Source organism: Homo sapiens, chromosome Y, assembly GCF_000001405.40.
Source record: "Homo sapiens chromosome Y, GRCh38.p14 Primary Assembly".
Lineage (NCBI taxonomy): Eukaryota > Metazoa > Chordata > Mammalia > Primates > Hominidae > Homo > Homo sapiens.
The window spans coordinates 3,512,942-3,585,030 of NC_000024.10; the positions used below are offsets into that span (position 1 = coordinate 3,512,942).

Below are 72,089 nucleotides of genomic sequence, written 5' to 3' on the forward strand. Positions count from 1 at the left end.
ATATATCACAAATTATAATCGCTCATAGAATTATAACTCATATTTTTTCTGCCTCTGAAGAAAACTATAAACACTTTCAAATATATGTTTTATAAAGTTTTAACTTTAGATAAACCACAGCTTAATCTGAGTCAACATCACACACAAAAGAATTACCAATGTTGTAACATTTAAATATGATCAGTTTGTCTTCAGCTTTATTAAAAATGAGCAAAAGCAAAAACAACTAGATAAAAACAAGCAAACATGTCTAATTTAATAGATATGGGAGCTACCTCTTAAAGTAACTTGGGCTTGAGAAGCCAAATCCCTGGGAAAGTCGAACCAGAAAAACAATCAACATTGATATTATGGAATTGGATATGTAACTCTGGGAATTTTCAACTATATTAATGTCAATTATGAAATGTATTGTTTTCTCCCTTCTACTTTAGAATTAATTCATTCTTCTAATTCTGTGCTTTCAAAATTAAAGTTTAGGTCATTGATTTTAAATATTTTTTCACTTGCTAATGTAAGCATCAATAAATGCTTATATTATACTCCTTTCCCTCTCACTGCTGCTTTAACTTCCTCCCACTAATTTATATATATTTTTTCTTTCATTATATTAGATAAAAAATAATTTCTAATTTTCTTGTGATTTACTCTTTGATATTGTCATTTAAAAATATTTTATTCAAACTTTATCCAATTTTGGAAATAATTTTGTTTTTTTTTGGTTTTAGTCAGAAAGCATATATTACATAATTTCTATTATTTGAAATGCATTAAGTATTATTTTTCTGGTCCAATATTGGCCTCCGTTAGCGAATGTTCCATGAGTATTTGGAAAAAATACTAGATATAATGTTTTCCAGATGACTATTCGGTCATAATATATGATAGTATTAAAATATACAACTATAACTTTGATTTGATTGATGAATAAACATTACATATTTTGTTTTTGGTGTCTTGAAGGTCTGCTTTCATATTCATGCACACTAAAATTAATTATTTCCTCTTTAACATTGACCCTTTGATTGACCCTTTGATTATTATGAAATGCCACTCTTTATCTCTTGTAATATACTTTGACGTGGAGCCTGTTTGATTTGTTGTTAACATACCTAACGAGAGTTTGCTTGCATCCTATCTCTCTCTTTCTAAACACTTTATTGATGTATAATTACCATAATATGAGAATATAAAATGCACCTATTAAAAGTGTACAGTTCAATGGCTTCTAGTATATTCACAAGGTTGGGCAACCATCATCATAATTTAAATTTTGAACATATATATTTCAAGATAAAACTACTTTATCAGATATAATCATTGCAAATATTGTCTCCCATTCTTTGGATTGTCTCTTTACTTTTTAAAATTATATCCTTTGACACACAAAAGTATTTAATTGGATGAAATACAATCTATCATTTTGTTGATTGTGCTTTTAATATCATATCTAAGAAACCATCAACTAATCCAAGCTTATTAAGATGTATGTGTATTTTCTTCTAAGTGTTTTATACTTTTAGATCTTATGTACAGATTTTTAATCTGTTAACCTTCTTAAACATGATATGAGGTAACAATCCCATTTTATTCATTTGCATGTGGGTGTCCAGTTGTCCCAGCACCATTTGCTGAATGACTATTATTTCTCATTAAATGGCCTTGGCACCCTTGTCAAAAATCAGTTGAACATGGATGCATATTTCTGTTTCTGGACTCTCAATTCTATTCCATTTTTTTCCATGTCTAATGCTTTTGCCAGTAACACTGCATTGATTATTGTCACTTTCTAGTTAAGTACTGAAACTGGGAAATGTGTGTCTTACTACTTTGTTCCTCCTTTTAAATATTGTTTCGTTAATCTGAGTCCCTTGCAATTCTATATACATTTAAAATTTAGAACCAGCTCACTAATTTCTATAAATAAAATAACAAGACTTGTGTTGCATCTGTAAGTCAATTTGGGAAGCATTTTCACCTTACGATATAAACTTTTCAGTTCTATAATCATTAAGTATTTTTCCCACGTATTATTGTCTTTAATTTCTTTAAACAATTGTTTACGGCTTTCAGAGTACAAGTTTTTAAGTTTATTTCTAGGTATTTTATTATTTTGGTACTATTGTAAATAAAATCATTCTCAATTTTATTTTCAGATTCTTTGTTTCAAGTTTAAAAAAGTAAAATTAATGTTTGTTTATTGATCTTATATACTGCAGTTGTGCTGAACTCATTTACGTGTTCTAATATTTGTCATTAATTCCTCAAGATATTCTACACTCAAGACCATTTCATCTGTGAATTGAGATAGTTTTACCTCTTCCTTTCAAATCTGAATGTTTACTATTTCTTTTGCATATCTAATTCCCCTGGATAGTACTGCCAGTGAAATTTTAAATAGATGTAATGAGAGTAGATATTTTTGTCTTATTTCTGATCTTAAGGAGAAAGAATCCAGTCTTTCATGGTTAAGTGTAATATTAGCTGCTGGGTTTTTTTGTGCATACTCTTTATCAGGTTGAGGAAGTTTTCTTCTATTCCTAGTTAATTGAGTGGTTTTATCATGAAATTACATTTGATTTGGTCAAATGCTTTTTCAGTGTCTATTGAGATGGTCCTCTGATTTTTATCTCTTATTCTATTGATGTGATGTGTTAATTTCATTAATTGTTAGATATTAAGCCAATATTACCTTCAAGGTATAAATCTCATTTGGCAATGGTGTATATTTCTTCTTATAAGTTGCAGGTTTCAGTTTGCCATTAGAGTTTATCTTTGAATAACATGGGCTTGAAATGTGTGGATTTTTTTTTCAACAAATACATTAGCAAAATATCTGGGGATTTGTGATAATTTGAAAAAAACCACGGTCAACATAGTCAACGAATTTTGATACAAAGAAGTATGGAATGTCATGAATGCATAAAATATATGTATATACTAGTCTATCTTATTATTCACTACTGTAGAATATATACATATCTATTACAAAATTTAAAATTTATCAAAACGTACAGACATATTTCCAGACCATACATGGCACCACTAGCAGTCAAGAGAAATGTAAACAAATGTAAAGGTGAAGTATTAAATAATAATTGCATAAATATAATCATAGTATATACATGAAGACAATAAGGACGAAGACCTCTATTATGAGCCACTTCCACTTAATGAATACTAAATATATTTTCTTTTCTTTATGATTTTCTTAAAAACATTTTTTCTCTAGTTCACTTTATTGTAAGAGTACAGTATTTAATAAATATAATATACAAATTTGTGTTAGTCAATTGTTTATGTTATCTGTAAGGCTTCTAGGCAACAGTATGCTATTACTTGTTGTTTTTGGGGAGGCCATCATTATCCTGGTAACCAAAACAGACAAAGATTTATAAAGAAAGACGATTTAGGTCCAGATTTTCTTTATGAATGTAGATCTGTTGAGGAAAAGTCCTCAACATAATACAGTTAACTTTTGAACAATGCAGGAATTTGGTATGTCAATCGCCTGTGCAGTTGAAAATCCACATGGCCTCATATAAGTTGGAGTTTTTTTTTTTTTGAGACGGAGTCTCGCTCTGTGGCCCAGGCTGGAGTGCAGTGGTGTGATCTCGGCTCACTGCAAGCTCCGCCTCCCGGGTTCACGCCATTCTCCTGCCTCAGCCTCCCGAGTAGCTGGGACTACAGGCGCCCGCCACCGCGCCCGGCTAATTTTTTGTATTTTTAGTAGAGACGGGGTTTCACCTTGTTAGCCAGGATGGTCTCGATCTGGAGTTCTTACCTTCACTACTTTCTGGAAGAGTTTGTGAAGATTGGTATTATATACTTTAAAAATGTTTAATAAAAGTTGGTGATAAAGCCATCTGGGCTTGAAATTTATTTGTGGGTATTTTTAAAATTATTACTAATTCAATCTTTCCACTTGTTTTAAGTCTATTTTTATTGCTTATTACTTTCTGCACTAGTTTCAGTAGTTGGCGTCTTTTTAAAAATTTGCTAATTTCATCTAAGTTATCTAATTTTCTGGAATACAATTGTTTGTAGTGTCTTTGTAATCATTTTTGTTTCAGTGAGGATGGCAGTAATATCACCTCTTTCAATTCAGACTGTAGTAACTTGAGTCTTCTCTCTTATTTATTTTGGTAAATCTAGCTAAAGATTTCTCAAATTTGTTGATTATTCCAGAGAATCACTTTTAGGTTTTATTAATTTTCTCTGTTTTATCTAGCCTCAATTTCATTAAAGTTATGCTAATCTTTATTATTTTTTCCTCTTCCTTGCCTTAGTTTTAGTTTGCTCTCCATCCAGTGTCTTTAGGTGGAAGGTTGGTTAATTTGTTTGAGACATTTCTTTTTCTTAATATAGTGACTGATAAAATTCCCAGTAAGCACTGCTTTCACTTAGTCTCATAAGTTTTATGATATTACATTTTGATTTTCATTCATCTCAAAGTATTGTCTGATTTCCTTTTTTTTCTTCTTTGACATAATCATTACTTAAGAGTGAGTACTCTGATTTCCATATATATATGTTTTCCAATTTTTTTCTGTTATTAATTACTAATTTTATTCCATTCTGGTGGAAAAACATGCTTTATATTATTTCTGTTTAAATTATTGAAGCTTGGTTTTGGCCTAGCATATTATCTATGCTGGAGAATATTCCATGTATACATTGAGAAGAATGTATACTCTGTTCTTAAGTGAAGCACTCTATAGATACCTGTTGAGTTTACTAAGCTTATAGTCTTATATTTCATTGATGATATTCTGCCTTGTTGTTCCATCTACTGTTGAAGGCGAAGCATTAAAAACTCTGTTATTGTTGAATGATCAATCTCTCTCTTATTCTCTGGCAGTTTTTGTTTTATGCATTTTAGCGCTCTGTTTTTAGATGCATTTCCATTTATAATTATTTTTCTGATAGATTTATACATGTTGGTTATTATTAAATACCCCACTGTATTTCTAGTAAAATTTCTTAGTCTATTTTGTCTGATAGCAGAATAGACACTCCAGCTTCTTCTTGCTTTTTTGTAATACATATTTTCCATCATTTTACTTTTATTCTCTTGTAGTTTTTAATCTAAATTATGTCTCTTATAAGCAGCACATTGTGTAATCAGGTATTTTTATACAGTCTATCTCTGCCTTTTGATTGGATTAATCTATTTACATTTAATGGTACTATTAATAATTGGATTGCATCTGCCATTTAATTTCTGCTTTCTCTGTCATCTGTATTTTTGTTATTTTTGCATTAAGGGAATATTTGCTAATTCAGAAATGAATAGGCAATTTAATAGCAATAGATGGGAATGTCAACACTCCACATTCAATAAGAGATGGAGCAACTAGGTTCACGATCAGCCTACAGATATAGAAGACTTAAGTAACACTATCAAAAACTGTGGCTTACTTCCTTTCTATATGGTACTCCACATAAAATAATAGAATACACATTTAGTTTCAAGATTACACACATGTGACCATACATCACAATTAAAACAGACTCGGACTTTATATTCCACTGGGTAAATTTGATTTCTGTATGTGTTTAATACATTTGTGCTATATTTTTGAGTTATTTTTATTGATTTGTCAAGGGTTTATTATACAGAACTTATCAGAATCAACTTTAGATTTAGGGTACCTTAATTACACTGAAATATAAAAATATTACTTCTATATTGCTCTGTCTCTTCTTCCTTATTTGTGTGTTACTATTTTTCTACCTATTATACAAATATAGTCACAAACTTTAAAATTATTACTTCATGTAAGTCTTTTTAAAAATGAGACGAGAAATTATAGTAAATATATATTATAAAGTTTGTTATATTACCCTTATTAACCATTTATGGTCCTTTTCATTTACTCCTATGTACTTGAGTTACCATCTTTTGTCATTTCCCTACTGTAATACAGATTTTCTTTAATCCACCTTCTTTGTGTTATGTTAGTGTTAGATATATTGCATTTCTATATGTTATAACCCAACTACTTTTTTTCTGTTGGAATGCCCTAAAGGTATCAGTTAGTTTTTGATGGTGTTGATATTTGTTTGTCAATAACATTGTTAAAGACTTCTATAATGCTACTAATTTTCTACCTAGTTGCCTTATCTGTTATTTGGTGTGCAGTATTACAGTTCTTAGCTACTATTATTGAATTGCCTATTTATTTATGTATGTATATATAAAAAAATAAACCCTTCTCCTGCAACTTAAACAGCGTAGGTATCAACTTGTTTGTTCACCATTAAGTTTATTATAAGTAGAGTACTATACAAAATTATACTAGCACTATGAGTGTAAGTATGTCTGGCCATTGATCAGATTCATAATATGTGAAATTTTCACAATAGGCAAAATAAATACTTGTCTGAAATAAAACATTTTTAAAAGCCAAAATAAATGGTCCTGGAAAAACTAATTTTTTAAAAATATATACTTTGTTTTCTATTTGGATAAATGTACATGCCAGTATATTCCACGACTTGTGTTATTGATGATAAAGAAATGATGGCTGACAACGAATTAGCAAAAGTTTTTTCAAGAATCATTCTTAGCAAAACTGAGGCATCTTCAAAAGATATTTAAATAGCTCAGACTTTTAATTACAAGGGATTTTTTGAATATATATTCCACTGTGCTATACTTTTCTGAGCTAATTTTTGAAAGCTATAGCATTAGTTATATGACACAAGCTATTAGCAAGGCATATTTTGCTAAAATCATATTTATGTTAAACTTTTATGTTTATATCGACATGCTCACTGAGTGCCATTATCATGGTATCATGTGAATCACTTCCACACAAGCTCATCACATAGAACAATTAAAACTTAGCCAATCTGCAGTGTCAGCATAATGTCAGTTTAGCATTTTTCAGTGGTTTGGGTTTTTTAAGCCTGTTCAGCACATGTGTCTAATTAAGTGTATTCTGAGTTCTACAGGAATGATATTTTCATAAAAATAAAAATTAATATTATAACTATAGTAAAACATTGCAGAATGCTACTTTTTCTACTGATATACTTTTACACTATTTGGTGAAAAAATATTCAATATCAAGTAAACTATAAAAAGTACATAGTCACTACAGCTCAAATACACAGTAAAACATAGAATGAGTCAATCAAAAACATAACAGGTTTAGGTTACCATTAACATTTTGAACATCTACTAAGTTAGGCACAAGAGAAAATGGATAATTAGTCACTGTTCTGTAGAGAAAATTCTCCTTTCGTGTTTATACAATAATTAGTATTAACTCATCACATGAAGCACAAAATAAGCTTCAATTATCCCATTCCTAATTCTAGATTTATATGAAGCAAAACAGAAATTAATTTTTTGGGCCACAAAAGCCTCTGGGTGTCACGATATGCCTATGGTGATAGTGTGATGAGTTTATGCTAACTGTTCATTACCAGAGTAACAAGGAAGAATTTGTCTCTATGATCTGTCTTAGAAGAAGTTCTATATTAGTAAATATGTTTTCCCATTATTTACGAGATGATAGATAAGGGGCATTTATAATGTCTCTAGATGTCTTTAACAACGATTAGTTAAAAGAAAGGTAAAGTGCATAAAATGTGCTTTTGTCTCAAGACCAGAATTTTAAGATGCTCATGCAAAACCTGAAGAAAGGCATTAAATCTAGGAAAGTCCTGAATTTGAGCTTCACATAGGTTATTACTATCAAATGATTCCACACTTGAAAATTGACTTTGCTTGCTTTTATAAACATTACACACTGAAAAATGGAATATTTTAAATCTGTACTTTCTGGTATCTCTAGGAAGCATTTATAAATCAACTATAGGAAATAATTGTCCAATAAAGATCATAAGAAATTATTATAATATTGGGTCACAATTTTTCAAACTTGACATAATCAGTAACTATAGTCAAAGGTTATCTGCACAAAAAAATGAATGCAGGCCGGGCACAGTGGCTCACGCCTGTAATCCCAGAACTTTGGGAGGCAGAGGAGGGTAGATTACAAGGTCAGGAGTTCGAGACCAGCCTGGCCAACATGGTGAAACCCCAACTCTACTAAAAAAAAAATACAAAAATTAGCCAGGCATGGTGGCTTGCACCTGTAATCCCAGCTACTCGGGAGGCTGAGGCAGGAGAATTGTTTGAACCCAGGAGGCGGAGGTTGCAGTGAGCCGAGGTCATGCCACTGCACTCCAGCTTGGGCGACAGGGCAAGACTCCGTCTCAAAAAAAAAAGAAGAAGAATACAAATGGAGCATTTTATGAGATGTTAATAATTAGTTTTTGATAATACAGATACACATATTCAGGACAACAACCTCAAAATAATTTTGCTTTTTTTTTATGTTGTTGTTCCTCTCTCATAGAAGAGCAACTACATATCTATATGTATGCATTACAGCTTACATGCTTCCTGTACTCAACTCAGCACTGTGCTGAAAGCAGCTTATACTGGCTAGCAAGCATAGAATGTTAATTTATAGACTTTTTTAAAGCTAGTTGTTAAATACATCCATTATTATAAATCAAATTGTATAAAATTAAAATTTAATTAAATTAAAAACAAAGTTTAACAGATGAGCGACAATTCCAGAAGGGTAGCATAAAAAGCTCTATAGACCCTTTCCCCAGTGAAACAAACATAATTTGCGAAAATTATTTAAAATCAGCAATTTCAATCTGTAGAAACTGTCCAAAGAGCATACAGAAAATTTTATATATACACATATGTGTATATATTCACACATATACATATATATTTATGTATATAAATACATAAGGAAGCACTTAAGTATATATACACACATATACATTTATATATTTAGCATATATTTAAGAAAATATACTAAATATTGGAAAGAGTCATGATAGTCTGAGATATTTGGACCATAACACATTCCTTCATCATATTGCCATGTCCTTTTCAGTGTGTTGAAATTCTACTGTGAGGTAGGGGAAGGGGTCCAACCAACAACACATGGCTACTTCCCTCCTTCCCTTCCAGTCTAAGGCCACAACATCTTTCTAAGAGGAGAATGATGCTAAAAATTTTCATTCCTCTTCAGGTCCATCTGGCTAAGAGATCAGAGGTTTTGTTCCTGTACCCAGCCCCCATTCATATGGCCGGAGCTTTATCTATCCCAGTTTCAACAAGATGAGCTTTCTTAGAGGGCATAGGTTCCATGCCAAGAGAGATAAGCTGAAAAGACCAGAATCTACCCAAACTGCCCATTGGCCTGCTTATACAGCCAGAGTACCACTTTGAGAGGAGGATTGGCAAAAATATTTTGCCCAGGAGAAGAGGCAGTCCATAAGACAGAGTTGTGTATTTTTTTCCCAAGGGCACTGACTTTACCTGGAACAGAGCTGGGAAGCTTAAATCTAAAATAGCAATAGAAAACAATGGAGATTTTTGGTAGTAATCAATTAAGAGGAGGCTAGTAGTTCTAAGAACGCAACAAGCTAAGTTGTACACCAGCTAGAAGTTTACCCAGGTGAAATGAGGAAAAGAGAGACTTTAAAAGAAGTTATTCTAAATATAAGATTATATTGTCTGCAAACAAGATTTTTTACTTCTTCCTGGCCAATTTGGATGCTTTTTATTTCTTTCTCTTGTCTAATTGCTCTGTCCAGGACTTACCGTAGTATGTTGAATAAAAGTGGTAAAAGTGGGCATCTTTGTGTTGTTCCAAATCATAGAGAAAAGGTGTTCAATTTTTCCCCATTCAATATGATGCTAGCTGTGGGTGTGTCATATATATGTCCTTTATTAGGCTGAGGTAAGTTCTTCCCATACACAGTTTTTAGAGAGTTTTTATTATGAAGTGATGTTGAGTTTTCTCAAATGATTTTCTGGCATGTACTAAAAGGTTCAAATAGATTTTTCTTTGATTCTATTAATGTGATTTATTATATTTATTTATTTGCATATGTTGAACCATTCATGCATCCCTGGGATAAATCCCACTTGATTTTGGTGAATTATCTTTTTAATGTGTTGTTGAATTTGATTTTCTAGTATTTTGCTGAGGATTATTGTATGTATGTTCATCAGGGATATTGGCCTGTAGTTTTCTCTCCTTGTTATGTCTTCGTCTGGTTGTAGTATCCGAATAATGCTGGCCTCATAGAATAAGTATGAATGTATTCCTTCCTTTTGAATTTCTTGAAACAGTTTGAGTAGAATTGGCATTTTTTTCGGTAAGTGTTTGCTATAATGAAGCAGTGAAGTCATCAGGTCCTGGACTTTTCTCCAGTGCGGGACTCAAAAATTCCACCAAAACATGTTAGAACTGATAAACAAATTCAGTAACGTTGCAAGTTAGAAAATCAACAGGCTGGGCGCAGTGGCTCACACCTGTAATCCCAGGACTTTGGGAGGCTAAGGCGGGCAGATCACGAGGTCAAGAGATCGAGACCATCCTGGCCCACATGGGGAAACCCTGTCTCAACTAAAAATACAAAAATTAGCTGGGCATGGTGGCACGTGCCTGTAGTCCCAGCTACTCAGGAGGCTGAGGCAGGAGAATCACTTGAACTCGGGAGGCAGAGGTTGCAGTGAGCTGAGATGATGCCACTGCACTCCAGCCTGGTGACAGAGCAAGACTCCGTCTCAAAAAAAAAAAGAAAAGAAAAAAGAAAATCAACAAACAAAAATCAGTAGTATTTCTGTGCCAATAGTGAAACATTTGAAAAATGAATGAAGAAAGCAATTCTATTTAAAATTGCTACAAAAATAAAATACCTAGGAACAAACATAACCAAAAAAGGGAAAGTCTTCTACACTGAAAATATAAAGTTGACAAAGACACAAAAAATAAAATGCTATTTTATGTTCATAGATTGAAAGAATATTGTTAAAATGTTCATACTACCCAAAATGATGTACGAATTCAATGTAATCTCTAATAAAGTATAAGTGATATTCTTCATAGAAATACAAAAACAATCCTAAAATTTTTATGGAACTGGCTGGGTGTGGTGGCTCATGTCTGTAATCCCAGTACTTTGGAAGGCCGAGGCGGGCAGATCACCTGAGGTCAGGAGTTTGAGACAAGCCTGGCCAACATGGTGAAACCTTGTATCTACTAAAATTAGAAAAATTAGCTGCGCTTGGTGGCAGGTACCTGTAATCCCAGCTACTCAGGAGGCTGAGGCAGGAGAATCGCTTGAACCCGGGAGGTAGAGGTTACAGTGAGAGGTTACAGTGGGGAAAGGACATGCTATTCAACAAATGTCCATAACCCATCGAGTTGATTTTTGTATAATCCATCTTGAGTTGATTTTTCTATAAGGTGAGAGATGAGGATCCAGTTTCCTTCTCTTGCATGTGGCTAGCCAATTATCCCAGCATCATTTGTTGAAAAGGGTGTCCTTTCTCCACTTTATGTTTTTGTTTGCATTGTTGAAGATCAGTTGGCTGTAAGTATTTGGGTTTACTTCTGGGTTCTCTATTCTGTTCCATTGGTCTATGTGCCTATTTTTATATCAGTACCATGCTGTTTTGGTGACTATGGCCTTACAGCATAGTTTGAAATCAGGTAATGTGATACTTCCAGATTTGTTCTTTCTGCTTAGTCTTGTTTGGGCTATGTGGGCTCTTTTTTGGTTCCATATGAATTCTCAAATTGTTTTTTTCTAATTGTGTTAAGAATGATGGTGACATTTTGATGAGAATTGCATTGAATTTGTAGATTGCTTTAGGCACTATGGTCATTTTCACAATATTGATTTTACCCATCCATGAGCATGGGATGTGTTTTCATTTGTTTGTATTGCCTATGATTTCTTTCAGCACTGCTGTTCCTTTATCCCAGAGGTTTGGATATGTGGTGTCTCTATTTTCATTCATTTCAAAAATTTTTTTGATTTCAGTTTTAATTTTGTTTACCCAGATGTCATTCAGAAACAAATAGTTTAGTTTGCATTAACTTATGTAATTCTGAGAGTTTCTCTTGGTATTGATTTCTAATGTTATTTCACTGTGATCTGAGAAGATAATTGATGCTATTTTGATTTTATTAAATTTATTGACATTTACTTTATGTCCAGGTATATGGTTGATTCTGTATGATATTCTATGTGCAGGTGACAGAAACACATATTCTGCTGCTGTTAAGTGGAATGTTCTGTAAATATCCATTAGGTCCATTTTGTCTACAGTCCAGTTTATGTTCACAGTTTCTTTGTTGATTTTCTGCCTCAGTGATATGTCCAGTGATGTCAGTGTGGTGTTGAAGTCTCCCACCACTATTGTTTGTGATCAATCTTTTTTCATAGGTCTATAACTACTTGTTTTATGAATCTGGGTGCTCCAGTGTTTGATACATATATATTTAGATAGTTAAATCTTCTTGTGGTTTTAAACCCTTTACCATTATATATATAATATCCTTCTTTACCTTTTTTAATTGTTGTTGGTTTAAAGTCTGTTAGATATGAGAATGGCTACTCCTGCTTGCTTTCGTTTTTCATTTTCATGATGTGTCTTTTTCTACCATTTTACTTTGAGTTTGAATGTGTCGTTAACCAGTAGGTAGGTGTCACATGGACAGTAGATGGTTGGTTCTTATTTTTAAATTCAATTTCCCACTCTGTATCTTTTAAACAGGGCATTTAGGCCATTTACACTCAAGGTTAATATTGATAAATGAGGTTTTGTTCCTGTTGTACTGTTGTTAGCTAGTTGTTTTGGAGTTTTAATTGTGTAATTTATAGGATCTGTGAGCTTTGTCCTTACATGGTCTTTTCTGATGGTGAGTATCGTCCTCTCATTTCCATATTTAGAATTCCTTTAAGTATTTCCTATGGGACTGGTCTATTGGTGACAACTTCTTTTAGAATTTGTGTGGCTGGGAAATACTTTATTTCTACTTCATTTATGACGCTTAGTTTGGCAGGATATACAATTCTTAGCTGATTTTTTTTCTTTAAGGAGGCTAAAAATAGCTCCCCAATATCTTTTGGCATGTAAGGTTTCTACTTAAAAGTATGTTGTTAGTCTAATCGATTTTCCTTTATAAGTGATTTAACCCTTTTCTCTAGCTGCCTTTAAGATTTTTAAATTTAGTGTTTACCTTGAATAATACAGTGACTATATTCCTTGATAATGTTTGTTTTGTATAGCCTCTTGAAGGCATTCTGTGGATTTCTTGTACTTAGATGTCTACCTCTCTAGCAAGATTATGGCAATTTTTATGAATTATTCTCTCACATATGTTGTCTAGCCTGCCTAATTTTTCTTCTTCTCTCTCTGAAATGCCAATATATTACAGGTTTGGTTGCTTTACATAATCCCATATTTCTTGAAGGTTTTGTTTATTCTTTTACATTTGTTTCTTTTTTTCTTTTTTTTTTTTTTTTTTTTTGAGACGGAGTCTCGCTCTGTCGCCCAGGCTGGAGTGCAGTGGCGGGATCTCGGCTCACTGCAAGCTCCGCCTCCCGGGTTCACGCCATTCTCCTGCCTCAGCCTCCCGAGTAGCTGGGACTACAGGCGCCCGCCACTACGCCCGGCTAATTTTTTGTATTTTTAGTAGAGACGGGGTTTCACCGTTTTAGCCGGGATGGTCTCGATCTCCTGACCTCGTGATCCGCCCGCCTCGGCCTCCCAAAGTGCTGGGATTACAGGCGTGAGCCACCGCGCCCGGCCTTGTTTCTTTATTTTTATCTGACTTAGTTGAATTACCCATCTTCAAGTTCTGAAATTCTTATGCTTAATATGGTGTATTGTCAAACCTTTCAACTGTAGTTCCAAATTACATAAGTGATTCTTTCATTTCCAAAAATTCTGTTTGATTTTTAAATATATTTATCTCTTCTATTTCTCAGATTGCTTTTGTTTCTATGTGCTGATTTTAAACCTTCTCTTGGATTTCTTTGAGTTTCCTCACAATCCATACTTTGTATTCTTCATCTATCATTTCTGAATATCCGGTTTGGTTAGGATCCATTGCTAGAGATCTAGTGTTATCCTTTGGTGGTCTCACAATATTCAGTTTTTTCATGATGCCAGGATTTACACTGATTCCTCATCTGCAAAGGCTGGCATTCCTTGTTTTTGAAATTATTTTCTTTAGGATAGGATTGCTTTTTTCCTTATTTCTTTTTCATCCTTCCCCAGAGAGTGTGACTATAACGTATGTTGAGGAGGACCTTTTGTCTTTGCTTCTGTAGACCTGTTGTCTTTTATTGGCAGGTTTTATATGAGGCTGTGCAGTTCGAAGTGCAGGCCACTAGGTGGTGTTTATGGGAAAGAGCCAGCTGCAACACAAGCAGATATGTATGCACTTTGTTGTTTCCTGTGAGATGCTCTCTGCTGTTTCCTGTGATGGGCTGAGTAGTGGAGTGCACAGTGCCCGTAGCTTCCTGTTTAATCGAGGGAGGGTGACAAAGCTGAGCAGAGCTGGATCCCCTGGCATGCTTACGAGTACTTCAGTGATGGGTGCAGGCACCAGCCCTGATGGGGGTGGCCAGGAGTCTTTGAGGTCTCTGCAGGAAGTGAGGGGATGGCACTGGCTCCATACCCTGGATAGGCTAGAGCACGATCTGTTTCCCAGTAACACCCTTGTCCCATGGCTCATGACTGTCAATTTAGAGGCATACTGTTGTCTATCTTTAAGCCACAGTAAATGCCTGTATTGTTACTGTTAAGCCAAAATATGTGAGACAGGTCTCGGTCAATTTAGAAAGTTGATTTTGCCAAGGTTAAGGACACACCCATGACACTTCCTCAGGGAAGTCCTGATGACGTGTGCCCAAGGTGGTCGAGAGTACAGTTTACTTTTACACATTTTAGGGAGACATGAGACATCAATCAATATGTGCAAGATGTACATTGGTTCAGTCCAGTAAGGCGGGACAACTCGAAGTGAGGGCTTCCGGGTTAGAAGACAAAAGGTTGCATTCTTCTGAGTCCTTGTTCAGCCTTCCACTGAATACACAATTTGGCCTGGCTCGGTAAATCTGGATTTTTACATAAACAACAGGGCAGAGGAAGCAATCAGATATGAATTTGTCTCAGGTGAGCCTCAGAGGAATGACTTAGAGTTCTGTCTGTCCTATGTCTAGAAGGAATTTCCTATGGCGAAAGAGTGAGGAAAGTATGTAGCTTCTTATCTTTATAGCTGTCTTATTTAGGAATGAAATGTGAGGCAAGTTTGCCTGAAATAGTTTTCAGCTTGACTTTTCTCTTAGCTTAGTGGTTTGGGGGTCCTGAGATTTATTTTCCTTTCACATTACTCTCTGTGGGAGTGGCTTCAGTTTGGAAGTCCTTCACTCAGTACAATACAGACAGCTATATGGCTTGCCTGTTCTCTGATTTGGTAACAGTACTGATGTGTATAGAGAGGTCTCTATTTTTTTGGCCCATGTAGATGGGCATCAGTTGTGGAGGTGTCAGGTGGTTGAGTTGGCTTGACCTAATGCCCTGTGGGAAGTGGTCTGGTGGCAGAACTGTTGGACTGGGCTAGATTGTCCCATAGTTCACAGGTCCTTACATTGCCTGCTGGTTAGTGTCTATGAGTCCTGAAGAGGCTGGACCAGGCAGGGTTGGGCTAGCCCAGAGTTCAGATGCTGGCTGTGATGAAGAGGGGTGGGCTGGTCACTGATCACCAGCAGAACTGTCAGGTTGTGGGGTTACACTTTCAGGAGAAATGCTCAGGTGAAGGCAGGGCAGCAGTGCTGTGGGCCTTTAACTGCAGAGACCAGGTCCCCTCAGCTGGAGCAACAGAGACTGGCAGCTGTGGGGTGTGTGGCACACTTGCACTTCCCTCCTACAAAAGTAGCTCTGGGTTTTATTAATACTCTTGGGGGCATGCACATGTGCTGGGCCTCCTTGCTCTCTCTCTGGCCCTGGAGTGGCAAGGACTTAGCCTGTGGCTGTGGCAGCTGCAAGGGGCTAGTCAGCGACCTCTGGGAGTGTGCTCTCAGAGGAACACACAGCCACAGCTGCAGTGTTCAGATGAAGGTGGGGCAGGTGCACTGGAGGCCTAAAGATGACAAGGCCCATTTGGCAGGAAGCAGTGAAGTTGGGGAGCTGTGGGGCATAAAATCTGTTGCTGTTCTGTACCTCATCTGCAGTTATCTGTGCTGACAGTGCCAGAATGTGTCCAGCCTCCCCATTCCCTCCCTGGCGTAGGGGCAGCAAGGGTGGAGGCAGCTGTAAAGGGCTTGTCAGTGACCTCTGGGAGTGGTGCTCTCAAAAGAATGCTGAACTGTGGCCAGTGTTCAGATGGAGATGGTATGGGTGTCCTTGGGGCCAGAAGGTGGCAAGCCTCATTTGGTAGGGAGCAGCAGAGTTGGAAAGTCACGTGGTGCACAGTCTGGCTGCTCCACAATACCATGGATGTAGTTTCTATCTTTGGGGTACATGAAAGTACCTGGTCTTTCTCTTTGGTGGGGTGGTGAGTAGCTGACAGTGGCCTACTCAGGGATCAAAAGCCTGTGGGATTCCATGTGGGCTTGAACGGTGCCTCTACAGTGTTTTCAGGTGGCTCTTGTGTTTTTCTGGTGGCCTGGGGGCATTGAGGGGACTCTCCCATGACTAGGATTGTAAAGGTCCATGGTGGAGGTGTGTATCACTGCTGGTGTCTCACTCACCCACCCCTTTCCCACCTTTGAGATCCTCTCTCGGCTCTGCACCTGTCCTGAATCAGTGGTAGTCTGGCTGCACACTTCTTGGCTTTCTGTGGGTCCCATCACTTACCTGGTGAATTTCAGTCTGCTCTATGAGATGATGTACTTGAGGTCTTGCTATTTACTTGTTATTTGGGCTTATCTTCGTAATAAAGGTAAATAAATGCTTCTAGTCAGCCATATTGAACCAGAACCTCTCAAGATTCATATCTGGAAACACTTCACACACCCCCACACACCTTTTTGGTCATACCCACAATCTCTTGTATGATTTCTTTGATTGGCTCGGTTTTAAATCTGTGAAGTCATGCACAACGTCTGAACACAATTTTCTCCAGCAGAAATTTATTGTTTCAAGCTTGATACCTTTGGTGGCTTTTTTTAGTAACGATAATGGCATCTTGAATGGTAGATTTTTATCATCTTCTATTAGAATTATTTTCCATACAGTTGACAATCCTTTCCTTAGAGAACCATGAGGCTTATAGATCCCTATGACCCCCTAATCTGGAGGCTGAATTGCAAACATTATTTTGGGGGCAATTAGACCACTTTTTATACATTCAGTCTTGAACAACTAGGGTTCTGGGTGGCAACGGACATTGTACAATATTATAAGAACTTTAAAAGGCAGTCTCTTTTTGGTAAGGTACTTTCTGACTTCAAGGACAAAGCCTCAAATGATTAATAGAGAAAAAAGATTCTTATTGTCCCAGCCTACTTGTTTTACAACCAAAAGACTGGCAACTGGTATTTATCTTTTCCCTTCAATGCTCCAGGGTTAGCAACATTATAGATAAGGGCAGTCCTTATCATAAATCTGACCATGTTTACACAAAACAGAAGAGTTATACTATCCTATCTCTAATCCTCGTACTCACCTCTCTTTTATCCTAATGAATGTCCTTTTGTGGCATTTTATTTCAGAATAGGGTACTTTTGTGTGCACTAAAAACTCATTCAGGTAGATATACTTTGTCCTCAATGATTTTCTTAATGGTAGCTGGGACCTGGTCTGCTTCTACTAGGTCAGCAGAAGATGCTTCTCCTCTTTTCTTGATATTTTTAAGCCAAAATTTCTAAAAATGTTTTAAGCCAGAATTTGTCTTTCTGAAGTTATCAAACCATTTCTTGCTGGTATTAAAATTTTCAGCTTTAGATCCTTCATCTTCCTTTTGCTTTAAGTTTTCATATAATAACTGGGCTTTTTCTTGCATTGTATTAGAATATTTAGATGTGCCTTTCTTTTAGCAGTCCTTCACTCACATAAAAGCTGCATATTCAACACAAGATAAGGTATTTCTCAAAAAGGCAAGCTTTTGGGACTTGCTGGTATAACTACACTGATGGCTTCAACTTTTTTTTTTACAATGATCCTTAAGTTTGAGTTATTAATCTTGAAATGTCAGGCAAGCACAGCTGCAGACCTCAACTTATAGTACATATCAGGCAATTCAACTTTTTTTTGTAATCTCATGACTTTTCTGTGCTACCTGTAGTACATATCAGTCAACTGAACTCTTTCTTGTAAAGTCAGACTTTTTTGTGCTCCTTGAAAGCACTTCCAGCATTACTAGTGGCACTTCATATGGGTCCCATGGTTTTATTCAAGGGTTACAGTATTGTACTAAACATTATAACAAATTAGTATAGTTTAAGGAGATACATATGTGTGCCACATTGTCCAGAATTGGATTTGTGTACTTAATTTTAGGTGTCAACCTGACAAGATGAAATAATACCTGGAAACCTGGTTAAGGATTATTTTTGGTGTGTATGTGAGGTTGTTTACAGAGAAGATTAGTGTGTGAATCTGAGTGGATTAGGTAGGGAAAATCTGCCCTTGTTATTGGTCAACATCATCCAATCACCTGGGGCCTGGAGAGAAAAAATTTAGAAGGAGAATTTGTCTCTCCCTGAGAACTAAAATAGTCTTCTTCTGGTGCCTCAGTCATCAGAATGTTAGGCTTGCCAGCCTTTGGATTGCAGAATTTACTGCAGCCTCCCTAGGTTCTGAGGCTTTTAAAATCCTGAACAATTCTACCAGCATCCCAGGGTCTCCACTTGCATAAAGCCTGTCATTGGACTTCCCAGCTATCATAATTACATGAGCCATTTCCCCTAAGTTCTCTGTCATATAGCTACATACATATCCTATTGCTTATTACTCTCTGGAGAACCATGGGTTATACAGACTTGGCATAGGGGGAAGCTGAATATCATTCCTTCTTATTGTGTTTCTTACAAGACAATGAATGGGATCTCTGAAATTATTACCTTTTAAAAAGGCTATGATTAGTTAAATGTACAAGGTTACTTAACGCCGAATGATACAAGTTTAAATGTTAATTATAATTGGTGCTGCAAAAGCAAAAGTCTGCTTAATTCTACCAGCTGAGCAATAACCAGACTTTTAAATGGACAGCATATAGTTACAAAATTTGTAGACCAGAAGCACTCTCCAAATACAAGTGCAGTGAGTATTTCAAAGATCACAGAATAAGTAAAAATGCAGGTGAAAAACACAAGAACTCTCCCCTGCCAAATTATTCAATCATGTATTTCTGCTCCTTCATACATAGGTGCCATACTTGCCTTCAAAAAATGCCTGTCAGAGAATATAAAGAATTCCACAAGCTCAGCGACCTTCTGAACCAAAGACACTTGTTCATATTTTGGTTTCTTCAGTGTTACAAAACACATTAAATGGTAAACTTCTTTGATTTTCTTATATTTACCACTAACCCTAATATAGAAATATGCTTCGCTGTGTCTAATGAATGGCACTTCCAACTGTCCCCACTATTTTTTATTAACTATGTACAATTAATACCCTGGTTGAATCCAAAAATTTTAGAACTTTTCTACTCATTTTTGTATTAATAACTCAAAATAGTAAAGCATTTTGTAAATGCTCATTTGAAGATCTGGTGAACTTTGCAGAAAAAAAAAATAAATTTTCAAACCACAATGACAGTTTTGAGTAAGTGTGGCCAGAGCTTCTACAAGTGAATTTCAAAATGTTACCAATAAAGTTTTTTTTTCCATTAACCTCAATGCATTTGGTAAAAATTCTAATGAATGGATTGGTCACACAGCATGACAATGACAAAAGCTTCAGTTTAAAAATGTATCATTTGCCTGCATTGGCATTCCTTCAAGCTTATAACATCCCAGGAACTTTTCAGGAATTAAAACAGCATTTGTCCGAAAAGTCGGTGTAGTTAACTACAAGTTCAAAAATAATTTTGTGTATGGTAGTATAAGAAGCCACTTATTTAATAGTGTTGCTGTTTGGCCAGTGTTGTTTATATCAAATTTGTGGCCTATAATTGAGTCCATACAGACTGGATTTTTTGCATAACCAAAACAATATAGAAGCATTGCACATAAAATGGGAAAATTTAATCAGAAATGCTCATGTTGTTGTATATCAAATCATGAAAGAATTTCAAGAAAAGGCAATGCCATGTAATGGCAAATGAATGTGATCATATTCTCTGAGGACAGCCATTTCCTAAAAGAAAAAAGGCAGCTATTCATTAAGACACAATATTTCAAAATATAGTTAATGATCATAAAACTCAGTTATCTCTTAGGGAGTATCTCCGTGAAACTGCCCATAAACTATCCCTGTGATACACTTTTTCATATGTTAAAAATTTTCTTTTTAGTCATTTTTATCTTCTTTTTCTTTTTTCAGGTTTCTTCACTATTTTAAATTATCAGTACTTTTTTTTTTGCAATTTGCTATACTATATTTCATCTTCACTTCATTTCCAATACTGGAGGTTGAAATTGTGTAGAGACTTTTGGAGGGTTCTAATTGATTTTATGTATTTTTTATCAATTTGATGCCACAAAAGTGCATTATCACAATGTTGACTTTGTATGTAAGTATTATGTATGTATATAAAATGTTGAAACTTCCCCAAAATAGGCATATAGACCAATGGAACAGAATAGAGAACCCAGAAATAAATGAAGAGATGTCCTATCCTGTATTTTGTTGAATCTACATATACAGATCATTTGGGGGAGAAATTTAACTTTATAATATTGTTTTCTAATTTGTGGTCATAACATATCACTTAATTCAAGCAGGAATTTTTCTTGGACCAGTTAGAGAATTGAGGTGACAGTGCCAAACTGCCACTGAAAACTTGAAGTGAATGATGAATTCAGAAGCCACAGCGCATATCAGCTTACCTAGAGCAGAAGATAGAACCATAAACTGACAGGATCACTAAAACAATAATTATAAAAAATTGATGGAGGCTGAGTGTGCACTACAGCAAAAGTGATAAATGTCTGGGGGTCATATTTCTAAGGGAAAGTCCACATTTTTGTAAGTTTTACCTCCAGGAACTCACCAGTTTCTCATGGTAAAGAGAAAAAAAAAACCCTAAAATCTTCCTTTTTATGGCAAGGAGATGGAAAAGGTAACCATTTAAAATATGCACAACATATTCATCATGACAAAGGGCATTTCTGCAAAAGAAATAATTTCACCAAGGTCTCATCCAAACTAGAAGAAAGACACTTAACCAAGTTTATCTCCTTCTAGGCTTTCTGTCTTATCTAGGTGGAAAACAAATAGCTATAGAACCACAGAGGACATGTGAAACTCACAACCCAGGGACACGAGCACTCTAAATGACTTAGATTCTTCCCAGCTTCACTGAGGTATAATTGACAAATAAAAATTGTATATATTGAAGGTCTACCACATGACATTTTGAAATATGTATACGTTGTGAAATGCTTACCACAATAAAGCTAATTAACATATCCATTACTCACATAGCTACTTTTTCTTGTGTGTGTGGTAAAAACTTAAGATCTACTCTCTTAGCAAGTTTTAAGTATATAATACATTGTAATTAACTGTAGTCCCCATGCTGTACATAAGATCTTCAAAAGTTATAAATCTTAAAACCTCAAGTTTGTACCCTTTTACCAATATCTCATTTCCCCCATTCCTGATCTCTGGTAACCACCCTTCTAAACTGTAAAATGATATAGTGTTATGTGAAAGTAAGCTACATTGTGAACTCTGGGGAAACCAATAACAAAATCAAGAATAAGAATAATTGATGTGATAAAAGAGAAGAGAAAATAAAGATACATAAAATGATGAATTAAAATCAAAAAGAAAAAAGATAACAAAACTAAAAACAAAGAACAAGTGTAAGAAATAGAAAACAATTAACAAGTGTGTTAGATATTAATCTCATTATATCAGTAATCACTCTAAATGTGAATGGTTAAAACTCACCAATGTAAAGACAGACTTTCAGAGTAGATAAAAAGAAAGATTAAACCGTGGTTTATAAGAAATCCTCTCTAAATATAAAGACGCAGATAGATTAAAAGTACAGAAATGTAGGAAAAGATGCCATGATAACACTAGTTTAAGAAAAGGATGGCTTAGCTACACTGATTTCAGACAGAGTAGATTTCAAAACAAGAAATAAAACATTAAAAGAGGTATTACATAACAATAAAGGGGCCGGGCACGGTGGCTCATGCCAGTAATCCCAGTATTTGGGGAGGTTGAGGTGGGTGGATCACCAGAGGTCAGAAGTTCAAGACCAGCCTGGCCAACATGGTGAAACTCAGTCTCTACTAAAAATCCAAAAAAAAAAAAAAAAAAAAAAAAAAAAAATTAGCCAGGCGTGGTGGCTTGTGTCTGTAATCCCAGCTACTCGGGAGGCTGAGGTAGGAGAATTGCTTGAACCTGGGAGGTGGGGGTTGCAGTGAGTGGAGATCGTGCCACTGCACTTCAGCCTGGGCAACAAGAGTGAAAACTCCATCTCTTAATAAATAAATAAATAAATAAATAAATAAATAAATAAATAAATGGGTTAATTTTCTACAAATACACAGTAGTCTTTAATATATATGTATTTAATGATAGATCATCAGAATGCCTAAGGCAAGCTTTGGAACAGTGACATCGGGAATGTGGCACAGTAGGAGATACCTGCTTTCATCCTGCTCCTCCACCACCACCACCACCACCAACAACAAAACAACAAAACATAAACAAAAATAGCCTTGACAGGGCTTAAGGATCCTTTCCAGAATAAACAGTAACAAAGTAGAAAAAAAAAACGGAAAAAAACTGCACAGAAAGGATATATGATGAAAGTGGCATATCTGTAATGTCTGGAGATGACTAAGAGTAAAGAAGTGTGATGGCTATCCATGTCAGCCACATGTTGGGTTCCACTGCAGACTCCAATGGCCTGATCAGCAGAGGATACTGGCACCTTTCATCACTGAGGTAACAAATAGCCATCACCACTGCAGACCCCCATAGAGGAAGATGTGGTTGCACCATGGCCACCCAGAAGTCAAAACTGTGCTACTCTAGGACTGAAGCTGCCATCCCTCCCAACCCTGTGCATGCTGCTCCCCCCCACCAAGCACCACAGAGATGTAGCCACTTCACCAGTGTCCACATTCTAGACCATGGCTCTGTAATCTCTCTGTGCTTACCAGTGAACATCCACATCTTAAACACTGGAACTACCATAGTTAAGGACTAGCACCATCATAGGCCCTAAACCCTACAGTTACTCTGTTTTTGCATAAACTACAGGTCATTGCCCTGTAGCCACCCCATGAAAGTAATGTATCTGGTGTTTGAGCCACACTCACAGCTAACCCATTCTCCAGTCCCTAAGGCTACTATAGCCATTCATGTGCTAACACTCCAAACTCCAGCCCCATTGCTGTACTGCACACACCTGCACCTAAAACTCAGAAACAATGTTACTATGAGATAGTCTGCACAGAAAACTGCATTGCTATTGTTGTCCTACACACATTTGTGCTCCATACTTCAATTCCCCAACTACTTCACAAACACCTATACCTCACACATTATTACCAATATGGCAATGAGGGTTTCTGTACATGAGGCACCATTGTCATGGCAGCCCAGGACCCTAGAGTCTTGATCTTTCCATGTGTGCCCATGCTTCAGATCCAAGCTCCATGGCTGCTTCTTAGGCAATGTTCATGAGACACCAGGGGAAACATGCCATTAAGCTGGATCCAGTGCTAATAAAGATCATCAGGGCCATGACTTCTCTGGTAGAAAAAAAAAAATGATGAGAAAGACCCAACAGCCTTCACCATTAAAAACTTTAATGGCCTTCATCACCACTGCAGATACTTTCAGCCTTGGCTGTTAAAAACCACTGCAATCTTTGCCAACGTCAAACTTAGCTGGGAGATTTGCATGGAAACTATGCTGCTGTGCCCAAACCAGAGCCAGAACCTCCACAACCACTCAAACAGTGTCCTTTCAACTACCTACCGAGGAAAGACTTTCCTCATGGAAAGTATTTCAATAAACTCTGGAAGAGGCGACTACTCCATCACATGTGCAGATATCAATGCAAGGCAGTAAGAAACATGAAAAACCAAGGAAACATATTACTACTAAAGAATACAATAATTTCCCAGTAACAGACCACAAAAAATGGAGATCTTTAAATTGCCTGAAAAATAATCCAAAATAATTGTTCTAAGAAACCTCAGCAAATTTCAAAAGAAAACAGAGACAATTTAACAAAATCTGTAACATAATAAATGAACAAAATAAGTTTAACAAAAAGATTAAAGCTGTATAAGAAATTACCAAAGAGAAGTTCTGGAACTAAAAATCAAAATGAAGGAAATGAAAAATGTAATAGAGATTATCAATAGCAGATTTCATCAAACAGAAAGAACAATCTATTAACTCAAATGTGGGTTATTTGAAAATATACAATCAGTTTTTAAAAGTAAAAAGAATGAAGAAAGTATGGACTTTATGGGACAGCATCAAAATGGCTAACTTTCACATCACAAGAATTTGAGATGGAAAAGACAGAGAGAAATGGATAGAAATATTATTTAAATAAATAATGGCTGAAAGCTTCTCAAATCTAGAGAAAGATTTAAATACTCAGGTACAAAGAGCTCGAAAGTCTCCAATCTGTTCAATTCACACAAAACTACACAAAGTCATATTGTAAACAAATTGACAAAAGTATAAGGCAAAGAGAGATTCTTGTAAGCAGGAAGAGAAAATTTTACAAACTCACATAAAAAGGAACATAATTTGGCTATCATCAGATTTTATAGCAGAAACTTTTCAAATGAGGAGAAAATGGGGTGATATATCAAAGTACTAAAAGAAAAAAAATACTGGCAAGCAAGAATACTTTACCTGGCAAATCTATCCTTCAGAAATAAAGGACAGGTAAAGGCTTTCTAGACACAGCAAAGCTCAGGGAGTTCATCACCACTAAATCCTTACAAGAAATTCTGAAGAAAGTTCTTCAAGCTAAAACAAAAGAATGCTAATTAGTAACATGAAAACATATGATCATATAAAACATACTGGTAAAAGTAAGTACATAGTTAAACTCAGAATACTGTAGTGCTGTAATGGTTGTGTTAAAATTATATACTTTTAGTGTAAAGGCTAAAAGACAAAACTGTTAAACATAACTATACCTCCAATTAATTTTAAGGGATACACAATATAAAAAGGTGTAAATTGTGATATCAAAAACATAAAATGTGGGTAGGGTCATAAAAGTGTAGATTTTTTTAATGTGATGAAACTCAAGTTGTTATCAGCTCAAAAGAGCCTGTTATAAATAAATGTGGTGTTTTATATAAGCCTCATGATAACCACAAAAATCTATAGGAGATATGCAAAAGGAAAAGAGAAAAAAGTAAGGCATATCACTACAGAAAATTATCAAATCACAAAGAACAACAGTTATGGAGGAAGTAAAAAACAAAGAATGAACAAAAGTACCAGAAAACAATAAACTAAATGGAATTAGTAATTCCTTACCTATCAATAATTGCCTTGGATAGAAATGAATTAAATTCTCTACTCAAAAGATGTAGAGTGTCTGAATGGATAAAAAGCAAAACCCACCTACATGTTGCTTATAAGAGACTTACTTTGGTGTTAAGGACACATAGACTGACAGTGAAGGGATGGAGAAAAGATATTCCATGAAAATAAAACCCAAAACAAAAAGACATGGAATGTGGTTATACGATGATAACATAGTCAATTCATCAAGAGTATGTAGTAATTTTAAATATTTATGCATCCAGCATTGGAAAATCTAAATATATAAAACAAATATTCATATATATGAAGGGAGAGACAAACTGCAATGCAATAAATATAGGGGATGTACATACCTGACTTTGATCAATGAATAGATCATCCAGACAGCAAATTAAGAAGGAAATATTGGCCTTCAACTACACTTTAGATCACATGAACCAAAGAGACATGCAGAAATTAGATCTTACAGCAGCAGAATACACATTATTCTCTAGTGCACATGGAATAGTCTCCATAGTAGACCATATGTAATGCCACAAGACAAGTCTTAACAAATATAAGATAACTGAAGTCATATGAAGTATCTTTTCTCATCACAATGGTATTAAATTTTATATCAATAACAGGAGGAATATTGGAAACTTTATAAATATTTGAAAATCCAAAAACATTTTCCTTAACAAACAATGGGTCAAAGAAGATCAAAAGAAAAATTTAAAACTATATTGAAACAAATTAAAATGAAAATACAATATACCAAAATTTACGGGATTCATAAAAAGTAGTTCAAAGAGAAATTGTAGTACAAAATATTTACATCAAGAAGGAAGAGTGATCTCAAGTAAACAACTTAATGTTACACTTCAAGGAAGTAGAAAAAGAAGAGTGAACTAAGCCCAATGTTAGTAGAAGAAAAGAAATAATAAATAATAGAGCAGAAATAAGAAATAGAGGCTAGAAAAACAATAGATAAGATGAAAATAGTCAAGCATTCATTTTTTGAAAGATAAAATTTTGAAAAAAACCTTTAGTTAAGCTTACTAAGAAGAGAAGACTCAAATAAATATAACTGGAAATGAAAGAGGAAATATTAAAATTGATGCCACAGAAATACAAGTAATCATAAGAAACTACATGAACAATTATAGACTAATGAACTGGATAACATAGAGGAAATGGATAAATTTCTTGCCATGTGAAACCTATTAAGACTCAATCAGAAAAACCAGAAAATCTGAACAGACCAATAATGAGAAAGGAGAATTAATCAGTAATAAAAATACCTCCTATCAAATAAAATCCAGGACCTGATAGCCTCATTGCTGAATGCTACCAATCATTTTATGAAGAATACCAATCCTTCTCAAATTCTTCCAAAAAAAATGAAAAGAAACACTTAAAATTGTCATTTAATGAGGCCAGCATTACTCTGATACCAAACCTGACAAAGACACTACAAGAAAAGAGAGGATGATGACCCTGATGAACACAGATGCAAAAGTCTTCAACAAAACACTAGCAAACTAAATTCCACAACACATTAAAAAGATCATATAACATCATCAAGTTGAAGTTACCCTTGAGATGCAAGAATGTTTCAACATCTGAAAATCAACAAATGGAACACACCACATTAACAGAATGAATCATCTCATGAGATGTAGAAAAATCTTTGGATAAAATTGAAGATATTTCATTATAAAAACTCACAACAAATTAAATATAGAAGAAATGTACCTAAACACAAGAAAGACCATGTATCACAAGCCCATGGCTAACATCATACTCCACAGTAAAAAGTTGAAAGCTATTTCTGTAAGATCAGGAAGAATTCAAGGATGCACACTCCTGCCACTTTTATTCACCATAGTACTGGAAGTCCTAGCAAAAACAATTAGGCAAGAAAAGAAAATAAATGTCATCCAAATCATAAAGAAAACAGTAACATCTCTGTTTGCAGATGTCAGGACATTATATATGGAATACACTAAACACTACACCAAAAATAGTTAGAACTCATTAAAAATCCCATAAAATTGCAGAATAAGAAATGAACACACAAAATCATTTGTATCTCTATATGTTAACATTGAACTATCTAAAGAGAAATTGAGAAGAAAATCCCATTTACAATTGCATGCATCAAAAAGAATAAAATATCAAAAAATAAATTTAACCAAGGAGGTCGAAGTTGTATACACTGAAAACTATAAAATATTAATGAAAGAAATTGAAGAAGGCAAAAATAAATAAAAAATATGTCCATGCATGCTATTGGAAAGATTTTATACTGCCAAAATTTCCATGCTATCCCAAGTGACCTACAGATTCAATGCTATATGAACAATAAGATCCTAAAATTTGCATGAACCAACAAAAGACCTGAATAGCACATGCACTCTTGACCAAGAACAACAAAGCAAGAGTCATGACACGCTCTAATTTCAAAATATATTAGAAAACTATGGGAATAAAAACACTCTGGTACTGGCATGAAAACAGACACACAGACCAGTAGAACAGAACAGAAAGTTGAGAAATAAATGCAATCATGTATGTTGAACTTACGTTTCTCAGTGTTGCCAAGAATACACAATGGGGAACAAATTGTCTCTTCCACAAATGCGGTTGGAATAATTAGATATTCATATAGAAAAGAATAAAATTCAACCCTTATCTTACAATATACACAAATATCAACTCAAAATAGATTAAAGACACATGTAATACTTGAAACTATAAATTACCTAGGGTAACATAAAGGGGAAAAGGTCCATGATTTTGGTCTTGGCAATGATTTTTTGAATAAAACAGAAGCATACAGTATGAAGCATTCCCAAAAAATTAGAATTGTTATCTGATTCAGAAATCCCACTTCCGGGTATATATGCAAAGGAAATCATACCACCTTCTAGAAAAGATATCTGCCTTCTATTATTGTTATTATTATTTTGTTGTTGTTGTTGTTGAGATGGAGTCTCACTCTGTTGCCCAGGCTGGAGTGCAGGGGCTCAATCTTGGCTCACTGCAACCTCTGCCTCCAGGTTTCAAGCGGTTTTCCTGCCTCAACCTCTTGAGTAGCTAGGACTATAGGCAGCTGACACCATGCTTGGCTAATTTTTGTATTTTTAGTAGAAACAGTGTTTCACCATGTTGGCCAAGCTGGTCTTGAACTCCTGACCTCCGGTGATCTGCCCTCCTTGGTCTCCTAAAGTGCTGTGATTACAGGCAGGAGCCACCATATCTGGCCTGCATTCTATTATTAATTGAAACGTTATTTGTGGTAGCCAAGATATAGCAGCAACCTAAGTGTCCATCAATGAATAAATGAAGAAAGAAAGTGTGATAAATATGTACACAATGGAATATGATACACAAAAGACAAATGCTTGAGAGGATGGCTACCCCATTTCATATAGTGTGATTATTACACATTTCATGCCTGCATCAAATCATCTCATGTACCCCAAAATATATACACTTACTATGTACCCACAAAACAAAAAATTAAAAATTAGTAAAACACCAATGTATAAAAAGGTCAAATCTTCATTTGTAGATCTACAATATAAAATTTAAATATTTCATTTATACCTCATTGAAGCTGGAAATAACAATATTGTTCAATCTATATACACTCATCTTTTGAAGTTGTCTGATTAAAGAATATAGAAATAAAAGGCATATACAATGTGTTCAGCTATTGTAAGAATAAATTGATAATTCTTAAAAAATAAAAATAAAAATAACAGTAACTTTTTATTTGTAATGAAAAATTAATCACTATTAACAATTGTGTGACATAATTGTTTTCTTCTCTAATCAAGAGCCCACAAATATTTTAAGCATATTTTGGGAATGCTGTAGAAAATAAGATGAAGAAATGAAAATCTATGCTAAATTTGCAGACTTTATATATTAATTGACAACATTATTATACTTCTGTCTCAGAGCATTTCAGCAATATTTGTAAAATGGAAGCCTATGGACACAGTATCTATTCCTGGTGTTCTCCTTCAGTGCACAATCTTGCTACCTAAATTTTTAAACATTATTTATTTATTTATGTGTATATAGTATGTGTATATATTTATGGGGTACATGAGGTGTTTTGATACAGGCATTCAAATTGTAATAATCATGTCATGTAAAATGGAGTATCCATATCCTCAAGCATTTATATTTCTGTTACACAAAAATTCTGTTCTTTTAGTTATTTTTAAACATATAATTAACTTATTGACCACAGTCACCCTGTTGTGATATCAAATACTAGGTCTCATTTATTCTTTCTAACAGTTTTGTACCCATTAACCATCCCCACTTGCCCCTGACACTCCCAATACCCTTCCCAGCTTCTGTTAACCATTCTTCTACACTTTCTCTTCATGAATCCAATTGTTTTGAATTTTAGATTCTATAAATAAGTGGGAACATGTGATATTTGTCTTTCTGTGCCTGGTTTATTTCACTTAGCATAATGACCTTCAATTCTATCCATATGATTGCTAGATCATATGACAGCTCAATATTTAGTTTATTGAGGAAGCTCCAAACTATTTGCCATAGTGGTTGTACTAATTTACATTTCCACCAACAACGTAGGAGGGTTCCCTTTTCTCCACATCCTTGCCAGCCTATGTTATTGCCTGTGTTTTGGATATAAGCCATTTTAACTAATCTCATTGCAGTTTTGATTTGCATTTCTCTGATGATCATTGACGTTGAGCACCTTTTCATATGCCTGTTTGCCATTTGTATTTCTTCTTTTGAAAAATGCCTATTCAGATATTTTGCCCATTTTTCAGTCAGATTATTAGATTTTTTCCTATAGAGCTGTTTGACCTCCCTATATATTCTGGTTATTAATCCCTTCCTAGATGTGTAGTTTGCAAATATTTTCTCCCAATTTGTAGGTTGCCTTTTCATGTTGTTAATGGTTTCCTTAATCATTTCCAGCTTTGTTGTGCAGAAGCTTGTTAACTTGATGTAACCTTATTTGTCCATTTTTGCTTTGGTTGCCTATGCCTGTGGAGTACTGCACAACAAATGTTTACCCAGACCAATGTCTTGGAGAGTTCCCTTCATGTTTTCTTGCTGTAGTTTCACAGGTTGAGGTCTTTGATTTAAGTCTTTGATACATATTGATTTGATTTTTGTATAAGGCAAGAGATAGAGCGAGACTCCGTCTCAAAAAAAAAAAAAAAAAAAAAAAAAAAAAAGAGATAGGGGTCTAGTTTCCCTCTTCTGCAGATGAATATCTACTTACCCCGGAACCATTTATTGAAGAGACTCTTTTCCTCAGTGTATGTTGTTGTCACTGTTGTATAAAATGAATTCACTGCATGTCTGTGGTTTTTGTTCTGGGTTCTCTCTGCTGTTCCATTTGTCTATGTGTCTGTTGTTATTACAGTACCATGCTGTTTTGGTTACTATAGGTCTGTAGTATAATTTGAAGTCAGTTTTGTTCTTTTTGCTTAGGATAGCTCCAGCTATTTTGTGTGTGTGTGTGTGTGTGTGTGTGTGTGTGTGTGTGTGTGTGTGGTTTTATATAAATTTTAGGATTATTTTCTATCTTTGTGAGGAATGTCATTGTTATTTTAATAGAGATTTCATTGAATTTGTAGATTGCTTTCGGTATTATGGACATTCTAACAATGTTGATTCCTCCAATCCAAGAATGTGGTATATCTTTGCAATTGTTGGTATCCTCTTCAATTTCTTTCATTAGTGTTTTATAATTGTACTTAGAGAGATCTTTTAATTCTTCATGTAAGCTAATTTCTAAGAATTTAGTTTTATTTTTTGTGATCATAAATTGAATTACATTTGATTTCCTTTTCAGATTGTTCACAATTGCCATATATAAATGCTACAGATTTTTGCATATTGATTTTATATCTGTGATTTTACTAGATTTGTTATCACTTCTAGTAGTTTCTTGGTGGAGTCTTTAGGTTTTTCCAAGTATGAGATCATACTATCTGCAAATAAGAACAATTTGAATTATTTATTTTTAATTTGAAAGCCATTTATTCCTATCTCTTGTTTGTTGGCTCTAGGTAATACTTCCAGTGCTACGTGGAAGAACAGTGGTGAAGGTGGGCATTCTTTTCATGTTTCAGATCTTAAAGGAAAGCTTTCAGTTTTTTCCCATTCAGTATGATAATAGCTGTGGGTCTGTCATATATGGCTTTTATTAGGTTGAGGTATATTATCTCTGTGTCCACTGTTTTCAGGGTTTTATTATGAAGGGATATTTAATGTTATCAAATGCCTTTTCAGCATCAATTGAAATGTTCATATAACTTTTGTGCTTCATTTTGATGATGATTTATCACATTGATTTGTGCATGTTGAACCATCCTTGCATCGCAGTGACAAATCCCACTAGGGTATGATGAATGATCTTTTAAATATATTGTTGAATTATATTTGCTACTATTTTCTTGAGGATTTTTGCATCAATATTCGTCAGGGATATTTGTCTGTAGTTTTATTTTGTGGACGTGTCTTTGGTTTTTGTATTAGGGTAATACTAGCCTCATAAAAGGAGGTTGGAAGTATTTTCTCCCCCTCTAACTTTCAAAATTACTTGAATATGATTGGTATTACATCTTCATTAAATGTTTGGTGGAATTCTGCAGTGAAGCTATCATGTCCTGGGTTTTTCTTTACTGGGATAATTTTTATTATGGCTCTGATGTCATTACTTCTTATTGGAAAATTCAGGTTTTGGATGTCTTCATGGTTAATTATTGGTAGATTGTATGTGTCTAGGAATTTTTCCACATGTGGGGAGTACTGCCAGACTACCTCCGATGTTCCCTTATGGCCCAAAGGCTCTTCAATCAGCTTGTGGTAAATGCTGCCTCACTTGGACTCCCCCTTTAGGGCAGTAGGTTCTCCTCTCACAAAGAGCTGGTCTAGTAATGTCTTCCAAGAGCCCAGTCCTAGAACTGAGGACTCCAATAGCCCACTTGATCCTCTACCCTTCTGTGTTTAAGCTGATATCTAAAGTGCAAGACAATGTGCCCTTTACTTTTCCTTCCATTTTTCTCAAGTGGAAGGAGTCTCTCACCTTGTATCCACCTCAGCTGGGAATATGCTAAGTCTCACCTGAAGCCTCCAAATCTGAGTCTCACCCAAGGTCTTTGATGTAGTACCTGGATATTACTGCTGGTTATTCAGGGTCCAAGGGCTCTTCAGTTAGCAAGTGACAAATGCTGGTAAAACTGCATCTTTTTCTTCATGTCAGAGGGTTCCCTTCAGACCCAGGGTGTCTAGAAATGTTATCTGGGATTGAGGTCCTGGAAAGGGAGCCTAACAACTGTGATTGGTACCCTATCCTGCTGTGGCTGAGCTGGTATTCAAGATGCAGATAAAGTCCTCCCCCCTCTTTCCTCTCCTGTCTTCAAGTAGAAGGAAGCAGTCTCTTTTGGAGCCATGAGATGTGTAGCCTGGGGTCAGAAGAGGGGCGATTCCAGCACTCTCTTAACCACCCTACCTGGCATCTCAATAGGTCATGTGTCCCTGCCCCCAGTCCACCAGCTCTGGGCCTAGTTTAGTACAGGGACTTGCCTAGGAGTTGCAGCCTTTGTGACAGAGGCTACCTTTCAAATTTATTTCAGCTCTCAGTAGTGAGGCTTGCTGGAAGTCAAGTTTGGACTACTGGGATTGGCAATTCCCCTCTGGCTAGGGCAGGCTTAAATGCTCCCTCCGTGGGCAGGTGTCAGCTAAGTTTGGTCCAGTTTTGCTTCTGCTATAACAGGGCAGCACTGAGTCAATCCCTTCCCCCACGACAACAACAACAACAAAAATGCTCTTCACACCACACTAGCACTGCCAGTGGGTGGAAAGAGGGGTGGCATTGGTGATTCAAGACTGTTTTTCCTACCTTTTCACTGTCCCTTTCAGCAATAAGTAGTTGAAACCAGGTACTTTGAGTACTCAGCTGATTTTTGTTTCTTACAAAGGGGCTTTTTGTGTGTAGATAGTTGTTAAATTGGTGTCGTTGGGTGGGGGCCAATCAGTGGCACCTTCTATGCTGCTGCCGTCTTGCTCCCATTCTGAGTTTGCTCCGAGAATATTTAATTTCAGCTCCAAAGTAGATTGCACAACAACTAATCAAGAGAAAAAAATCTGCATTCTAAATGAATCAAACACCTTTCATTAAAATAAAAGGACTGCCAAGAACAGATTAAAATGTTGGGCCTTAGCCCAGGATAGAATTTCTATCTAGGTCAAGGAACTCACTCTTACCGTTTCTAAGTGGGAAGAATGTGAATCCTTTAAGAAATAAAACACTTCGTAGTAAACAAACATTCTATAGATTTGAAGATACATGAAAATAACAACTCCATTTTTGTACTTTTATTTACAAAATTAATTTAGAAGCATAATTCCTAATTCAAATAACTACTTCCTAATGTCTTCCTATATTCCATCACAATAAATACCTCCAATTCCCAGGGCACAGCAAACAGCAAAAACGATAACAGTAACAAAACTAGTTATATATTAGTTGCTGTCTGTTCAAGGTTGATCAAGAAGTAGATTCTAAATTTTCCACAAAGAGGTCTCTAAAGCATAAAAATCTTTTGTTTTAAGCAAGAATGTCCAGTTTCACAGGTTCTGTAGATATTTTAATTATTTATTTATTTATTTTTTGAGACAGGGTCTCACTCTGTTGCCCAGGCTGGAGTGCAGTGACACGATCTCAGCTCACTGCAACCTCCACCTCACAGGTTCGAGCGATTCTCCTGCCTCAGCCTCCCAAGTAGCTGGGATTACAGGTACCTGTCAGCACGCCGAGCTAATTTTTGTATTTTTAGTAGACGTGGGGTTTCATCTTGTTGGCCAGGCTGGTGTTGAACCCCTGACCTCAGGTGATCTGCCCACCTTAGCCTCCCAAAGTGCTGGTATTACAGGCGTGAGCCACTGCGCCCAGCCTGGATATTTTAATTATGTTCCTTAGAAAGAAGTGCATTCATCATTATGGCTGAATTACTGCTATAATCTTTATATTCTTTTGAAACTCTTCTTTATATTATTATATTACCTATAAAACTGCTTTTTTGTTTTTGATGCTTAGCCTATTTTTGCCTTAATTCAGCAATAATAGTTATTATGTGTATTAATTGTATAATAAATTGAAGTATACCCTACACTTTTTAGACAATATATCATAGGTGACATTGAACTTAGTTTATGTACATTTATTTAAAATGACATCTACTAACGTATGGATTTTGAGAAAATGTTGAAAAAAGTCTATAATGTCTGCTTCCTCATCTGTAAAATAAATGATTTGTAATAGATTGTCTCCAGGTGTCTTACAAAACTAAAATTTTGTGTTCTATAATAGACAGAAGTAAAACAAGCAGTTTCAAAGAATGTAAGAATTATACCAATACTTCAGGGAAAAAAATGTCATATCTTTTGAACAATTCACTAGGTAAGTTACACACTTTGTGATGATAAATACCCAACTTTCTAAGGAACATACTCAGAAAACTTCAAGTGCTATGTTTTCGAGAGAATATTATATAATTGGTGCTAGAACTGAAATAAAATAAATAGCAGTCTCAGGCAGTTTTATACGTATTACTATGTTTATTAATAAGCAGCAACCATGTCCCTTCATTTTCTTCTTATCACTGAACACAAAATGTAAGGAGAAAATCTTTGTCAAAGTTTTTGAAAAATTTTATTAACATGAAGAGGTCCTTCCCTGTTTCTGTGCTGAACAGTACATTTCAATCAGCAACAAAAGTAAGTGGTATCTGTAATTCTGACCATGAGTTTTGTAATACTGTGTGATGACAGCTGAAATATGAGATATGGACCATCAAGTTTGCTTAACACTGATCACAGCTGCCTTTTCAAATTCAAGAGAACCCAGCATTCTTTTGTTGTCATGAATTAATATATCAATATTAAATAAAATTAAATTTTTGTGAGAATTTCTTATCTTTTACTCTGTAGGAAATAAACAGCTGTTTTTTTTTCTATTTGAATTAACATTTTGTATTGTCTTTGTTTTCCCTTGTTATATTATATCCACTTTTAAAAATGAAAATGAGATTCTCCAGGAACTTTGACTTTAGTGGAATGAAAAATTCATCTTGTAGCTGGTTGGTAAAAAAAAAGTAAATATTAGAGGAATTAAGAATATATATGGGTTCTTTCCAATGCATGGTGCAATCCTGTCCACAGGTCTTCATTAGCAAATGGTGGTGGTATTTATCTGAATGGATAGCCAAACAGTTTATTTCCATAAAAATATCAGGGTTTTAAACTGGTATAAAAAAAAGGAAGAAAAAGAAAAAAACCCCAAAACCACAGGTTTCTAGCAATGATGACTGAGTGGGGGCAAGGAAGACTCAACCTAAGTAGTATTTTAACAAATCTGTCATGTTTGAATGGTGAGAGCTCCATGGAAGAAAGGAGATGCCAAGTAGTGCTTCAAAGCTTCGGACCACAACCAAAACACAGCATCATTTCAAACAGAAGCAGCAGCCAAACACTGTTCACTTTGATACGGTTCAACGATGCTGACATCAATATTTAATCATCTGCTCACTCATCCAGGAAGAAGGGGAGATCAGTTACTACTGTACTGTGATTGTGTTCAACTCAATCATCATGTTATAAAAACAGCAAGCTGCCATAATGAAAAATAAAGTTCCTCTATCCAGTACCAGTAATCTTCAGTTCTTCACCTCCAAGCCTACAAACACCATAACCATATCCAAAGAACATAGGGGAGCAAAAAAAACCACACCTGATGTATTAGCTGGGACCACGATATTGTTCAGGCTGAGTTATTCCTCTGCAGTCTTATTTTCCTTATATTTTTGGTGTTTCATCTAATCATAAGGATTTTTAGGTCTAAATTATATGTACTCAAAAAAAATGTGTGCATATATTTATATATAAATTCTGACTGAAGATGCATAGCCATCAGCCCAGCGCATGTTAACATAGTAGGTGCAAGCTTGCAAAGCCTCATTTTTACTGGTATAGCAGCTGTGTGTCAGTGTAAATTCCTCCTATGTCCCTTGTACATCTCCAAGCTCTGAACAGGAAAATGTTACAGACCATTTTGCCCCTTTGGCTTCTGGCATTATATGACTTAATCCTCCATGTTTTCCCTCTCCATCTCCCAATCACCTGCAATAAACCATAGCCTTTAAGATTTTGTTTCTTCAGTTTTGATCATCTGAGGTTTGATTGGTCCAGTTCTAACAGGTTTGGTGGCTATGGATGGTGCAGTGGGTGGCTTTTCTTCTACTTTTCCGTGACAGACACCAGGAGGGTTGGCCAGTGTTTCAGGAGTTTTACTTGAATCACACCAGTTTTTAGCTGATGTTCATGAAGAACAGTGACTACCTAGAACTGTGCCCCTAATTAAAGGAAATCCTAAGAAGGTGCATTTCTTTACAGAGCTGTGTCATGCCGTCCTTTGGGCCCCCTTCTGGAAAAGTAGAATCAACTCTCGAATAATGCCTTTTTAATTGTATCCTCTAGTATTATAGATATAGGACAGTACTGTATCATACCTCTGTGAATGTAAAATATCTTGTACTTGCTTGATGATACTTAGTAGTGACCATACTTTATAAGAGCTGTTTTTAATTAGGTTATTCTAGAATGTTTTCTTTCCACATGATGATTCAGAAGCTAATTTTAAAAAATGGTGCCAGGTACCACAACAGTAACAGAACTTTGTAGTTTTCTGGGGTTTTGTTTTTTACCTCCCCCCGCCATTTTTTTAAATGGAGTGTGCTGGATGTCTCTATAATTTTGTTCAGATGACCGCAGAACCTGGAAAAACTGTTGCTGCTATTGATCCGTAACATACTGCTGTTATTGATCTATATATATATATGCACACATATATATAATTTCAATTTTTGGAAACTTTAGATGTGCTGTCAACTTTGGAAAAAGTACCCCAGTTTACTGTGTTGAGTTGGCATTGTACAGAAATTAACGGCCATATTGGTCTACAAACATTAAACTTATTTTTTTCGATTTGTACAGGGGTAACACACTGTATTAAATATGTAAGGTCTTATGTACATGGGTTTGATTATAGAAACTAATAAAGTATTCTCTAAATAATGAAAAAAAATCAGGGTTTTAGCCACATAATCAGCAACATTGGTATATGCATGAAACTGTGCTAAATAGCATAAAAGAATGCAAAAGCCCTGCCCTAGTATGAGAAACAAGAAATGAACACACACACACACACACACACACACACACACGTAAACACATACACAATATAAACATTGATAGTTGACAAGCAGAACTTAATGGAGAATGACAAAGTGAGAATCGTGCCCCATAGGCATTTATTTTAAAAGCTGATTTGCCTGGAGTAAGGCAAATTTTGAAAGTGTCAACTTTTTATCAAGCAATTTTAACCTGTACATGTAATTCCTTTATGTAAACTATTTAAATCTCATGCAATCTTATGAAGCAGGTATTATTTTCTCCCAATTTTATAGGTTAAGAAACTGAGGTTTGTGGGGATTAAGTCATTTAATCAAGATAAAATAGCTAGCAAATGATAAACTTAGTTTTTTAAATCTAGGCCTATATGCCCACTGATCTAGAATTCTTAATAAATAGAGATGCTACACTTTCTAAATTCCCCTGTATATTTCATTAGAAAAAAGATCTTATTTGTTTTCTTTATTCTATTTTTTGTGTCCAGCAAAATTCCAGGTATATATATTAGATATACAAGAAATATTTGTAGAGTGAATGAATGATCAGTAAAAGCATAAAATATGGAGGCTTTTAAGAAAAAAGACAGAAAAGAATAAGCCCAAAATGTATATAGCATATGGTTCACTGACCACTATAAATAAGATATAGACATAAAATTCACTAAATATAGAAAAATAAAATAGAAGAAGTAGAATTCCCCAAGTTAGCCCTGGTAGCAGGAGATTTGGCAAAGAACCTCTATCAAGTGGATGAAGGAAGCAGAGATTTTAAAAAAGGAAAAAAAAAATGGAGAAAGATGACATTGGCATTAGCTCATTTGAAAGTAATGTTTTCTTTAGAATATCTTTAAATTTTCAGAAAAGTTGCAAATACAGTTCAGAGTATTCCCATGTATTCAACACCCAGTTTCCCCCCTTATATTAATAAATTGCCTTTGTAAGGCACATTTTTCAAAACTGACAAATCAATATTGATACATTACTGTTAATTAAAGCCCATACTTTTTTCAATTTTCTTAATTTTAACTAATGTGTTTTTTCTATTACAAGACTTCATGCAGGATATCACATTATACTAGTTATCATGTCCCCTTAGGCTCCTCCTGTCTATGACAGATCTTAGAATTTCTTTGTTTTTGATGACATTGGCAGGTTTGTAAAGTACTAATCAAGTAATTTGTAGAATGTCACTTAATTGGAATATGTCTAATTATTTGTCACATGAGTAGACTGGTTACGTTTTTTTTTTTTCCAGAAGATTGTGGAGGTAAAGTGTCTTTTGTGTCACATTATATCAAGGGTACATGCTATGAACACACTTTCTCACTGGCAATGTTAACCTTGATCACTAGGCAAAGTTAGTGTTTGTCAGGGTTCTTCAACTATAAAAGTCAGTATTTTTACCCCTTCACGTACTATACAGCTCAAAAGAATGTCCTCATGTTCAGCCAACACTTATGAAGTGGAGCTCCTTGTGGGGGTAGTATCTAATTTAAATTATTTGGAATTCTTCTGAATGGGACATTTGTTCATTGTCCCTCATTTAGTTACTTATTCATTTATTTATGTCAATGTGGACTCATACATATTTGTTTTTTCCTTATGTTATACTACAATGTAATTTATTCATTTTGTTTTTCAAATTCTTCCACCTTTGGTTATTGAGATCTCTTTCTTTGTTTTGTTTTGTTTTGTTTTGTGTTTGTTTTGAGTCAGGGTCTTGCTCTATTGCCCAGGCTGAAGTGCAGTTGTGTGATCATTGTTCACTGCAGTCTCAAACTCTGGGGTCTAAATTATCCTCCTGCCTCAGGTCCCACATAACTGGGACTATAGGCATGTGCCACCACACACAGTCAGGTGTTTTATATTTTGCACAAGTTCAGTCTTGCTCTGTTGCCCAGACTGTTATGGAAATCCTGGCCTAAACTAATCCTCCTTCCTCAGTCTCCAAAAGTGCTGGAATTACATGGGTGAGCCACTATTCACCGCTGGGAGCTCTTTAAGTAAACTCCTATGCTAATTTGGCATACCCAATCATTGTGCATGTGTGTGTTTCCTATCATTTAATTGTTGAGTATTTCCTTTACTTTCTGTCATTACACAATGCTCCAAGTTTATCTTCTATAGTTTTTAAAATGTCCTAAAATCCATTATTTCCCAGGTAAATCTGCTCCTGTTTATTGGATAAAGGTACTAAAAACCAGACCAAGTTTATTGGATCTGGTTTCTGGGTGTTCTTATTGTTATTGATGTATCCTTTTTTCAAGGTCTTCTCAGCTAGCAGAGCAATAGGGGTATGCGTGTATGCTAGCCCATGTGTGTACAAATATTTATCAATCTAAGGTTACTCATTTATCATCTCTATCTATATGAAGTAATTATTAGTTCATACTTTTGTTTCTAAGTAATCAATTACAACAATGATAAATCTAGTTATTTTTATTTGCTTGTTCTCCAGAAGTAAGAAACAAGGCTATCAACATCTGACATTCATTTACTTGTTTATTCTAGCACGCATTTATACTAGTTTCAGAATTGTTAGTCCATACCTTATCAATCAAAATACACCTGACATGCCCTACAAGAAATGCTAGAAAGAGTTCTTCAAGCCAAAATGAAAGCATACTAGATGTTAATGTGAAGCCAGATGAAAATATAACTATATTTAGTGACGTTAAATACATCAACAGTATGAAAACCAGGATTATTGTAATATAAATTTTTCTTCAGAATTTAAAAAAACAAAATGCATAAAAATGTATAAGTCTATCTTAATGAATGCACAATATATAAAGATGTACTTTGTGATATTAATAATACATAGCAGTAGGGCAGAGAGATAAAGTAGAGTCTATATATGCAAATAAAGTTTAATTGATATCAATTTAAAATAGATTGTTGTGACTTTAAGGTATGATATTCAATCCCTATAATAACCACAAGGAAAATATCTATGAAATATACACAAAAAGAAATAAGAAGAGAATTAAAACATGCTATAACAAAAACTCAACTAAACAAGAGAAAGAAGAAGTAATGGAGGGAATGATGAATGCAAAAATTAATAAGCATGCAGAAAATGATAACGAGATTGCAATATAAGCCCCTACCTATAAGGATTTTTAAAAAATATAAATGGACTAAATCCCTCAATTGAAAGGCATAGATAAGTGGGTGAATTGTTTTAAAATAATCCAATTACATTCTGTGTACAAGAGACTCATTATAGTGGAAAATAAAAAGATGGGAAATATATTCCATGCATATTAATAACCAAAGAAGTGTAGTAGTGGCTATACTAATATTAGAATAAAATAGTCTTTATGTAAAAAAACTGTTACGAGACAAAAAAAGAACATTATATGTTGATAGGAGGTTTAACTAACCAAGAATATATAACAATTATAAACAAATATGCACCAAACATCAAAGCTCCGAAGTATGTAAAGCAAACATTCACAGAACTGAACAAATATATAGAAAATTCTACAATAATAGCTGGAGACATAAACAGGAGTATTTCATTTGATAACAGAAAGAGCACACAAAAAATTGGTAGAGACTAGGAAAGTTCATAGTACTACAGACCAAGTTGACATAATAGACATACAGAATGCTCCTCACATTGAGAACTGAATATACATTTTCTTCAAGTGATTATGGAACAATCTTCAGGAAATTTCATATTTTACACCCCGAAACAAGTTTCAATAAATTTTTAAAGACTAAAATTCAACAAATATCATATCTGAACTCAGTGGAATACAACCAGAAATCAAGAACGAAAGGAACAATGGAAAATTCACAAATATGTGAAAACTGAAAAAAAACACTCTTGACCAACCAATAGATCTAGGAAGTAACTATTAAAAATATTTAAAAAATCATGGGAGAAATGAAAATTAAATACAACAAGCCAAAAGGTATGAGATGCAGCAAAAAAAGTAATAAGAAGACAATTTAGAACTATAAGCAATTATATTAAAAGGGAAGAAAAATCTCAAATCAAAAGTCTAATTTTATACCTTAAGAAACTAGGAAAAGAAAAGTTTAAACACAAATCTAGCAGAAGGATGAAAATAACAAAAATAAGACAGGAGACAAACAATACAGATAATTTAAAAATTGAGAAAATTGATAACATCATGAGATGATTCTTGTAAAAAGATAAACAAATTGAGAAGGCTTTAGCTTCATTGACTTAAGCAAAAAAAGATAATACTCAAATACCTAATTCAGGCATAATAGAGAAGACATGACTATTGACTTTATAGAAATAAACAGGATTGCCAGATGTTACTATGTTATAAAAACCTATAGCTATTAAGAAGATTGAAACAGTAATTAAAAACTTTACAACAAAGAAAATCCCCAAACATTTGACTTCACTGGTAAATTCTATAACACATTTGAAGAACTAACACCAGTTCTTCTTAATCTCTTTTAAAAATTTAAGAGTATAGAATATTTTCAAACTCATACTGTGAGGTCAGCATGGCCCTGATAACAAAGACAAAGGCATTATCAAAACACTGTAAACCATTATCTCTGATGGATGTTGATAAAAAAAATCCTCAAAAATTACTCACAATGTAAAAGTGATGGCATATTAAATGGATTATAAACCATGAACAGGTAGTATTAACTGCTAAAATCTAAGGATGCTCTACCATACTAAAATCAATTAATGTAACATGCCACATTAACAGAATAAAGGGGAAAATAATATCAATCATCTTACTTGTTGCAGAACAAAATTTATTTCAACATCACTTGATTCAAAAAGTTAAAGCTAGGAAACAAAGAAAACTATTTCAACATAATAAAATTCATATATAAAAAACACAGTTAACATAATCAATGGTGAAAGACTAAAAGCTTTTCTTCTAAAATCAGGAAAAAGACAAGGATGTCTCCTTTCATAATTTTTATTTTATTTTATTTTATTCAATTTTATTTTTATAGTATGGGAAGTCCTAGTTAAAAGAGTTAAGCAAAAATAAATAAATAAGTAAAGTAGAAGTCTTCCAAATTGGAAAGGAAGCAGTAAAATTGTGTCTGTTTGCAAATGGCATTATCTTAAATGCAGAAAACTTGAAAGATTCCACGAAAAATACCCCTAATAGAACAAATAAATGAATTCAGCAAATTGTAGGACACAAAATGAATATGCAAATATTACTTGTGTTTGTATACATTAACAATGAACAATTCAAAAAGAAATTCATTTACAAGTTCAAAAAATAAAACATTTAGAAATCAACTTAACCAAAGAGGTGAACAATTGTACATTAAAAACTACTGGCTAGGCATGTTGGCTCATGCCTGTACTCTCAGCACTTTGGGAGGCTGAGACAGGAGGATTGCTTGATGACAGGAGGTTGAGACCAGCCTGGGCAATAGTAAGACTCCATCTCTACAAAACAGACAAACAAAAAACTACAAAATTTTGCTGAAAGAAATTAAACAAGACACCAATACATGGAAAGACATACCTTATTTATAGGTTGAAAAACATATTTTCAAAATGAAAATACTATACAAAATTATCTACAAATTAAATACAAACCCTGTCAAAGTCCTAATGATGTTATTTTAGAAGTAGAAAAATCCACTCTACAATTTACATGAAATCTCAAAGGACTGCCTAGCCACAATATTGAAGAAGAAAAAGAAAATAGTTGGAGATCCCAGACTTCCTAATTTCTCCAGATATTTAGGAATTTGAAGGATTCTTATCTTGGTCCTGTGGTTAAAAAAAATAAAAAAGCATTTTCAGGAGAGGAACCAAAGATATGGCCAAAGGACCATTTGTTAAGGATATTAGTGGGGATATAACAAAACTGCACATTATTCATTAGGACAACAGAATAATGAATTTAAAGGCACTTTGGAAATTACTCCTGCCATCCCTCCCACCACAGGCTCAGAAAGCCAAGACCTGGAAAATAAAATTATGTCAAGAGAGGCCTAGGGTGCCCTAAAGATTTTCTGGCTTGCTGCTTAGGGCCACCTCAAGTCTCTGCTTCCCGCATTCTAACAGGGCACTGCTGGTTTGCCAAGGGAGCCAAGGTGGCACTTGGACCACTGCTCCCCAGGGAATGGATACTTAGCTTTGGTATTGTCCATGTGATCCTAGCTCTGCAGTGTCACAGACTGCTCAAGCTATAGAGCCATGGTGGTCTCCACCTAGGTATTAATGAATGTATCAGATAACCTGTGGACCCAAACAGATACCTGCTGCAGGGGTAGTGTCACCAGAGAGTTACCATTAGGGCTATGCCTACAGGAGCTATAGAGTAGGATTACTTCCAAGGCCCCAGAACTGAAAGCAACCAGTGTGCAATGCTGGTCGGGAAGAGCTGTAGGCATGAAACATCAACCTGTAAGAACTGCTGCATGGGCTGAGCTCAGCATAGCTATAAGGGTGAGGGTGCCCAAGATGATGGGGGCTGAACCCTCACCCAAGTGTGCCCAGAAGGCAGGATATGGGGTCAAGAAAGATTATTCTGGAGCCTTAATATTTGATGTTATTTGCACTGTTGGGTTTAAAACTTATTTGTGACCAGTTACCACCTTTTTTTCTTGTTTATTTCTCCCTTTTAGGATGGAAATGTCTATCATATGCCTGTCCCACCATTGCATTTTAGAAGTAGATAACTTGTTTGATTTCACAGGCTTACAAATGAAGGGAAATTTGGCTCAGGATAAACCATGTCTTCAGTCTCACCAATATCTGATTTAGATTCTACTCAAGACTGAACTTTGATCTACTGCTGGAAAGATTTAAGACATTTCTACTGAATAGAATAAATGCATTTTTTTATATGAGAAGGACATGAGTTTTGGAAATCAGGTGTAGAATGCTATGGTTTGAATGGCTGTCCTCTCCAAATCTCATGTTGAAATTCTAATTGCTATTGTAAGAGCATTAAGATATGGAAACCTTAAAAGATGATTAAGCCATGATGATTTCACCCTCATGGGTGAGATTGTTGCTGATATAAGAAGGAGAGTTCAGCCCCCTCTTGTCCTCTTTCTCACCCTCTCACATTCCTTCATGTGATGACACAGCAAGAAGTCCCTCATAAGATCTTGGCACCTTGATATTAGACTTTCGAGCCTTCAGAAATGTGAGCCAATAAATTTCTCTTCATTACAAATTACCCAGTCTCAGATATTCCGTTATCACAGCTCAAAACTGACTGAGACACCAGGATTTATGAGCTCAAGAAACAAGAGGTAGAAATGGGAGTGCCACCACTTCCACTAAAATCTCTATTTCCTCTCTAGAAAAATTTGCGCCTATGTTTCCTGTGACTTTATGCTTTTCTGTCCTAGAGTTTTTAGTTCCAGAGGGAGAAATGCTTCCAGCAGAAGACACAGTGCTTCTATCGAACTGCACATTGACACTATCACCCAGCTCCAAGGGGCTCCTCATATGCTTCTGAAGTAACAGGCAAGCAAGGAAGGTTTGATGTTGACTGGCATAATCAATCTTGACTGACAACAGAAAAGTGGACTATTATTCCACAGTGGAGGTACTGGAGAGTATGTTTGGAATATAGATTTCTTAAATTGTCTCTTGTTATTACCATGACCTGTAATTAAAGTCAGAAAACTGTAACAACCCAGTCCAGGCAGGACTCTGAATCGCCCAAAGATTTCAGGAATGAAGCCTTAGGTAACTCCATCAGAACAATAATCAGCTGAGGTGCTTAGTGAAGGCAAAGTGAATACAGAATGGGTAAAAAAAGAAGGTAATTAGAAATATTAGCTGTGAACATGTAACCAGTTAGAAGAACTATAAACGCCATGGGTATTTACTCCTTATTTTGTTATGAATATATTTGTTTGTGTATATACATATATTAAGCAAATATCATTGTTTTCTTTCCTTTCTTATTCCCTTATGTAACATATGATATATTGACTTTTTATCAGTAATTATTAATTTTGAATCATAGTATTAAGTTATAGGTTATCAGGAAAAGACTAAACATAACTGAAGTGTTTTATATGTTCTTTTGGAGAAAGAATTAGTGTGTTTTCAGTTGTACACAGGATAGCTGTATCATGACAGGTAAAATTTTGACCTTGTTATTGGTTTTATTTGGAGATTAAGTATGCTTTAAGAAGATGCAAGTAGGGGCCATTTTGACAAGGGATGGATTTATGATGGTTAATTTTATGTGTCAACTTGACTGGGCTAAGGCACGTCTAGATAGCTGGTAAAACACTATTTCTGTAAGCGTGTTCCCAGAAGAGATCAGCACTCGTATTGGTGAATCAATTAAAGTAGATGGCCTGGTTCAATGTATGTGGGCATCATCCAAGCAGATGAGGGCCTGAATAGAACAAAACAACAGACGAAATATAAATTCACTCTGCTTGAGCTGAGGCATTCAACTTCTGCCCTCGGACATCAGTTCTCCTGCGTCTCAGGATTTCAGACTCAGACTAGGGTTTATACCATCCATGGGCCGCCTAATTCTCAAGCCTTTAAACCTGGACCGAATAATACCACTGACTTTCCTGGTTCTCCAGTTTGCAGATGGCAGATCATGGGAGTTCTAGCCCCCGCCTAACCATATGGGCCAATTGCTGTAATAAATCTCCTCTTATTTATCTGCATCCATATCTATATCTATATCTTACTGATTCTTTCTGAAGAACCCTGATATAGTTGTATAACTGTAAATTTACCAAAAATCACTAAATTTTACACACTTTAAATGGGCGAATTATATGGTATGTAATTGTAACTTGATAATGTTATTTTTTTAAAGTACCAATAGCCTAATACACATAAAAAAGCTATTTACAGATATAAAAAAGGGAAAACCTCATTTATACTAGTAGCAGCAACAACAAAACATACAAATTAACATAAAAATGTTTAAAGCATTTAAAAAGAAAATCTCAAAACCTTTCTAAAGACACAAAAATAATCAGAAACAGGAGGCAAGAGCAAAATGGTCAGCTAGATGCAGCCAAGTGAAACAGCTCCCACTAGGACTAAGATGACTAACGTGCTTCTAACAGATATTCAGAGAAGGCACTGAGATTGGATGAAGGGAATACACAGAAGTTGGGATGAAGAGGGAGAAACCTGGGACTTTAAACCAAAAAAGAGTAAAAAAGACAAAAAAGGCATTGCATAATGGTAAGGGTTCAATTCAACAAGAAGTTTGAACTATCCTAAATATATATGCACGCAATGCAGATGCAGCCAGATTCATAAAACAAATTCTTAGAGACCTTCAAAGAGAGACTGTTACACAATAATAGTGGGAGACTTTAACACCCCACTGACAATACTAGAACATCAAGACAGAAAATTAACAAAGATGTTCAAAACTTGGACTCAGCACTGGATCAAATAGACCTGATAGACATCTACAGAACTATCCACTGAAAAACATTAGAATACACATTCTTCTCATCACCACATAACACATACTCTAAAATCAATCACATAATCAGGATTAAAACACTCCTCAGCAAATGCAAAATAACTGAAATCATAACAAACTTTTGGACCACAGCACAATCAAATTAGAAATCAAGATTAAGAAATTTACTCAAAACCAAACAATTACATGGAAATTGAATGACCTGCTCCTGAAGGACTTTTGGGTGAATAATGAAATAAAGGTTGAAATCAAGTTCTTTGAAACTAATGAAAACAAAGATACAACATACCAGAATCTCTGGGACACAGCTAAGGCAGTGTTAAGAGGAAAATTTATAGCACTAAATGCCCTTACCAAAAAGTTAGAAAAATCTCAATTTACCAACCTAACATCACAACTAAAAGAACTAAAGAACCAAGAGCAAACCATTCTTAAAGCTAGCAGAAGACAAGAAATAACCAAAATCAGAGCTGAACTGATGGAGATTGAGACATGAAAAACCATTTTAAAAAATGAATCCAAGAGGTGATATATATATATATATATATATATATATATATATATATATATATACACACACATACAGTAGACTACTAGCTGGACTAATAAAGAACAAAATATAGATGATTCAAAGAAACAGAAACAACAGGGGGGATATTACCACTGACAACAAAGAAAGGCAAATAAACATCCGAGAACGTTATGAATACCTTTATGCACATAAGCTAGAAAATCTAGAAGAAATGGGTAATTTCCTAGACATACAACCTCCCAAGACAGAACCAGCAAAACATTGAATCCCTGAACAGACCAAAAATGATCTCTGAAATTGAGTCAGTAATAAGTAGGCTATCTGCCAAAAAAGCCTAGGACCAGTTAGATTCATAGCTGAATTATATCAGATGTACAAACAAGAGTTGGTACCATTCCTAGTGAAAATACTCCAAAAAAATTGAAGGGGAGAGACTCCTACCTAACTCATTCTTTGAGGCTATGAGGTCAAGATCACCCTGATATCAAAACCTGGCAGAGAGACAATAAAAAAAGAAAACTTTAGGTTAATATTCCTGAGAAACATTGACACAAAAACACACAACGAAATACTGGCAAACTGAATCCATAAGTGCATCATAAAGTTTAGCAACCACAATAAAGCAGGATTTATCTCTGAGATGCAAGGTTGGTTCAACATGTGCAAATCATTAAGTGTGATTCATACATAAACCTCAGTACAGACTAAAACAACATAATGATCTCAATAGATGCAGAAAATGGTTTCTGTAAAATTCAATATTGCTTCATGTTAAAAACTCAATAACCCGGGTAGTGAAGGAACATACCTCAAAATAATAATAGCCACCTGTGACAACCCCACAGCCAATATCATACTGAATGGGCAAAAGCTGGAATCATTCCTATTGAAAATCTGAACAAGACAAGGATGCCCTCTCTCACCACTCTTATTTAAGATAGTATTGGAAGTCCTGGCCAGGACAATCAGGCAAGAGAAGGAAATACAGTGCATCCAAATAGGAAGAGAGGAAGTCAAACTACCCATTTGCAGACAACATGATCCGATATCTACAAAACCGCAGTCTTAGCCCAAAAGCTTCTTAAGCTGATAAACAACTTCAGCAAATTCTCACGATACAAAATCAGTGTGCAAAAATCAGAAACATTCCTATACACCAACAACAGTCAAGCCAAGAGCCAAATCAGGAACATCTTCCCGTTCACAGTTGCCACACACGATAAATAAAATATCAATGAACATAGCTAACAATGGAGGTGAATGGAGGTGAAGGACTCTACAAGAACAACAAAAGACTGCTCAAAGAAATCAGAGATGACACAAACAAATGGATAAACATTCCATGCTCATGGATAGGAAGAATCAATGTTGTTAAAGTGACTAAACTGCCCAAAGCATTTTCTGGATTTAATGCTACTCCCAATAAACTACCATTGATATTCTTCATAGAAATAGAAAAAACTATTTTAAAATTCATCTGGGACAGAAAAAGAGCCCAAATAGCCAAGGCAAACATAAGCAAAAGAACAAAGCCAGAGGCACCATGATACCGAACTTCAAACTGCAGTACAAGGCTGTAGTTTGGTTACAAGGCTACAGTAACCAAAACAGCATGGAACTAGTACAGAAACAGACACATAGACCAATGGAACAAAATAGAGAACCCAAAAGTAAAGCCACACACCTAAAACCATCTGATCTTTGACAAATCTGACAAAAATAAGCAATGGGGAAATGATTCTCTCCTCAGTAAATGGTGCTGGGATAACTGACTAGTCATATGCAGAAGATAGAAACTGGACCTCTTCCTCACACCATATCCAAAAATTAACTCACGATGGATTAAAGACTTAAATGTATAACCCAAAACTATAAAAAAACTTGGAAGACAACCTAGACCATACTGTTCTGGACATAGAAATGGGCAAGTATTTCGTGATAAAGACACCAAAAGAAATTGCAATGAAAGCAAAAATTGACAAATGAGATTCAATTAAACTAAAGAGCCTTCTGCATGGCAAAAGAAGCTATCAAAAGAGTGAACAGAAAACCCACAGAATGGGAGACAATGTTTGGAAACTATGCATCCAACAAAGGTCTAATATCCAGCATCAATAATGAACTTAAACAAATCAAAAAGTAAAAAAACAACCCCATTAAAAAGTGGGCAAAGGACATGAACAGCCACTTTTCGAAAGAAGACATACATGTGGCCAACAATCATATATAAAAAAGCTCAACATCACTGATCATTATACAAACATAAATCAAAACCACAATGAGATACCATCTTATACCAGTAAGAATGGCTGTTATTAAAAAGTCAAAAATTGAAAGATGTTAGCAAAATTGTGGAGAAAAACGAAGGCTTATACACTGTTGATGGGGCTGTAAATTATGTCAACCATTGTGGGAGAGTGTGACAAGTCCTCAAAAACCTAAAAACACAAACATCATTTGGCCCAGCAATCCCATTACTGGGTATATAGCGAAAATAATATAAATCATGCTATTATAAAGACACATGCATGCATACATTCATTGCAACACTATTCACAATAGCAAATACATAAAATCAACCTCAATGCCCATCAATGGTAGACTATATAAAGAAAATGTGGTACATGTACACCATGAAATACTATGCAGCCATAAAAAGGAATAAAATCTTCTTATTTGCAGGAACATGGGTGAAATTGGAGGCCATTTTCCTTAGAAAACTAACACAGGAACAGAAAACCAAATACCACATGCTCTCACTTACAAGTGAGAGCTAAATAATGGTAACACATGGACACATAGAGGGAAACAGCACATGTTGAGTTCTATCAAAGGGTGGAGGGTGGGAGGAAGGAGAGGATCAGGAAAAATAACTAATGGGTACTAGGCTTAATACCTGGGTAACAAAATAATTTGTACAACAAACCCCCATGTTTTTGTACTACACATAATGGAAAATGAACAGGAAGGTGTATGGCCAGTGTAAAAATTAATAGCTAGAGCTTTGCATGGAGCCTCTAGCCCCACTAGATATTTAAACATAAACAACGTCTCTATAGTAATGCAATAACATACTGGCACACTAATACACAGGCAGAAATGAATTAATAAAGAATTACAAAAGTAGACCCAAGTATATAGTTATATTTATAATATAATGTTGGCATTTTATATCACCAGAGCTAAAAGGGACATATAAATTACATTGAGATAATTGGATAGTCATTTTGAGAAAAAAACAATGTCTATATCTCATACCACACAACAATCAAGTACAAATTATTTGGAGATATAAATTTAGCAGAAAATAACCAAATAAAGAAAGATACCGTGTACAAATTAGAAGAAAGGATGAGTAAAATCTTATAATCTTTGATGTGCAAAAATCTTTCTAACTATAACTCAAAACCTATGTTTTGAGTGATAAACTTTACTATGTATTAATACATTTATTTAAGGCTAAAATCATAGTAAACAAATTTTGAATTTTTCACCAAAAAATAATAACTTAAAAGCAAATCTATATTCCAGGTTAACTATTTTCATATTGGAGAAAATAACAAAATAAAATACAAAATAGGAAAGTATAAAATAAGATAATCCAAAATGTAAAGAAAATACCAAATACATGATATAAAGCTATATAAATGAATTCATAAGGGAAATATCTGTGATAGCTACTTTGAGATACCATTCTATACCTCTCAAAAATTGCCAATATTCAAAACATTGGTAACATGTTTAGTTGGTAAGAATGTCGGGAAAGCAGCACAATCATATAGAGCCATTGGAAACACAATATTATACAATCACTGTAGAAAGAGATTTGATAAATTCTAATAAAACTATACTATAGCATTATATTAATAAACTATACTGTATCTCAATTCTAGGAATTTATCCTTAAGTTCTCTCCATGCATATGCACAACTTTGTTCATTGTATCAACAGTTGTAATTTTTAAATAACAAGAACAATCTATATGGCAAAATATGGAAAATAGTTTGAACGAATTATGTTACATAAACCATACACCCCAGGAAGAACTATAGCAACCTGATAGAGAAAGTGAGGACAATCTCTATAACCAATATGGAGTTATTTCCAAGATTGCAGTTAAATGAAAAAAAGCACAAAGAAATATACAAATTAAGGTTTGTGTGTGTACATATATATATATATCATATATATACATATATGGTATATATATATGGTATATATACCTATATATACACACCTATATATGGGTATATATACCTATATATATATATACCTTATATATATATATATATATACCTATATAATTTAAAAACATTACAAAGTTATATCTGCTTTTTAAAGAAGAAAAACAAAGAATAAGGCAAGAACAAATCAAATTATTTACCTATAGGCTATAAAGGAGCACCGGGTACAATGTGTAGCTTCTGAGTGTAGCTTTATGCATAGTTTTGTGTTTTGAAGCTATGTTAAGGTTTCACATTTTAAAAAATGAAATAAAATAAAGATGGGTGAAAATACTAAATTTTAGGGGAAAAACCCACAAGTGACCCTAGATGTCTTTCTTCAATGACATGATTGTCTATTTAGAAAACTCCAAAGACATGATTTTTAAAAATTGAGGCAGGGAACTTAATACAGGATTATGGCAAGTTTGTAGAATACAAGGTTAGTTAAAAAATCAATAGCATTTTTTATGCCAGAAATCTACAAATGAAATGTGAAATTAAAAACAAAATGCCATTTATGTTATAACCAAAAATATTAAATGAATAAGTATAAATCTAACAAAATATATACAGGATTTATATGAAGAAAACTACAAAACTCTGTTGAAAGAAATTAAATAAGAAATAAAAAGAGTGAGAATCCATGTTCATCAATAGGAAGACTCAATATTGTTAAGATGCCAATTTCTCCAACATAATTCTAATACAATACCAATCACAATCTCAGAAAGCTGTTTTGTTGACATCAACAAATTAATTCTAAAGTTTATATGGAAAGGCAAAAGTGCCAGAATAGACAGCAAAAGAATGAAAAAGAAAAAAAAATCAGAGAACTGATACTACACTACTTTAAGAAATATTATAATGATAAGAAACAAAGACAGTGTGGTATTGATTTAAAAAGTGAACAAATTGATCAATGAAACAGTATAGAAAGCCCAGAAATATACCTGAAAAACTATGGTCAACTGATCTTGGACAGTAAAAAGCAAAGACAATCCAATGGAGAAAGGATAACTTTTTCTACAAATGGTGTTGGAACAAGTAGACATTATATGCCAAAAAAATGTCTAGACACAGTCCTTAGACCTTTCACACATACACATGCACACACACCACTAAATGGATTATAGACCTAAATATGAAATAGAAAACTATAAAATGTTGTTTCAAAAATCATAAGAGAAACTCTAGGTAACCTTGTGTTTTGTGGTTACGATGACTTTTTAGATACAACACCAAAAGTACTATCCATGGAAGAAAAAATTAAGTTGCACATCATTACAACAAAAAACTTCTACTCTGTGAAAGATACTGTTAAAAGAATGAAAAGACAAGTCTATAGACATTTTAAAAATATTTGCAAAGCACTTATGTGATTAAAAATAAAACATATTCGAATTATACAAAGAACTCTTAAAAATCAATAATAAAAAAACAAACAACCCAATTAAAAATAGGCAAAACATTCGAATAGATGCCTCATCAAAAAATATAGAGATGGCAAATAATCATATGAAAAGATGTGCAGTTTCATATGTCATTAGGGAATAATAAAATAAACAATAATGAACTACTCTTAAATACCTATTAAGATAGCTAAAATCCAAAAGACTGACAATACCAAATGCTAGTCAGAATGGGGAGTAACATGAACTTTCATTTTTTGCTGATAGCAATGCATAATGTTGTAGGCACTTTGAAAGACAATTTGCCGGTATGTTACAAAGATAAAAATTGTCTCATTATATGGTCCAGCAATTGCACACCTACGTATTTATCCAATTAAAATTTATGTCAACAGAAAAATCTGCATATAAAATCTTATAGCAGCTTTAAGTGTAATTGCCCTAAAACAGAAGTAACCAAGATAAATGGATGAACAATCATACATTCATACAACAGAATATTATTTAGTGATAAAAAGAAATGAGCAAGCAAGCCATGAAAAGATATAGAAAAACCTTGAATGCATATTGTAGTGGAATATGAATAGGTAAAGCACAGAGGATTTTCAAGGCAGTGAAAGTGTTGTCTATGGCACTGTATTGCTAGATACATGGCATTATTCATTTACAAAACCCAAAACCCAGAGAACTATACAACGCAAAATGTGAGCCTTAACGTAAACTCTGGGCTTTAGTTAATATTAATGCATCAATATTACTTCATAACTTGTTGAAAATGTGCCACATTCATGCAAAGTGTTTATAATAGGGGGAAATGTGGATCTGGGGGTAGGGTATGAAGGAACTCTGAAGTAGCTGCTAATGTTTTTAATTTAAAACTTTTCTAAAAAATAAAGTCTTTAAGAAATACAATATGTTGAGTCTAATAAAATATTTTGAAACCACCTGTCCAGCAAATGCTAGTATTAGGATATACTTTTTTTTTTTAACACTCTAAACTCAACAGAAAAGAGCCAAAGAATCCAATTATAATAGGGCAAAAGGCATAAACAGACAGTTTACTCAAGAGGATATCCACATGGCATATAGTACATCAAATTGTATTCATCATTAGTCATTAGGGAAATGCAAATAACAACCATATTAAAATATCACAGCACACTTATCAGAGTGATTAAAAGTAGTGACAATACCAAATGGTGACAATGTGGAGAAAACAAAATACTAATACATTGCTTCAAGCAATGTAAGATGATAGAACCATTCCGAAAATTTTGGCAACTTTATGGAAAGGCAAACATGTGCCTTCTGTAAAACCGAGGAATTCTATACTTGAATATCTATCCCAGAATTTGTTTGATTTCATAAAAATTCCTTACATAAATGTTCATAACAGCTTTATTCGTAATATAAAAATTGTAAATAACCAAAATGCAATTCATTAGATGAATTGTTGTGCTGCAGTTAGCATACATATACTATGGAATATTTCTCAGCAATAAAAAGGACCTGTCAAGACACTCAACAACTAGTATTACATTAAAGGTAATTATACTGAATGAAAAAAATGCCAATCTAAAACAGTTATATACTCAATTATTCCATCTATAAAATATTACGTAACATTCTTAAAATGACAAAATATTAAAAATGAAAACAGCTTAGCATGTGCCAGAAGTTAGGGAAGGATGAGGTGACTTGCTATAATGGCAGCAGGAGGGATCCTTTTAATGGATCTCTTCCATATTTTGATTATTGTGGTGGTCACAGAAATCTGAACAGGTAATAAAACTGCATAAAATTAGGTAGACATACCACACAAAAATGAGTCAATGTCAATGAATCTTTTTTTTTTTTTTTGAGATGCAGTCTGTCTCCCAGGCTGGAGGGCGGTGGTGTGATCTCGGCTCACAGCAAGCTCCGCCGCCCGGGTTCACGCCATTCTCCTGCCTCAGCCTCCCGAGTAGCTGGGACTACAGGCGCCCGCCACCTCGCCCGGCTAATTTTTTGTATTTTTAGTAGAGACGGGGTTTCACCGTCTTAGCCAGGATGGTCTCGATCTCCTGACCTCGTGATTCGCCCTCCTTGGCCTCCCAAAGTGCTGGGATTACAGGCGTGAGCCACCAAGTCCAGCCCATGTCAATGAATCTTATCAATGTCAATATCCTGGCTGTGTTATTGTTTCCAGTTATGCAAGGCGTAACTACTGGGGAATACTGGGTGAGGGCAGGCAGGATTTCTTTGTATTATTTCTTACAATGGCATATTCATCTACAATTAGCTCAAAATAAAAAGTTAAATAAAATTCACAATAGTCCATGCTATTATAAATCTCACTTTTGTTTCCAAATTGACTCATCTTTGAGTCAAAGTAAAATTCAATAGATAAATGTTGACGCAATATGGCTAAGTTTGTGATTTCTCTCTACCTATATGTTCATGTTTTGTTTATGAAAAGTCATTAATTTTTAAATAATTAGTTATCCTTCAGGTCTCAATAATCCCTATTCCACAATGGTAAAGTTACAACAAATGCACTTACTTAGAGCACAGAATCCTTTCACACCACTACCAAATTTTCTTCATTCCGTTTGCTGGGCCAATGCTACAAGATAAGATAAACCCTGGCCCTATTTTCTCAGACTGCATGATAAGATGAATACTGTAATTTTGAATTGAACATAGAGTCAGTGGTACATTAGGAGCCTAGTAGAGGAATAGTATCAAGAAGTCAAAAATCTTTAATGTGAGACACTGGATAATGACTGGACTGGAGACAAATCATTTCTTTAAAAAAAAACCCAGAATATAGACTATTAAAATAGAACACAAAAAATTTAAAATGTTTTAAGGAGAGATGAAAATAATCAGATGAAATGAGAAGCAAATAAGAGAAAAAAAGAATATATTTGTCACACAGGTGAAACAAAAGGTGAGGGAGGGGATAGAACAGGAATTCAGAACTGTGACTAAAATCTGTCTGCTTATATACCTAATTTTTCATATTTGCTCTGTTTTAATGAGAATTTTCCATAAAATAAAACTAACTTTTCAATATTCTGTTAACCAATTTCCTCTTCTTCTAACTACCACACTTCTTCAAAAGGAGAATACACCCTAGAAATCGTCTGCTGAACTAGAAAACAAGAAGACTGTTCAATAAGCCAGTCTGTCATCTTGCTCACTGAAGGAACAAGTATATGTATATACAATTTTTTGTTAGTAGTTTTTCAGGTTTCACTACCAATTAAAGTACACTAAAGATAGAGAAAATGCAATGAACTAAATAGATTTGAAAATGCATGTTGATTTTGGGAAGTTATATAAAATTAGTTTTAAATTTTCTCAACTTTTCCAATATATGGGGGAAAAAAGTTTTGAAAGCCAACTAATTCCATGAGTTCTATGGAATGGAAACACTGATATAAATTTTGCCTTGAAAGAAATTAGATTTTCTGATTAATTGGTATAAGTTTTAAATAAGATATAGCACCTTACACTTCTGTTACACTTAGTTTAAAAGATATGAGTACAATAATGTTGAGACATTATTCTTGGCACCACAATACAGTAAATAGTTTAAATGCCTAACCAAAATAGCTATTTTAGGAAGCTGGCATAACAACCTGTGAATGTCATGCCTTCCGAAATGGCAAAAGAAGATTTTTTCATTTCCTCTCCACAATCCCAAACAATGAGAAAGCAATGAAAAGTTTAATAGAGTGAGTTACAAAGCACAACTATGCAAAAATAAAAGAGGTATAGCACACTGGGTAAAAGTTATTTGCTGTCCCTAGGTAGTACATTTAATTTACAACTGATGTTCATAAAATAAAATGATATTTTCCTTTTGTCATAAGTATCTACATATGTCTCGCTATGTTTTCAACTTTTTAATGTAACCTTTATAATATGACTATGATACTGGAAATTTAATGTTCATATATTATTAATTATGCTTTTTTACTATATTGACCTCTTTAATATTCTGCATGTTGGTCATTTATTCATCCCCAGATAATTGCTTCACCTGTAGGTAAAAGGTGATATTCAAAGCCAAAGGCAAAATACTATTATTTAAAAGTTCAACTCTTTATTCAGAGTATAATATCAATTATTAAAATATGCATACTGATGTATTTACTATTACAACATATATTTTTGTACTACATTTAAGTTTACTGTTTGTGTCTTGTAATATCTACACTTATTCAAAATCTTCAAATGAAAATAATATGTAGATTTTATTCATACTTGCCAAAAATTATATTAACTCTAGCCTTAGTTCAAACTTATATTAATATATAATTTTAAACTACTGATTAAACTAAAAATTTACAGATATTTTCCTGCTTCTAAAAATATACTAGCAAAGATTGTTATAGTAGAAAAAAACAAAAAGAGCGTTTTCTTAATCTCAGCCATTAAATCAAATAACTACTGAGTCAAAGTGGGGTATATTTGATGGTAATCATGAGGCTTGGGTTTCAGTCCAGGTTTTACACCAAAATATTCTTCATGATTGGAAAAATTAGTTTCCATTACGGAGCCTTTTTTAAAAAATTTCATACGCACACAGATTCTCTCTAAAGTCACATTCAAATCAAAATTCTTTATGATGATATGAAAATAAGCAATGGAGATAAAATATTCTTTTGTTACAAATTTTAGTAAAATTGTGACGTATTATATTTAATAACTACTATTTTCCAAGATAGAACAATCCAAGCTTGATAAAGCATATTGAGTAGATATCTGCATATTTAAAGAATATCCAGAATTCCCTCTTTAAAAGTACCTATCAGAGCAATACTACTTCAGATAACTATAAACTATGGAGAAAATATTTAAAATATTCTTTAAATCTAACATTAGAGCACAACAAAAAGCATGATAAAACCACAAAGGAGTCGACAGCTTAATATAACAGTAAGTTTCTGATATTTTAAAGGCTTCTTATGAAAAAGAAGACAGGCTCCAGTTCATTTCACGTAAGTTACCTCCATTTACATGGAATTCCACAGTCTTGTCTGCACGACTATCCACATATGGTATCCACATGTGGTAGAGTTTAGGCTGCCACAGCAACTGTAAATTGAAGAGGAAATGTTGGAGAAAAATTCCAGAGAAGACGAGTCCCAAAATTTATGTATAAATATTGCCCAAATTTCTAGCTGACCCAAGAAGTATGCAAAGTCAGGTCAGATGCCACACAGACCAGGTAAGGCTAAGACATATATATTTTTAATTTCAGCTGATTCTCCATGCAGGGCAGTCAATATTTAAAAAAAAATATACCCAGCCAAGTTAATTTCGGGCTGAAACTACAACAAATGAAAAAACTCCATTGTTTCAATGAATATAATAGACTCAAGAATCTCTGCAATATTTTATGATGTCTAAGATATAATCCAAAATTATTAGACATATGAAGAAACAGAAAAAATATTTCATGCTCAGGTTAAAAACAAAAAAACAACAAATGGAGATTGACTCAGGCATAATGTTGATGTTTGAAATTAGCAGACAGTTCTTTAAAACAGCTGTAATTACTGTAACTCACAGACTTTTGGGAAAATATGCTTAATGAATAAATTGATAGGCAATTTTAAGGAGGTAGAGACTTTTAAAAGCAGACATGCTCAGATTAAAATTACAATATGTAAACAAACACAGAACCTAGCTATCTAGGTTCCTATATAATGTCAGATTACAAATAAAAGAAGAAACATACATTCACTTAAAGATAGATTGATATAAATTATCCAGTCAGGAAAATAAAGAAAAAATAGATAGATTGATATAAATTATCCAATCAGAAAAATAGAGAAAAAATATTTTAAAAAATGAGTAGATCTACAATAATCTCTGGTAAAGTGTGAAAAAGTCTAAAATATATAAAATGAAGGTATCAGAAAATGAGGAGTGACAGCATGGGACAGAAATACTATCTGAAGAAATAAAGACCAAAATCTTCATTTTAAGAAAATTCATATATGTGTAGAGTTAAGAAATTCAGACAACATGAAGAAGAGACAACAAACAGAAAATAAATCATGTTCAGACATTTGAAAACTGACCTTAAAAGGCCATGAAAAATGTGAATCAGTTATCACTATAATTCAGAAATAATGAAAATGGAAAGGCAGTGGAGGGAGATTTTTAATGGGCTCAACAATAAATAAAACCATTAACTGAAAATCTGATTCTATATCTAGCAAAAATATCTTTTAATAATGGAAGTGAAGTGAAGACATACTCAGAAAATAAAAACTAAATACTAAGAAAATCTGTCATCTCTATAAATACCTGAGAATAACTGCTACAGAAAGTTTTTCTGGCTGAAGAGTAATTATTCCAGATGTAAATCAGACTTTTAGTTATGAACAGAAAACACAGAAAATTCTGAAGATGTCAGGAAACTAACAGACTATATTTCCTCTTAATTACTTAAATAGACACGTAACTGATTTAAACAAAAGTTATAACATTTTAATATAGTTTTGAACATATTTCAATATAATACACATGAAAACTATAAAATAGAAGATAGAGGTATAGAGAATGAACATATCCAAGCACAATGTTCTTATATTTTTTGCAAAGTGGTAGAATATGAAATCTATGGAGACTGTAAAAACTTAAAAATATATATTGCTATCACTAGAGATACCTCTAAAATGTAATTGTAATAGGTATTTCAGAAAGCTAATAGATGTTAATATTAAATGCTAACAAATATTTAATGAACTAAAAAGAAGACAATAAGGGAAAACAGAGAAACAAAAATATGTTGTAAAAAGATAAATATTAAAGTGGTAGACCAAATATAACTATTATTATTATATTAAATATAAGAAGATTAATAGCTCCAATTAAATAGAAGCAATTTCCAGATTGTACAAAAGGGCAAGACCAATACAAGGAATTGTACAAGAGATGTATATTATAAAGATACAGATTAGTTTAAGGTAAATACACAGTAGTTACACCTTTTACAAAAATTAACCTAAAATGGATCATAGAACTAAATGTAAAGTGCAAAATTATGAAACACTTAGAAAATAACAGAGAAAATTTAGATGGCCTCAGTTTTGGTGATGTCATTTTAAGTTCAACATCATATGTACAATCTACAAAAAAAAGAATTTATAAGTTGAATTTAATTAAAATTAAAACATTTTGTTCTGTGAAAAACACTGTTAAGAAAATTAAGAAACAAGGCACATACCAGCAGAAAATATTAAAAAACATATACTTAGTAATGAACTGGTATTCAAAATATGCAGAAAAACTCTTGAAATTCAACCAAGGAAACCAATCTGATTAAAAATCGTCAAAAGATCTAAACAGACACCTCACCAAAGAAGATATACTGATTTTATATATAAGTATAAAAACAAGATGCCTAAGTCACTAGGGAATTGCAATATAAATCAATGAGATACTACTACACATCTAGTAGAATGACTAAAATCAACAATATGGACATCAAAAGCTGGTGAGAATGTGAAACAACAGGAATTCTCATTCATTGTTGGTGAGAATGAAAAATAGTACAGCCATTTTAGAAGACAGTTTGGCAGTCTCTTATAGAACTAAACATGTTCTTACCACCATATAATCCAGCAATTGCAATCTCTGAAATTTCTCCAAATGAGTTGAAAATGTATGCCCACACAATAACCTGCACATGGATGTTTGTTCATAAGTCCCTAAACTTGAAAGCAATCAAGATGTCCTTCAGTAGGTGGATAGATAAACTGTGATATAGCCATATAATGGAATATTATTCAGGGCTAAAAAGAAATGAGCTATCAAGCCACAAAAACATATGGGAAATCACTTGTGATTTTGATAGGAATATGTAATTAAAGTAAATTTAAAGAGAATTAAATTTATTAAAATAGTGAAATTTCCTAGGGTAAAATAGAATGTATTTTAACTTTTAACATCCATTTTATGTTATTAAATAAAATTTTCTACTTTTATTTGCATAGGGTGTAGACAATAATTTCTAATTTTAGGCCTATATCTTTTTGTATCTTTATTCTTGATACGATTATGAACTAGGTAATTTTCCCAATATATTTTCTAAATTACGATTATTGATACATGTTAATGTTTATCTTTTATTTGTTTGTAACTGACCACCTTACATAATTCTTATTATTTATAATGGTTTCTCAATTGATTTTTAGGTATTTCCTAAGTGGCAAATCATGCTATCAACAAATAATAATATTTTTCCTCCTTTTAGTATATTTATTGTATTTATTTTTGTTTGATTAATTCTATTGGATCAAATTTTTAAGCAATTTTATAGTAGTGAAAATAAACATCTTTGCCTTACTTATGAAATTGAAAGAATCATTTTTGTTTTATTGTTAACCATAAGGCTGTATATTGGAGATTTTAACTTTTTATTAATCTATGTTATACAAAGGAAGGATCCTTTTATCCTTATTTCATTAAAATATGTTTATCATAAATTCATTTATTTGTTTGTTTGTTTGTTTTTCAGATGGAGTCTCGCTCTCTCACCCTGGCTGGATGTAGTGCAGTGGCACCAACTTGGCTCACTGCAACCTCCACCTCCTGGGCTTCAAGCAATTCTCCCTGCCTCAGACTCCCAAGTAGGGATTACAGGTGCACGTCACCACGCCTCACTAATTTTGTATTCTTTAGTAGAGATGCGGTTTTGTCATGTTGGCCAGGCTAGTCTCAAACTCCTGACCTCAGGTGATCCACCTGTCTCGGCCTCCCAAAGTGCTGGGATTATAGGCATGAGACACCGTGACCGGCCCAGAAATTTATTTTAAATTCATTAAAATAGTTACTCAAACTCCAACAAGATGACATTTTTTCTTTTATCCATGAATGTGATTAATTCTCAAAATATATATTCTAATGTTAGATCATGCTGCATTTTACATGTTTCCATTTTTTCATGTGTTTTATATTTTACATGAATGTACATTCTATCCAGTAATAATTTATGATGTTATAAGTGAATCTGCCACAGATATTTCTGTCATGCTTTGTGAGATTTTCACATCCGAGTCATACCAGATTTATAAAGATCTGGAAAGCATTTTCTTTACATCTTTTACAAAGAGAATCATTTGCTCCTTAAGTTGAGGAAAATGAATAGAATAAGCTGTAAGATCCATAAGTCTTATTGGGGGATAATTCTATGGTATCTCTTACAGTCAGGCCATACTTCCAACTTTCATCCCTCCAAATTAAGGTATATTAGTTGAATCTGCTAGAACTTCCTACACTTCTTACTCTTAACATGCCACCATTTCTGTCAACAGGGGTTTAGTGCTGGTTTCCTGACATTTTCTTCAATTCATTTCGAAGTGTAAAATACCTGGCAGGAATTATCCAGATACTTTACGATATGAAAAAGCAGTATGTCCTTGACAACATTCTTTATTATTATTATTATTATTATTATTATTATTATTATTTGAGACGGAGTCTTGCTCTGTCACCCAGGCTGGAGTGCAGTGGCGTGATCTCAGCTCAGTGCAAGCTCTGCCTCCCGGGACATTCTTTATTTTTAGAGTTGGTGAAATTCAGTTACCACATCACCAATTTTTGCTTAGTTCACTGTGCTTTGATTTTTGTTTTTGTTTTTTTGTTTGTTTGCTTGTTTGTTTTTTTGAAATGGAGTCTTGCACTGTCGCCCAGGCTGGGTGCAATGGCACAATCTTGGCTCACTGCAACCTCTGCTTCCTGGGTTCAAGTGATTCTCCTGCCTCGGCCTCCCGAGGAGCTGAGATTACAGGCACCCGCCATCAACCCCGGCGAATTTTTTGTATTTTTAGCAGAGACAGGGGTTTCACTATGCTGGCCAGGCTGGTCTCGAACTCCTTACCTCGTGATCCACCCGCCTCGGCCTCCGAAAGTGTTGGGATTACAGGCGTAAGCCACCACGCCTGGCCTTGTTTTTGTTTTTTAATTTGGTTTTATAGTCTCCCATTTCTTCGATGCCAAAAATTAAGCTTTCTCTAAAACTCTACAAGTAGATCAACATAATTTGGTTTGTAGAATACTTATATGAAAATTATATTACTGGAAACAATACGCAATAAAATATTAAGGACCTCAGTCTCATTATGGTCTTTTATAATTTGAGAAATAAAGTGTCTATTATAGTGTAATGCCATTGGCATCCCTAATACAGTCATGAGAAGGCACTTTTCAGAGTCACAAGTAAATAAATCAATGCTTATAAATAGACAAACTGTTTACAATGAGATCTGTGTACTTCACATAAAAAGAAACAATAAAGGAAGATAAAAACTGATAGACACTATTTAGATCATTTTATCTTCTTACAAGTTTTAAAGAAGTAGGTGGAAGCAATCTATCTTTCTCTCAGAGATACCCATAATTCATAATTTTGTATCACCAAAAACTGGAAGAAAGGTAATACAGTTTCTATTCAGCATTTCAATTATTTCATCATAAAAGGAAGTCACATTTTTTGTGTCAAAAGCGATGGGATTCATTTCCAATTTCTCACCTACTTTCCAGATTTCTCCATGTTCCTGTATCTGTTGATAGAGGAAAAGACAGTCTCCAAATCTCCTGGGAATAATTTTGAGCCATCATAATATTCTTTTTAGAGGGGATGCATAAAGTAGACATTAAAAATCAAGAACCCAGATCATATCAGTGAGAAGAAATCTGCAATTCGTTAAATATGTGCAATTCTACGTCAATCCTTGAGCAGAGGCCTGAATCCCCATACATAGAAAGAACATATAGGAGTAATAAGTGAGGGAGGGTAAGTTACTACAAGTCATGCTGACGCACAAAAATACTTTCAGCGAGCATGAGGCATAAATGTGTTGGTGAGAAACAGTTGCAGGAACTGAGTTTTTACTATGCATAGAAAATCTTATCTTCTGTGTTTCAAAAGCCCAAAAGTCCAGTGGAAATAGAAGCATTCTTTTCTAGAGTATTCCAAAGGAGACCTTCAATTGTACCCAACATACCCAATTATTGGTTATTGGGAGCTTTACTAAGTTGTTCATTAGATTTGATTGTGTTATTCAGTAGGTCTCCCTTACAATAAATTTTAAGTGATGAAAGTCAGTACCAGTAAGGAAGATTACCAACAGCCAAAGGATCAGTAGACAACATTCTGAAATCCAGCCCAGTGACAAGTAAGAACTCTTAAGGGCAAAAGGAAGCTGTGGATAATATATGCTGCTTCAGACGATAGCTAGGACTCTGCAAAATATATGAAATTAAAAATAAATAATACCATACAGTATTATTAAGGAGTCAGAGTTGATGCTGGTGGTAATTGTCTTCAAAGTGAATCACAGTGTTCTTGAAAAAAGTCAAGCCTTATTTTTCAGCTACTAGAAATGAAAATTTGAAATTTACAAATTATTTTCATTTGACTTATCGGGTGATTTCCACATGCTGGAAATATCAAGAAATATTTGGCCGGCTGCGGTAGCTCACACCTGTAATCCCAGCACTTTGGGAGGCTGAGGTGGGTGGATCACTGGAGGTCAGGAGTCCGAGACCTGGCAAACATGGTGAAACCCTGTCTCTACTAAAAATACAAAAATTAGCCGGGTGTGGGGGTGCACGTCTGTAATCCCAGCTACTTGGGAGGCTGAGGCAGGAGAATCACTTGAACCTGGGAGGTTGAGGTTGCAGTGAGCCGAGATTGCGCCACTACTGCACTCCAGCCTGGGTGACAGAGCGAAACTTCATCTCAAAAAATAAAAAATTTAAAAAATTAAAAAATATATTTAAATAAACTGTCTGTGATGGCCATTATTTCTTGAATTCTATCTTATTCCACTTATTCCACATTACTAAAAGATCCCTGAATTTCTGACTGAAGTTTAAAGAGAAACATCACAACTAGATATCAGAGTCCAAGGAAGAGACACAAAGACCTCAGTGGTACTGACAGGCAATAGCAAAGTCATTCGAAAGACAAAGATTTTGGCTGGTCGTGGTGGCTCACGCCTGTAATCCCAGCACTTTGGGAGGCCGAGGCCAAGGAGGGCAGATAATGAGGTCAGGAGATCGAGACCATCCTGGCTAATATGGTGAAACCCGCCTGTACAAAAAATATAAAAAATTAGCCGGGCGTGGTGGCAGATGCCTGTAATCTCAGCTACTCGGGAGGCTGAGGCAGGGGAATTGCTTGAACCTGGGAGATGGAGGTTGCAGTGAGCCGAGATGCCGCCATTGTGCCACTGCACTCCAGCCTGGGCGACAGAGCGAGACTCCATATCAAAAAAAAAAAAAAAAAAAAAAAAAGACAAAGACAAAGATTTTAAGGCCATAGAGAAGAAAAATTTAAGCAGCAAGGCATCAAAAGCAAAAGTCTAGTTCAAAATTATTATTAATATCTGCTTTGAACATGGAAGAATGGAAGAGGGGAGTCAACGTACAGTAGTTACACTCTTTTATTGAGTTTAGTAGCTAATCAACAATTTGTTCCTGATATATCTAGATGAGCCAGTGAGACAATTATAAGTAATAACGGGAAGAACAATACCAGAGTAAAATCAAATAGGAAGAAAGTGATAGGCGTATTTACACTAATAGAAATAGAGTCCGTCAGTTAGTGGAAACTGGTGACAACAGCAGAGAAAACTCTGGAGAGCTATAAACTGCGTGAAATGAAGTGCATTGGAAGTTACAGAAAATACGCAAGAACAATGGGAGAAGAACTCCAGGAAGTGTAGGGGAGGGGCAGCGTGGAGAAGAAAGGATGTGACGTCACTGAGATAACCAGCTCGGCTGTTAGCAACTCTGTTAGCAAAGCTGTTTGTCTTTCTCGGAAACAACAGGTGAGAATTCCCCTTACAGACCTGCCCATGCTTTCTAAAGTGGCTCTCCCAAACCTACCTTTGTCCTAACTCAGTTGTCTGTGATTCTCAATATAGTAACGATAAGCCTCTTTGAATATGGAGGCCGCTGCAGACGGCCCGGCTGAGACCCAAAGCCCGGTGGAAAAAGACAGCCCGGCGAAGACCCAAAGCCCAGCCCAAGACACCTCAATCATGTCGAGAAATAACGCAGATACAGGCAGAGTTCTTGCCTTACCAGAGCACAAGAAGAAGCGCAAGGGAAACTTGCCAGCCGAGTCCGTTAAGATCCTCCGCGACTGGATGTATAAGCATCGGTTTAAGGCCTACCCTTCAGAAGAAGAGAAGCAAATGCTGTCAGAGAAGACCAATTTGTCTTTGTTGCGGATTTCTAACTGGTTTATCAATGCTCGCAGACGCATTCTCCCGGATATGCTTCAACAGCGTAGAAACGACCCCATCATTGGCCACAAAACGGGCAAAGATGCCCATGCCACCCACCTGCAGAGCACCGAGGCGTCTGTGCCGGCCAAGTCAGGGCCAGTGGTCCAGACAATGTACAAAGCCTGCCCCTGTGGCCCTTGCCAAAGGGCCAGATGTCAAGAGAGAAGCAACCAGATCCGGAGTCGGCCCCTAGCCAGAAGCTCACCGGAATAGCCCAGCCAAAGAAAAAGGTCAAGATTTCTATCACTTCCCCGTCTTCTCCAGAACTTGTGTCTCCAGAGGAGTACGCCGACTTCAGCAGCTTCCTGCTGCTAGTCGATGCAGCAGTACAAACGGCTGCCGAGCTGGAGCTAGAGAAGAAGCAAGAGCCTAATCCATGATTGATGATGTTCCAAAAACCCAAGTAGTCAGTCCCTTGTGTACTGTGGTAAACCTGTTTATGTTCACCCCAACTTATTTGTATGCTTATCTTTTATAGAGGCATCTTTCTTTCTACTGGTTTTATGAGTACCAATCTTAATTATTGGGACTAAATTCTGTCAGATATTTCAGTGTTTCCAGGTGAAAGACACTAAGGTGCCATCATAATGAACACTGCAGCAAAGATTTCTTAACTCTCCTTCCTCCTGGATTTGAACTCTTTAGACCATCAGACTAGTACATCTGAGATTAAACATCAAGCTGAGATTTCAGAGATAAATGTTTTTGGCTTTCTAGCCAACTTTCTTAATCCCAGGGTTGCTACATATAATAAGTCACCCCTCTTTCTCCCTCTCTCTCGGTAATCTCTGTTCATTAGTATGAGTGATAGAAAAGAAAGCCTCTATAAAAATGGCTATAACATCCCTCATTTTATTGTTGGAGTTTTGTGAAGCTTTCAATTCTTATATTCCTTTTTGTACAGTTTTGGCCAATTTTGAAGAAGTAGTTATTCTTTGCAGGGAGTTGACCATGAGAGCCAAAGTACAGTAAATTCATGAACATTTTTTTGCATAAAGGTGAACTCTTCTTGCTTTGAGCAGTGAAAAGTCTGCATAAAGGTATGAAAATTCCAAATGTTAATTTTCTCTTATTGGCTGTTGGTTAGATAGTTGGTTTTAGAGAATACTTTTTATTGATTTTAATTATAAAAGTAAAAACATAACAAAAAATAGAAAAAAACTGACAAAAAAATTCCCTGGAAGAAACCAAAGGAAGATAATTTAGAAAGAAACAAAATGAATCAATATATAACATGTCAGCAAAAAGTGAAGTAGATCCAGGTATTCTATTATTTTATCTTTTTAATACATTTATGTATTTTTCCTTTTAAAATTCTTGGTTTGGTAGGGAGTGGGGTAGGAATGTAAAAAGCTTCAGACCGGTCCCGCATGAAAATAATCCTATTGTCTTATAAAGGCAGCTTTTTCACAAGTACAGGCAGATTTTCACTAGGATACGAACAGAAAGATACTACCCCAGAGAGCTGTAATTTTACTTCTCTGCTTTTAGGGAGCTAAAACCTGAGGAATCTAGGGCTATAAATTGGACTCTAGCCTGATTCTGATTCTGCTCTAATGTGAAATAGATCATGATTTGTCTGCTTCTAGGGCCATTTTTTATATTGTTATCTAATTATTGGCAATTTTAAATATAAGATGCCGTATCTTATTTAGGCATCTTAACAAACAATAGTCATGAGTTTTTACTTTGCATATTATAAGTTTCCATGTTACCAGAAAGGAAACAGGCCCACATTCCCAAACTGTTGTTTCTGAAATAAACTAAAATAGGAAGGAGTTGAGGTTCCTAAGGCATACATGAATCCAGGGGCATTTAGAAGGAAGTGGTATAAAAACATTCATCGTAACCTTACTGAGGAGGGCCCGTAAACACTCAAGGAAACGCCCAAACCATTTTGTTTATAGTGCCTGGCAAAAAGCATTTTCTGCATATGGATACATAGAAGGCTCTTATTCAAGGAAAGGACGTTTGCTATCTGGGTGGCAAGATTTCTAGACTCAGCCTAGAGTATTTCTATACACTCATTTCTGGACCCTTACTACTTTGTCCTGTAGCTTTCTAACTGGTCTTAGGTCTCAGGCTTTTCTCTTTCTCAGTTGAAAATGAAGTTAATTGCAACTTTAGTGCTGAAGTCTGAAAAAGGAAGTTTCTTATTGTCTGGCCTCTTATAGACAATATAAGAGGCTTGTTTCCTCTTGTTTCTAGAGGCTGAGGCCACTTGGACTGTTCCTGTAGAATGACTATTGTAGTACTTGTTTATTAATAACTTTATTATTATTGTAAAATGACTGTGGAATCATTGTAAAATCAGTGCTGCTGTAGAACTTACTCAAAGGTGAATATGTTGGGATTACAGTGGTATTTGTCCATTTCTGTTGTGCACTTTGTAATGGTGAATTGTGGTCTACAATTGTGTTCTAGCTTTAACTCTATTATATCGAAAGAAATTGGGGAGAACTGTTCTCGGTTTTGTGCTACAAACATGGAGAAGAAGCAGTTGCTATATACAACAGAATTTTTATTGTTGAAATTTTTGCCAAATAAATGTACTTTTTTTCATATAAAAGGACCAACTGTGTTTGTGATTCCACCAGGCTTTAACCACTTTGAAGTTGTAGCTTCTTTATGCATGTTTTTTTCTATAAGAGTGAAATTTAGGAAGCTATAATCTACTTCACTTTGTGGAGAGAAAAGGCGATAATTTTCTAAAGAAACTAAGTTTGGAAAACATAACCACCAATTCCATGTTATTTGAGTTTGAGAACTATGTAAAACCTGATAAAGAGTTTCTGAAACAATGGTCTTGTGGAAGTGAAAGGGTGAAGATAGCATTGAGAATATCTTGGTTAGGATTTTTTCTTTTTCCTTTTTTTTTTTTCTTCCAAAGTATTGGGAGTCATTTATATTTCCAGAAGTGTACAAGAATTTCTATTCCTCTACACTTTTACCAATACATAATATCAATTTTCAATTTTTCTCAAGCCAATAGCTATAAAACAGCCTAGCATTATTCATTTGCCTTTGTCTGATTAATAGCAAAATTGAACACCTTTACATATTTTTCTTTTGCCACTCATTTTTTCCTCTTCTGTTGAAATCAATTGCTTAATTTTTCCTTTCTGCTTTGCCTTACTTATCCAGTGGCAGTTCTTCATAAATTGTATTACAATTATTTTGCTATATGAATTGCTAAATTCTTCCAATTTGTGCATCTCTTTTTAGTTTATTGATGGTGTCTTTTGTCATACAAAATTTCAAATGTTATTATATGCAAATTTGTTAGTTTTCCTTTATGAGTTGTGCTCTTTGTGCCTTATTTAAGAAATCTGTCATTGCCTAGGTATAATGAAGATATTTTCCTGTGTTTTCTTCTGTAAGTTTCTTTTTAAATTTTGCTTTAAGTTCTTGGACACATGTGCAGAATATGCACGTTTGTTATATAGGTATACATTGCAGAATGTGCAGGTTTGTTACATAGGTATACATGTGCCATGGTGGTTTGCTGCACCTATCAACCCATCATCTAGGTTTTAAGCCCCACGTGCATTAGATATTTGTCTTGTCCCCGACCCCCTGACAGTCCCCAGTGTGTGATGTTCCCCTGCGTGTGTCCCTGTGTTGTCATTGTTCAACTCCCACTTATGAGTGAAAACATGCGGTGTTTGGTTTTTTTCTTAAGAAAGATACATTTTTATTAATCTATTTGGAATGACGGAAATATACAGTCAAAAGATGTAGGATTGTGTCCGGAATTGGTGGGTTCTTGGTCTCACTGACTTCAAGAATGAAGCCGTGGACCCTCGTGGTGAGTGTTACAGCTCTTAAGGTGGCGCGTCTGGAGTTTGTTCCTCCTGTTGTTCGGATGTGTTCGGAATTTCTTCCTTCTGGTGCGTTCATGGTCTCGCCGCCTCAGGAGTGAAACTGCAGACCTTTGCCGTGTTATGGCTCATAAAGGCAGTGTGGACCCAAAGAGTGAGCAGCAGCAGAATTTATTGCAAAGAGCGAAAGAACAAAGCTTCCACAGCGTGGAAGGGGACCCGAGCAGGTTGCCACTGCTGGCTCGGGCAGCCTGCTTTTATTCTCTTATCTGGTCCCACCCACATCCTGCTGATTGGTAGAGCTGAGTGGTCTGTTTTGACAGGGCGCTGATTGGTGCGTTTACAATCCCAGAGCTAGACGCAAAGGTTCTCCACATCCCCACCAGATTAGCTAGATACCGAGTGTCCACACAAAGGTGCTCCAAGTCCCCACCAGAGTAGCTAGATACAGTGTTGATTGGTGCATTCACAAACCCTGAGCTAGACACAGGGTGCTGATTGGTGCACTCACAAACCCTGAACTAGACACAGGGTGCTGATTGGTGTATTTACAATCCCTGAGCTAGACATAAAGGTTCTCCACCTCACCACCAGACTCAGGAGCCCAGCTGGCTTCACCCAGTGGATCCCACACCAGGGCTGCAGGTGGAGCTGCCTGCCAGTCCCGTGCCATGTGCCTGCACTCCTCAGCCCTTGGGTGGTCGATGGGACTAGGCACCGTGGAGCAGGGGGCGGCGCTCACCGGGGAGGCTTGGGCGGCACAGGAGCCCACGGGGCGGGTGGGGGCGGGGAGCCTCAGGCATGGCAGGCTACGTGTCCTGAGCCCTGCCCCGCCGGGAGGCAGCTAAGGCCTGGTGAGAAATTGAGCACAGGCCCGGTGGGCCGGCACTGCTGGGGGACCCAGTACACCCTCCGCAGCTGCTGGCCTGGGTGCTAAACCCCTCATTGCCTGGGGCGGGCAGGGCCGGCCGGCTGCTCCGAGTGCGGGGCCTGCCAAGCCCACGCCCACGCCCACCCGGAACTCCAGCTGGCCCGCAAGCTCGGTGCACAGCCCCGGTTCCCGCTCGCACCTCTCCCTCCACATCTCCCTGCAAGCTGAGGGAGCCGGCTCCGGCCTTGGCCAGCCCAGAAAGGGTCTCCCACAGTGCAGTGGCAGGCTGAAGGGCTCCTCAAGTGCTGCCAAAGTGGGAGCCCAGGCAGAGGAGGCCCTGAGAGCGAGCGAGGGCCGTGAAGACTGCCAGCACGCTGTCACCTCTCAGGATGAATAGGAAGTCCATAGGGTGGCTCTAATAAGGAATAAGACATAACTGGTTATGAATAAAGTTGTTCTTTTCAGTGATCCCTCCACCCAGCCCCTCACTCTGTCTCTCTTGATTGATGTGAAAGTGAGATTCATCAGTGTGTACTTCAAGAATTTCGTATTAAAGATATTCTTAGAATGGGATTTCATTTCAATGTTTCTTAATCCTCTGGCATAAGAGCACATTTATAAACAATGTAGTCATAAGGGATATCTTCACTCGTGTTCTTTCATATATCTCAAACTATACTAGATATATAATACCAGGGATTTTACTTTAGCTTATTTATTAGAACAAGAATGCCTTTTACATGTATTAT

The 72,089-nt window shown here is 35.1% G+C and overlaps 1 protein-coding gene and 1 pseudogene across 1 annotated transcript; both read left to right on the top strand.

Annotated features, from left to right (window-relative positions):
• PRRC2CP1 (proline rich coiled-coil 2C pseudogene 1) lies at positions 36,868–37,648 on the top strand (annotated as a pseudogene).
• Positions 66,126–67,100, top strand: TGIF2LY (TGFB induced factor homeobox 2 like Y-linked). The gene is made up of 2 exons (NM_139214.3): positions 66,126–66,186; positions 66,283–67,100. Exon 2 carries the CDS (start codon positions 66,304–66,306, stop codon positions 66,859–66,861), a length of 558 nt encoding a protein of 185 aa, NP_631960.1. The 5' UTR covers positions 66,126–66,186; positions 66,283–66,303; the 3' UTR covers positions 66,862–67,100.
• The last annotated feature ends 4,989 nt before the right edge of the window (positions 67,101–72,089 follow it).

Excerpts from the sequence above, each read along its gene's own strand:
- TGIF2LY (NM_139214.3), top strand. The coding sequence starts at position 66,304 with ATGGAGGCCGCTGCAGACGGCCCGGCTGAGACCCAAAGCCCGGTGGAA.